This window comes from Apodemus sylvaticus, chromosome 14 (assembly GCF_947179515.1).
Source record: "Apodemus sylvaticus chromosome 14, mApoSyl1.1, whole genome shotgun sequence".
NCBI lineage: Eukaryota > Metazoa > Chordata > Mammalia > Rodentia > Muridae > Apodemus > Apodemus sylvaticus.
In genome coordinates, this window is record NC_067485.1 from 26,151,480 (window position 1) to 26,223,568 (window position 72,089).

Sequence of the window (72,089 nt, forward strand, 5' to 3'; positions counted from 1 at the left end):
CATGTCTGTCTGGGTGAGAGGAGCAGGTCCTGGAGTTACAGGTGGTTCTGAGCTGCTGGAAATTGAACCCGGCTCCTCTGGAAGAACAGCCAGTGGAATTTCTGAATTGATGAGCCATCTCTCCAGCCCCAACTCTGAATGCTTTTGATATTTAGAGAACTTTGAAGTGGGAATTTAATTAATTAAAGGAATTCATCTTATCCAAGTGATGACGGCATTAAGTTGGGTGAAAAATGCTCTAGTTTTTTCTTCCTGTCAGAAACACAATCAGGTATTTTGAGAGTAAAATTATGTAACATCCTACATCTGCTTTAATCCATTTTTGTTTTTAGGTGTAAGGGGATGAGTATGGTGTATTGTGCAGACAACTGTGAAGTGGACTGGTAGACAGGATTGTGAGCATTCACTGTATTTTATTAAGTAGGCTACATCGGACCAAACACATGGCCAACACAGATGGAAACACAGATGGAGAAGCTGTACTCATGATCACCAGTTCCTTGGTGTATCTGCTATGCTGGTGTTGCTAGAGTATACCACTGGAGCTGTCTAGTGCCCACCAGGCAACAAGACCCTGTTGCTATCAATCTTCAGGGATAACTACATAATGAACCGATCCAGAGGCCCCAATGAATTCCCCAAAGCACAATCCTAGGTCCTTTTTCAGTAGCTGTGATAAGATCCTCTGATGACAGTCGCTTAAGAAAGGGTTTACTATGGTCCACAGCCTAAGGGTCCTTACATAGCAGTTTCCTCAGAATTGCTGTCTCTCACCCTTGAGGGGGGCACTTTGAGACTCTGGAAGGAAACAGCTCACAAGTCTCAGTGTTAGCATTTGGTCTCAGCTCTGGCCCACAGTTACCTGGCAACAGCCAGGTGTGCCTGACTCACTATAAAAGGGGTTGCTCACCTCCTTCCCTCTCTCTTGCCTTCTAGCTCCCACTCTGTCCTCTCATCCCTTCCCCCTCTCTCCGTATTCCCCTCCCCCCTCCACATGCTCATGACTGGCCTCCTCTTTTTCTGTCTTTCTCTGTCTCTATTACCCTCTCAGCTCCCCTCCCCATGCCCTGAATAAACCCTATTCTAAACTACATCATAGTGTGGCTGGTCCCTCAGGGGGAAGGATGCCTCCGCATAGGCCCGAAGAGGCACCCTCTTCCCCACCCCCACCCCCACCGGACTACACATCCACCAAAACATATTCCTTCTCTCCTTACCTTTTTATAAAACACAACACTCAGGATGTCATTGTAAGCAAGCTCACAAGATCCCCCCACCATGGTCATCACATGTAAAGATGACTGAGGAGAGGAGACTTTCCCCCACTTGTCAAGCTGCCTGCAAAATGCAGAGAGTACCCTAGAAGTCCGGCTTTTTGTGGGTGGTCACTCTTCCTTGAGTAGGCTTTCAGGATTGCAGTTTTTGCTTCTGCTATAAGTAACGTATCCCTACCCCATAAGTAGCCTGTCAAACACACTAACCCCAATAAACTCATTGGTTCACCAAGTTGAACTTTGGTGGTATTACTACTTTGGACCATGATCAGTTCCCTATCTGGGATCTATAGGTGTATCTTCATGTATCTTCATGTCTCCTCAGGAACTGTGTAACAAAGTAAGAGTAGAGTGAACCATGACAGGAAAGGTACAGCCAATCATGGAAGGAAAGGCATGGCAGAGGCTGAGGCAGACGGTCACACTGTATCTGCAGGGAGAGAGAAGAGACCAATGAGTGTGTATGCCCAGCCCACTCTCCCTTTTCTGTACAGTCCAGGATATGGCACACAGTGGCGGTGGAGGTCTTCCTAATTCAATCTAATCAAGATAATCCCTCAGGACATGTCCAGAGACCCATCTCCCAGGTAATCGTAGATCTCATCAAGTTGACAATTGAGATTAACCATCACGAGTGCTCAACATTTTGCCTGAAGTTATTGCCTGTTGGAGGAGTTGTCTTCATTGATCTTTTGGGATGTGGAAGACTGTCTACTGTGTTCTCTGAATCCATACACATGGACCAGAGAATCAAAACCTGAAATGGGAATGGCTGCATTACTGCATTTAATAGTTCACCCTCAGGACTTTCACTCTGGCATTTAGCTGATCAGTAGACCTTGGAGTTCAGCAGGGGAGGTGTGTGTTAATCACAAAGATGGGAGGAAAAAGACTGACCCTAATCATCATGGCCAGATTAATTAAAAACAAGCAACTAATTAAAGTGAGCTTTTAATTGTTTTTAATTTGTGTACATGGGTACCCTCCCCATAAGTTGGGGTTTGAGAGATCCGCATTGGATGTGAGGAAGATCAGGTTTTTATAGCACATTTTCCAAATGGGGGATTTGGTGGGTGGAATGGGTGGGGTTAAAGGAGCAGGACAAACAAGTTAGTCCTAACAACCTCTTAAACCTCTTAAAGCATGGTTGCAGAGTGGGCATAACAAGGCAGTCATAGTCAAAATGACGAAAGTCACCAGTGGTCATATAACCCTTTCAAAGAAAGGTAGTGTTAAAGGGTGGTTATAAACTTTTTGAAACAAAGATGTGATTGTTATTCCTAGAACAGACAGTACAGAACCATTTGTAGTTAAGGTTACAGGTTGGGTATAGCCCAATCCTTGAGACACAGAGATTTAACCATAAACAGGAATGCACCTAGTTTGTCTTTACTATAAGATGACTTTTAAGTCCAAGATGGCGGCAGGCTGGTTCTTCAGTATGGTCATTAGACACACAGCAACAGATGCCTGGCTTCCAAAGGCAAGGTCACTGCTTGGTTCTCCTGAGTTGCTAACGCCACTTAGCCAAAACTGCTTGTGAAAGTGACTGATCCAATTCTTCAAGAAGGAAATTATACACCCACTGGGAGAGAGGAGCAAACCGAACACTGGAACTCAGGTAGGGTTCCTCTGAGAACTTCCAGGCGCAATCACAAAGGTTAACTGAAAACTACAGTATCCCAAAGGAGACAAAACTATAAAGAGTCACACGCCACGGAGAAGATTTCAGTCACTCCACCGGGGAAAGAGACGTAGCTGGCTGAAGCCAGCCTGAAGGCAAGGGGAACACAAATGGTCTGTGGAAAAAGAACTTCAAAAAGATAGCCTTCAGCCTTCTGATAGATTATAAAGGCGACAATTTAGTAGTTTTATATGCTTTCTATTTGTTTGTGTGTATTTCTGTCCACAGGGTAACCATTTCTAATCTCTCTCCTTTCTCACTGTTACTTTCTATATTAGTTATAGGAGACTAACTTTAGATTTGTTTGGCAAGGTAACAGAACATTCCATTGAGTTGTGGTTGTGTGGTCAGACTATTGCATGAGTCCTGGGCAGACGTGAACTAACACGTATTCGCCCCAAACCGGGTACTGACGACACGCAAAAGAAACCATACCACGTTTCTGGCCTGGTGAGCCAATGAGTGCATTTAGGTTATTTGCAGGAACATGTGGGGTTGGCACCTGAAGGCAGTTACAACTAAGAACTGTGACATCTCAAAAAGGCTGCAGCCCCAGAGCTGCCTGCTCAACCTGCAGGCAGCTCACTGCAGAGTGTCTTTTCCCTCAGCAATTGCTTGCTGCCCATATGGACATGGAGAGAGATCTGAGTCTTGTGACTTACTACACCAGAGCATGCAAATGTTCCATAGCCTCCTGAGTCCCGGAAGCATCTTTCCCCCCCTCCAAGGGTGTTTCAGCATGGAAGGGATTGCGGTCCAATGAGGGGTTATCTGTTGACTGTAGGACAACCCATCTTCCAGTTTGGGGAAAATGTTTTCACTTAGAGGACATGGTGGGTGGAGACAGTATGGTAGTGTTCTGGGGACGCTGACAGGAATGCAGACAGAAATGGAAATACAAGAGCACAGGGGTCAGTGGGTGGGGGTGGGGGGTAGAGGGATGGGGGTGGGCAGTGCTGGGGAGTTTCTTCCCTTTTAGTTCTAATGTGAATACAAACTAGGCCCTTGAAATACTTCTCCTTTGCTAGCTCACACGGTGTTTCATCAGCAAAGTCAGAAAAGGGTTCCTGCAAGAGGAAGTGGACTCCTTCCTGGTCATTGTAGGCACTGGCTTTCTGAGTCTGGTAGCTGGCCTTCTTCTCAGCTAAACTCATCAGGGGTGGGAAGGTGGATTCCCTGTGGGTTTCAGTAAATTCCCTGTAGGTGACTTCTGGTAAGTGTCCCTGGGTGGGCACTCAAGTGAGGCTGAAGGGGCACTGCTCACCTTTGGCAAATTGTGTGGCCATCCCAGAAAGGAGATCCAGAGAGAATGCTGACTGGAGGCTAGTTGTCACAGAGGGGACCATGCTATCCTGCTGAAGGTCTTCTCACCTCCCTTGTCCCCACTTTGTTTGAATAAACCTCTCTGTTTAACCCTCTTTCTCTTTGGCTTTATTTGTTTTGACAGGGTCTGACTCTCTAGCCTAGACAGGCTTTGAATTCACAGCCTTCTTACTGGCAGTGTGCACCTCTGTGCCTGGCCTGATGTGTACATTTCATTGACTGCATGTAGAGCTAAAAGTGCCTCATAAGTAGCTCTCAGACTGGGGAGCTGTGACTACGTACTAAGTACTACGTACTTAGTGTCCCTACAGCTTCAACTCGAGAGACGTAAATGCTAAAGCTTCCCGTGTCCTGCAGTCTTGGTGCCCAGATGTGTTGTTTGGGATCTCCCATCTTTTCTCCGTGGGAGATTCCCCAACAACAGCTCGAGCAGATTCCATAACCTTTCTTACCCAGCTCTCCTTGCTCCTTTGGATAAAGTGCATGCCTGTTTATTCATGCCTTAGACAGAGACTTAGCCAAAGTAGAAATGTTGGTCTTCCTTCTGTTCCCTGGTTTCTCTCTCTTCACTCCTGGCTGGGTTGGGCACTCCAAGTATTCCCATCTGGAGACAATCCACACCCACGAGGATGCTCCTTCACCTTCTTTGGGTCTGATATGCATTAGAGAGGGGTGGTGTCGATCAGAACCTCACAGTCTACAGCATAGAGATAGCTTTATTAGCACACAGCCCGTGTTTATACGTCATCCATGTATTCACAGCACAAATGAATAATCTCAACAGAAACCAGGCGACTGATAAAGCCTCAGATGTTTACTCTCTCACCCATCACAGAATCAGTGTGCTCAGCCCTGGGTGAGAGAACTGTGATAGATTTGTCAGGTGATTGTTAGAGCCAAGAGCCGGAACTCCCTTCAAACCAATACCGGCCTCTTATACATTTTATTAATGTGTATATTTTATACATGCATGTACATATATGTATATGTATGTATTGCACATGCTTGTATTCTTATTTTAGTTATTTGGCCACAATATTTTTCTGTCCTATTTCTGATGCAATAGGAGAGTTCAAGGCGACCCCTGAGCCCGTGACACGATTGTCACCCTTTAGGATTCTTGTGCCACACATTGTAACAGTGCGTTCCAGTCTCATCTTGGGTCTTCCCTGCCCAAGCTCTGGAAGCAGCTGTTCCAAGAAATCTGGCTGACAGGAATTTTACCAGGACTAGAAACTAAAATGATGAAAGCAAACCCAATGTCCAGCTTGTCTTTGTGTTCACCAGAAGTGCAGTGCAAAGTATCCCATCAGGCAGGCCTACCTGACAGTGCCATCTAATGTAGCCCTCACCCCACAGCTGTGACTCTCAGGCCACCACACCGTTCTTGTGGCGTTGTAGCACTGTCAAAGCTTCTTCACCAACCTATTTCAGTCTCTCTCTCTCTCTCCTCTAGAATAGAAAGGACCTGCCATTTTGAAAATTTTCATGGTACTACGAGCAATCACACTTGACATGTGACAGATATCAAAGGTAGATGACTTGGTATCATTCACACCCTGTTGCTAGGCAACCGGATGCAAACTGCTCCTGAAAAATCACTAACTCACTGGTGATAGGTTCTGTGAAGCAGGATTTTGTCTGTCTACAGCTCAGTGCCTAGCAAGCAGGAAGCAGTTGTCTTTGCAGGAAGTCAGAAGCACAATTGATGCACAGCTTTATGCATAGGAAGCAGGAACTCCTTGGACGAAGGAGGTTGCTGGGAGTGTGTTGTTAGGATCTGCATCTTGCTCTGCCTCCCTCCTGAACCCCTCTCCTGTCTCCCTGATGCTGTCATGCTAGACTGACATCTCCAGGGACCGTGACCTTAAACAAACCCTTCTACCATTCAGCTGCTTCCCCTGAGCTTTTGATCCGAGTGACCAACAGACTAACACAGTAGGAAATTCTACAATAACTTATGCCTGGTAAAATACTTGTTCTGCAAACATGAGTCCCTGAGTTTGGATTCCCAGAATGCATGTAGAAGCTGGAGAAGAGCCGGGCGGTGGTGGCACACGCCTGTAGTCCCAGCACTCTGGGAGGCAGAGGCAAGCGGATTTCTGAGTTCGAGGCCAGCCTGGTCTACAGAGTGAGTTCCAGGACAGCCAGGGCTATACAGAGAAACCCTGTCTCAAAAACAAACAAACAAACAAACAAAAACAACAACAACAACAACAAAAACCCAAAAAGAAGTATTGCTTAAAAAAAAAAAAGCTGGAGAAGGGAGGGGTGCATGCCTATAACCCTAATGCTAAGGGGAAGTAGAGATGGGTGGTTCCTGGGGGTTCATGAGGCGGACCGTCCAGCCCAAATAGCAAGCTCAAAGCTCCATGAAAGGCAGTTTACATAATACACACCACACATACACACACACACACACACACACGCTTGTTTGCATGCACACATAAATGTATAAATAAAACCAAAACCAATTACCAATTTTCTATTTCATCTCGTTACACTCAGTCGCTCTCCCCTTATCCCACAATCGGAAAGGTCAATTATGTTTATTCTTGGAGAGATGATTTTAGACAGCTATACACGTATAAATGTATTTCTTTTGTCCTTTTAAAAGCTGGGGGCTGCAGTGCATATTAACCAGGTATCAAATAAATATCTACTATTCCTGAAGGTGGAAAACAATATATTAATTTATTTCCAAAGAAACAAAAACAGAAGACATCCGAGAAACCAACGTGGGCACAGTAGATACATGTACAATCCCTGATAGCTCACTAGTGCAAATACTACTGTCTTCCTAATAGTATTTACAGTAAAGAGGTGACCAACAGTGGGCATGTAAACTTCTCCAGAAAAAGAATGTCTCATTTTCCATGAGATCTCGATCCAGTGTAAAACGTCAGTCTTCAGGTGCTCTCATCCAAATAACAAATCAAAAAGAGACTGGTTTCAGACTTCGCCTTGACCAAGCGCTTCCTACCTCTCAACCCTTTATAACCCAATACAAGCCCATTTTATTTTTCAGTAGAAGAGACAAGGAGGTTTTACATGAAGAGATTCCCTTTAAAGATGAGTAACATTCAGTAAGTACAATTACAGCACAAGAATGAAACTGTGGTAAGTGATGTCATTTAAAGCAAGTGGGGTTTTGGTTCCCATTAGAATAAATAAATATTTCTAAATGCAAAAGCACTAGTAAAGAAAATCACATTTTAAAAACTACATGTGTGTGTATATGGTGGGGGTGGTACCCAGGTGCAAGGACACGCATGTGGAGGTTGGAGAGTTCCTCGTGGCTGTGGACTCTCTTCCTCCATCACGTGGGACCCAGGAATTGAACTCAGGTCGTCAGGCTTGGCGGCAAGCACCCCCACCCACTGAGTCCTGACCTCATGTTTTTCTGAATGGCAGAACCTTTCCTCATTAATAACACTGAGACCATTCTTAAACTCCACCTTCTCAGGAGATACTGAGCATGGCTTTATTTTATCTTCTCCCCATATCCCTAAGAAATGAGAGAATCAGAAAGACAACCTGAATTCTTAGAATTTGCTTCCTGGTGATCACGGACCATCCTAAGGCTTTTGTTACATCATCTGGAAGACGCAGGCACTCATGGAACCCACGAGAGAGGCGCGCATGTTTGTGTGACCTTTGAGTAAAACGATATAAGAAGGAGTTGGTTGGAGACACCAGAGGCTTTAGCTTTTGTTTCCTCCTTCCTCCTTGTCTCCGGATTAATCTATTAATGAATACATTGCTGATATCTAAGGCCTGATGTAATATAGCCAGGCCAGGGTATGTGCAAAGCGTAGCCATTTTGTAAGGCTCTATAGCAGGGTCTCAAAGACTGTTAGCTACTTCCCAGAGTTTTACAGTAGAGAAAGTGTCTGTCTTGCCTCCCTCATGTGTATCTGCAGGATCACAGGCACTCAAGAGGCGTTTGCTGAATGCAGGCTGATGAATGGATGAATGAATGAATGAATGAATGGATGGATGGATGAATGAGGGAACAGGAATATTGACACAGAGGTCCACCTGTCATGAAAACCTCTTAGGGATCCAGGTGCTCCAGTCAGCACCAGTCATTGCAAGCTAAAGATGTGTACAACAGAACCAGGTCCCCATCTCTCATATAGAAATGAAACCCCAGAAGCGAGTCATTCACAGGTCCCAGACCCACACAGTAGCACCTTTCCTGTGGGAAAGAAAAAATTCCTTCATTCCTGTGAGGATGTTCCAGTGTTCTCTGGAAAAAAGAGAACATTCTGGAATAGAACACGGAAATGTCCGGCATCCCTGAGGTCCTCTTCCTGAAGCCACCTCCTGTCTTTTGGGCACATGCTGTTGGTAGCTTGTTAATGGCTTTGTACTGTCGGCAGAGCTTCAGACTCAAGTAAACTGAAAACGTCGTTGTTCACAAGACCTGTGCTGGAGATGGAGCCTAGCTCTGCCCAAATGTCAGTCAAAGACTTCTGACACTGAACGGTAGATAGTTCCTCAGCTCTTTAGAAAGCTGTCTCTGTGCCTATGTGTGCCTGAGAATGTAGTTGCTGGGAATTTGGAAAGAGCTTCCTTCTCAAATAAGTTTTGCTTTTTCTCAGGCAGTATTGTCCACCATTCTCCTTTCTAACAGGATATACTAATATGAGTATCTGGCACAGAGATCTGATGCATTTGAATTTGTCACCGACCACCTAGCAGACAGAGATGCAGATGAGGGTCAAGTGACCGCCAGATGTCAGAGTCAGGTGTGGTTGTCCACACTTGTATTAGCAGCCCTTAGGAGGCCAAGGTGGGAGGACTGATTAGAGTTCAAGGCTATCCTGGGCTACCTGACAAGAAGCAGGCTTGCCAGGGATCTATAGCAAGACCCTACCTATCTTTTAAAAAAGAATGGAAAAGAGGAGGAGGAGTAAGGGGGGGGCATTGGTGAGAAAAGAATACATTCAAATAAATGGCCATCCTGTCAAATGTCAAATGTATCAGTGCTCAGTGGACATTGCAAGCAGAGCAGCGTCCTGACGGTTTCCTGAAACCATCTTTTCGAAAAAGCCTTCAGCATAGCCAAGACAAGAGTCTCTTGGAAAAGAAGATTCGTCTTTGCATCTTCAATTTCCGTCCAGGCCAGAGCTGCTGCCGATCAGAAATACCAGCTGGGCTGTATGGCGATTTCGCTCTGGTTGAGCGTTCTTTCGCGAAGCCTCAGTTCCAGGCATTCCACAGTAAGAGGGTATCTGTTGAGTTCAAACTTGTTAGCAAACAGGCTTTGCGAATTAATTAGCCACTGCAAGTCTCCGTTTCCATAGATGCAAATGTCATGTACGTAGTGACCTGTCAAGGAAAGAGCAGAGACACAGTTAGATCGTACCTGACTTTGGAAGTCGTGGGGTGGTGGACTAGAGACAGCGGAAATCGAATCAGGTGTGATGAGACGCCAATGAAACAAGATTGGGGTGCCCTAGTCCACCAGGAGCAAAGGCCGTTTAGAACAAAATTTGTCTGTTTAAGGACAAATGGCTCAAAGGCACTTAAGATGAGCAAGGAAGAGCGGAAGAAAACAGTGGCGTAAAGAAGTTCGCGCATGCGCAAAGGAGAGTTCCAGGTCCCCTCTAGAAGCACAGGGATGAAAGAAGCTCTTCCGGGTTGTGCTATCTCTTCTCCGAGCTCTGAGGGAGTGGGTCTCCTTCACCCTTGGGCGTGTGTCATGCTAAGCCTCACTCAGGAAGCATGCCAGCGCTGGACTCTGAGACAGAGCTTCTGCATGTAGCTCAGGTTGGTCTTGAATTAGCAATCCTATTGTCTCAGTCTCCCGAGTGCTGGGATAACATATGTTCACCGTGTGCCAGGATAGCACAGGTCTTTTTTCTTCCTCCTGAGACAGGGTTTCTCTGTGATGTCCTGGCTGTCCTGGAACTCACTTTGTAGACCAGGCTGGCCTCGAACTCAGAAATCCACCTGCCTCTGCCTCCCAAGTCTCGTCCTTGTTCCCTTCACAACTCTCCTCTCCAAATCATTTCCCTCCATATTTTCAAGCCACCATCTTGGCCCAAGCTGCTTTTCTATCTTACTGTGTGGACTGTTCTTAAGGGAGGTTCTTCTTGTAATGTGTGAGCCAGGGAGATTCTGTTAATACAGGGAAGGAGAGGGTCTACTCTGCTTAGACTGTCTACCACGGGTGTTTACGACTCTCCGCCCGGACCACTCTGCTCTTCTAGACTCTTCCTCTCCCTCCTTTAACCGGGGATCAACCCCTTCAGACACATTACCTCCCCTGCCGAGAGCTCCCCAAGCACAGCGGGCTGGCTCTCCCTCATAGTCTCCAGAGGCTCCCACTCCCCCTGTAACCCCGTTCTCTCCCAGAGACACACAGCCCAGTGCTAGTTGACACCTCGAGGTCAAGTTCTCAGAAAGGCCTATGTAATGGCTATTCCTGGTTGTCAACTTGACTCTATCTGGAATGAACTACAATCCAGAATTGGAAAGCTAACCTGTGATGCAGCTCTTGAGGCTAGAAGACACAAGTTTCTGACCTGGATCTTGGCATGGAGATCTTAAGGCATAGAGGCCAGGAAAAGATTAGGTCCAGGCAAGGGAGTGCACACCTTTAATCTTGGGAAACTGAGGCAAGGAGATCTCTGAGTTTAAGGTCAGCCTGGGACAAAACAAGTCCCAGATCCAAGTGTGATGGCGCACACCTTTAAGCTGGGTCACACCTTCTGCTGGAGACATACAGAGGGATTTTGGAAGAAGGAAGATCCACTCTTCTTCACCTGCTTGCACTTACTTGCCAGCACATCTGTTGGAACCTAGTCCTACAGAAGAGCAGCTGAAACAACCAGCCTTGTGGGACTGAGCAACTCCTAGGTTCATGGACTTCCCATTCACTGCTGCCCATTGCTGGGCTCCAGACTGTAAGTCATCACAATAAATTGCCTCAATATGGAGAGACATTCCATGAGCTCTGTGACTCTAGAGAACCCTGACTAATACAGCCTACCCAACTGCCTTTCCCTCACTCATTTGTGTTTTGGTATTTATTACTAATTGATGGGTGTTCATGTGTGTTCATACATGTGTAAACACACAGAAATGCATGCATAGGTATATGTATCACACAGATAACATACATATAAGTATTATTCAATTTAATTATAGATAACCTTTACAAAGGTAGTTTCATTTATGCATCTACTTTTGTCTCATAAATATATATTCAAATGTGTAAGACTATGAATGACTCATAAATATTTTATGATATATGTGATATTTATCTGCTTACATTATTTTATACATATATGAAAGGGAAGGAGCTACTATTTCTTGACCATCTTTCTAGGCAATGCCTTGCTGCTCTTTGGCTGGACCACACCATCCAGAAAAGCAGGGATTTTAGACCATTTTGCCTGCTCTGCATCTTCTGCCTCTGGAACAATGGCTGATAAATATCTCAGCACTGCGTTAGTAATTGTTGGGTGAAGGGGCGGAGAAGGCTGAGAGGAGGATAGGTTCATGCAGAAGTCTTGGTAGTGGAAACACTGTAGAAGGGGAAATGTCTGTTCGAATAGAGATTCTGCTGGGGATGAGTTGGAGCACGAATGATGGAAAGTTGGAACAGTCCCCAGAGCTCCGTGGCAGTGTTTCTGAGGGTCATTAAAGGTCAGAGCCAAGGCCCCACCCCAGTAAGCCAGGTTCAACAACCCATCTTTATTTAGCAAGCCAAACACAGAAAGAGGAGAAGCAGAAAAGGGAAATCTATTAAACGGGACCACACTGAGAAGAGGGGCAAATAGATCCAGTGACTTGCCCCAAGACCACAGAGGTGACCAGAGGTATGAAACAGTCTCAGTCAAGGTGTGGTCCCACCCTGGACTGACCCATCTTTGTCAGGGCTTCAGTCTCTCCAACAAAGTCTCATGCTGGTCAGGCAAGCTGTCAGGACTGTGAAACCTCTATTAGAGGATAAGTTTTCCCACCAGCTGGCACTAGGTTTTAGCCATTTTCTCCTCCTAGGGAAATCACAATTCCTTGTGGTACTTCAAAAGAGTCTTGAGAGTGGAAGAGAGGGTAAGTATATACGTGTCCTTCCAGAACCTTTTCCTTGTTGTGTTACTGAGTCACGGCTATAGGGACACGCAGCGTCCCACCCCTCTGGATTTTGCCTCTCTCTTCTCTCTGCATATTAGTTTGGAGGGTCATTTTTATATACTCATAACCGTGTGTCACTTTCCAGTATTCACTGGCAAAGCAGGTATTTAAAGAAGAAAGATGAAATATTATTCTGAGGGTTTGGGTGGCTCAGGTCCTGTACAGTTAGCTTGGCTCCTATTGTGAGATCAATAAAGGTCCCTATGGAGATGCAAGGCTGACCAGTTTACACCTTCTCAACTGCGGACGGCCTGGGCATAGGGAAAGGCAGAAGAGGCTGAAGGCACTGGTGACACAGTAGCTTCTCTGATGGAGGAAGGTAGTGATGCCACCTGGGTAACTGGTATAGATGAGGCAGATTAGAGGGGACATACGAATGCTAGGGGGAGGTAGCTTATGGATGCTGGCTTGAGGACGCTGTGAGGATGATATATAGATACTGGGAACCTGACTAGGCTTGGGGGTTTGCCTTTTTGTTGTTGTTGTTGTTGTTGTTGTCTCTGGCTGTCCTGGAACTGACTATGTAGACTAGGCTAGCATTGAACTCACTGAGATCCACCTGTCTGTGCCCCAAAAGATCAATGGCGTATGCCACTACTGCCTAAGTGTTACTGGGATCTTGTGAGAGAGGAAATTAGGATACTGTAAAAAGGCACACGAGGGCATAGGGAGAAGACATCATTTAAAAGCCACAAAGCAGAGAGGCCGAAAAGGAGCCAGGTCTGTGATGCTTGATCTTGTGTTTCCAGGCTTGAGAAAAACAAGGAAATTTCCATTCTATAAGCTGTCTAACCTGGGCTACTTTGTTAGGGCAGCACAGACAGATGGGTATACATGCTAACTATGTGCTAGGGTTGTGCTCAGAGTGGACGGTATCCAGACCTGATGGAATTCCTTCTTTATAAGGGTGTATAAAAATGACACTGACTGGCCGGGCACATGCATTTAATCCCACCCAGCACTTGAGAGACAGAGGCAGGCGGATTTCTGAGTTTGAGGCCAGCCTGGTCTTGTAGAGTGAGCTCCAGGACAGCCAAGTCTATACAGAGAAACTGTCTCAAAATAAAACAAAACAAACAAACAAAAAACCAACCAAACAAAAAAACCAAAAGAAAAAAAAAAGACACTACTAGCAGAACATGAGGCACATTTCTGCAGTCTGGCAGTTAGACAGGAATGTCAGAACCCATATTTCAAGGACTTCCTTGACTACACAGCAAGTTCCAGGCGACAGTGAACCACACGAGACCCTCTCTCATTCCATCCCCCACTCTGCCACAAAAGATAAAAAGGACTTGGGGTTTCTAGTTCTTATCAGTTCAGGGAAAAAAAAAATCCCTTCTCCTTGATGTCACCTACCATGTGCCAGATTGGTCACAAACCCCTGTAGCTCTTCAACTCACTCCTGGCCTGTGTGTGGAGGGAAGGAAGAGAATTCTGCAGGGGCAGGATGAGCCTGCTTTGTCACAAGAATGTGACAACACCTGTCCCAGCCTCTGCATTCCCAGAAGGAAAGGTCAGGAAAGGGCATGAGAGACCAGAAATTAGCAAGAACAAAGTTCATTTTAACTCTCTCTCTCTCTCTCTCTCTCTCTCTCTCTCTCTCTCTCTTCTTGGTAGGTTTAAGATTAAGAATGTCTAAGATATTAAAACTCGTTTTCAGGAGAGACGTCACACTGAAGTTTCAGGCTTCTCTAACGATCAGCAGGCTGTATACACCATTTTCTCTGAACGAGAACCTTGTCTATTGAGTTTACGGTTGTCCTCGGGTCAACAGCCACAGGCAGTATGGCTTCCAAGCTGGAGATCTTACCGTGGCAGCCTCCGTGTTTAGCTTCCATGTCCATCCACTTCACAGCTCTGAGGTTACCCGTCCAGGATGCATTGGGCATGGCGCCAGGGACTCCTGCAACGAGGATAACATTGCAATAAGAACCACGAGCTCAACCCATCACTCAGTTTCCACATCTCTCTGTTCTCCAGGCCGTTGTGTTTCTCCAGACAACTGTTGTCTCCCTGGACAGCAATAGCAATCTCTGCTCAGATGTGACAACCAGAAAATGTCTTGCAGACATTGCCTCATGTCGTCTGGGGAAGCAACACTGTCCCACTTGAGCAACACAGAGGCAAGCCATCCCAGCAGCCTCCAGTCATGTCAACAAACTCTGGATAAGTCATGAAGGCAGAAGGGTCAGTTTAACCATACAAAACCCATGACTGGAAATGGCTGTGGGTTTTCTTAGAATCCAGACCTCTAAGACATCTGAGAGTGTATATAGTTATCAAGACAAATAGGAATGAGGCATACTTAACTTTGTGAGCTGAAGCATTTTTTTTGCCACAACGAACACAATTTATAATTTCATGTATACAGAATATCATTTAGAAGTAATGACGCTATGCAAATATCAGCACTCAAAATGCAACAGTCCTCTCTTAGGAAATTCCAAGATAATAAAGCATACTTTGATAGGAAGGATAATGTTTCTTTTGCACACACACACACACACACACACACACAGACACAGACAGACACATTGAAACACTGGAATCCTGTGGGCACACTACAGCACATGGCAAAGAACTATGCAGGATTATTTGGATGGGTGCAAAGGCCCAATCGGTGGGAGTTCCGATGGGCTAGACTTCAGCCTTTTCAGTATGCCAATCAAAGGTGAGTGGGCAAAGGCAGAAAACAGAGTTCATGTGTACTGGGGAGCACAGAGAAATGGAGCCAATAACCCACGACCGGCTTCATCATTGAAGTCCTGTCGTGAGCTTTGAATTTAAACAGAGGGAGAACCAGGGTGGGTTGGAGGCAAGAGTCAGGCAGATTGAGCTAGCCTTTGCCAAAGCCTGGTTTGGCTGATCATTACGCCGCCCCCCCCACTTTGTTTGTGCAAGGTGACCGTAAGAAGTCCCAGTTGCTTGTTGGGCCAAGCCCGTTCCCAAGAAATGATTGCTTTTGCTTGGGTGTGATTTCAGTCAGGGATGAACAGATCTGGGCTGTTCCTAGAATTCAGCACAAGAGCAGGTTCAGGACAATCACTAGAGATGTCCAGTCACTTTGGGTGGGGCTCTGGGGCAGGATGCTGTAAAAGCTGACAGTCAGGTGACTGTTATTCTCATTTTCCCCCCATCAGCCTCGAGGGAGATGAGCTGAGATTGTTCCAATATCCTCAGATTTTATTTTTTTTAAAGATTTATTTATTTATTATATGTAAGTACTCTGTAGCTGCCTTCAGACACCCCACAACAGGGTGTCAGATCTCTTTATGGATGGTGGTGAGCCCATGTGGTTGCTGGGATTTGAACTTAGGACCTTCGGAAGAGCAGTCAGGGCTCTTAACCACTGAACCATCTTTCCAGCCCCTATCCTCAGATTTTAGACAGACACCCCTTTAAGTACAGAAGTAAGCAGAGATGATGAGGCAAATACAAAACAAAGACAGACAAAGAAGCCAGACTTTCAACCGCTCTTAGGTACCCTGTGAGGAGGGTTCAGGGCTTCTTGGCAAATCAGCTCGTAGTAACCATGGGAGGGGTGGGGCAGAAGAGTTGGTCAACCACAGTAGTTTGAAGGTAGGGGAAGGACCCTCCTTCCTTCCTGTGAGGAATGCAGGTGTGGAGGAGCCCAGAAGCAGATGGGAACGTGGCCCAGCCAGTGCCCCGGTTTCAGCATTACGTCCCTGCTGAACATTTCCAGAACACCAAGACAATCTCTATGCTGATTTTATGGTAATCTTACTGACTGTTTAAGGGACTCTGGTAGCTCCAACATGCTACGCCTGTCTACCTGTCCCTAATATGCCAGCCAATGACTGGACATAGGCAACAGTGAAAAGCAGAGAACAATTTATTCAGTGTGGCCACACTGGGGGGAACCAACCCCCAAGCCCCGTCCATTATCAGGGGCCCACGTGAGGTTTAGGTTTGAATAGATGACAAGAGATGTGTATAATCCAGCAGCCTTGGCTCTGGTGTGGCCCTGCCTAGCACAGTTCTGCCCTGTTCTGTACGGTGGTCAGACCTATGGGAAATCCCTTCCTTGATGCAAACTCCTCCTCCACTGCTCCTTAGCTTTCCCCTTCTCCCACTGAGGAAGTCCTGGGGAATTTTAACAAGCTTGAGGCTGAAGGGAGGGGCACGTGATCTCTAGATTATTTCTCCCCTGCCAGGACAGTTAGAATATAATTTATTATAGCTTCAAACAGGAAACTAACTACTGAGGAAGATGGCATTTTCCAATAAGGATAAGAGGTAAAAGTCTCAGACCCAAACTTTGAAAGAAATTCAGTAGGATTGAACATTTAAAACCAACCCATCTAATCTTAAACAAAACAAACAAAACAAAACAAAACAAAAACATTAAGAATGTGCATTTCAGAAGAAAACAGACCTGGTTCTTACTTGTAGCCATCTAATTATGGACCAATCTAAACCTAGATTTTAGGTTTAGAATAGACCTTCTTACCAAGTCTTCCAATAAAAATGAACTGTTGCCACAACCTCTCCTGTGAACACTGTAGATCTTTAACTCCTGGGACTCTTTACCAGGAGAGAATCTTTTTTTTTAAAAAAAAAAAATTGGTTTTTGTCTCTCAGAGTTGAAAGCATTCAGCAAAAAGACTTCAGTGGTACCGCTTCCTACTATTGCTCTGTGTTTCAATACTTCAAAGGTTATTGTGGTGCTTGCCTGTCCTAAAGAAGCAAAGGAAGCTTCCTTATTTTGTTTTTGATACTCTTACATAACTTAGATTACAAGGAAAATAATTGATATTAAAACTTGCCCAGGGAGTGTGGAAACCCAGGAGGGAATTCAATTTATTTTACTCTGTCAAGCTAATCTGCTTGTCAAGTTTTTGAATCTGTTTAGATTAAATAACTATGCTGGACAACTAAAGACACCTTCCTGACAGCGTAGCTCTTAACCTTTGAGCAAGCACATTTCTGAGAAGACTTTTTTTTCTCTTTCGTGCTCATTACTATTGATCACACAAACTGAGAAATGTCTTTCATCATCCTAGAGATCTGATCTGCACATTTACAATCAATGACTGCCGATCTTCTGAGTAGACACACATACCCATTAATCTCTGGCTAGTGAAATTCAAAACTCCAATACTTAGTCTGATGACAGGCCTCAAACATGTCTGTTTAAATACTATCCGTGGTTCATATTTGTGCATAAAACATGATTATTTATTAGCAGAAGGGGGAGCAATTAGCCTTTGTCTCTGCCCATCTTCCATAAACTCCTCGACATAGAGAAGTCTGGAAGAAATGGCTGTAGCTTCTGGTGTATAGCTAGCTATTCCAGTGTGGTTCTTGGATTGGATGAAACGTTATCAATGCCTGGAAATACACAAGAAATGTAGAATTTTGGGTCCCACCCAGACTTCCTGAAATAGGACTAACACAGCACCCCCCTAGGATCACAGAATCCTCTGCATGGCCAAGTGTGAGGAAAGATGAGAGGCCACAAGAGCAGCCACCCACCTTTCTGTCATCCCTCCTTCATCTAGCTGCATGCTTAACCCTGCCCTTCAATCCTGTGGCACTCAGATCTGCTCCAGTAGCCAATGGGCTGCTCCTATGGCCTTTGTTCAACTTAATTAACTTGTCTCCATTGTTAGGACGTGTGTGTGTGTGTGTGTGTGTGTGTTTGGGTGCGAGCGTGCTTAATTTTTAATTTATGTGTATGTGTATTTCGAAGGTGTGTGCCTGGTGTCCTAGGAGCCCGAAGAGGCTATTGGATCCCCTAGGACTGGAGTTACTGGAGCTGTGAGCTGCCACACGGGTGCTAGGAACCAAGTCCAGGTTCTCTGCTCGGTATCATTGGGTATTTTTTAGTATCTTAGACTCTCCTTACTAATGAAGGATATGAAATTAGTGCTTTCTAGTTTAGACTGTATGCAGCCCACAGGGGATAGGGATGGGTGGGAGGGGTGAGGTTTCTCTCTCTCTCTCTCTCTCTCTCTCTCTCTCTCTCTCCACACACACACACACACACACACACACACACACACACACACACACACACAATTCTGGTCAGAAACTGCTGCGGTGGGGCTTGGAGGTGTGCCCAGGTGGTAGAGTGCTTATCCAGCATACACAAAGCTCAGGGTTTGATCCTCAGCACTGGATAAACAGGCTGTGATGGCAAAAGCCCAAATGTGGGTAATCCCACCACTCAGGAGAGACAGGGGCAAGAGGATCAGAAGTTCAAGGTCATCCTCTACCACACTGAACTGGGGGCTAGCCTGGGATATATGAGATGTTGTCTCAAAATAATCCATAAAGTTACTAAATCAAAACAATTTCTAAGGTCTCTTCTGCAGACTATGGGAAATAACCGCTACTCTCCCAGTGTGCAGGCTTCAACTCTGTTGCAGTTGTTCCTCTATGATCATTATGTCAATCACCAAGGGGCCGGGAGGACAGTCACAGCAGATTGGAGCACGAGTTTATTTTCGATTCACAAGAAATCTAACAAAGTTGCATTTTTCCCCCATTATTTCCAAGATAAGGGAAAAAGGAGATTGTCCGTGTTATCAGAACAAATGTTTTCACCGAGAAAAAAAAATTCCAATTCTCTTCTTTGCTCTTCATGGGCTTCTGAAAATAGAACATTTGAGATAAAGTGTGGAGAGGAACCTGGAATGTTTTTCTTGGGTTTCAGTCTTCACCGGGTCGAATAACTGTGCTTGGTTAAATAAACGAATAGGATTCTTTGAAATGCAAGCTTTGTTTCTGTGAGGTTCATCGTTATCTCCCCGGTTTCCTCCTCATTTGGGGAGACTCGCGTGCGTGATAACAAGTTCCAGCAACTGCTCGATTCAAGCCCAGATATATCCTCTTTCCCCCACTTACTGGACACATGAGAAATTTAAATATCAAGCACTGAGATTTCTCACAGTTTAACGATGGTGCTGGACAGACAGCGAGACAATTCTAGAATGTTCCTGGCTAACAAGTAGGAAAAGTTACCACTTGCCCCCTGCTTTGGTCCTTTCAAACCAACTCCTGCAAAATAAAATACAGTAATTTTTGGAAGATTGAGATGTGTACGGGAGGCTGGTGACTGTGACATTGTTACCTAGACTGACAAACACAATTCTGAAGTCGGGATTTCAAGTTTGACTTTAAACAGCTAATTTACTCCCATGAAGCTGAGGTGTGACAAATCCTGGCAGGACTATGTCAGGACAGTCATCTCTACATATCCTTGGGGGGTTGGATCGAGGATCTCCCTCTACATGCCTTCTCTGGATACCAAAATCTGAAGATGTTCAGATTCTTCATAAACACTGTGCAGGGTCTGCCCACATCTTCCTGGCCTGGCAGGAAAGATAGTCAGTTTTGGTTTTGTCTTGTTTTGCTTTGTTTTTTCCAGACAGGGTCTCTCTAACTATGTACAGTCCTGGCTGTTCTGGAACTCTCTGTAGACCAGACTGTCCTCAAACTCACAGAAATCCGCCTGCTTCTGCTGGGATTACTGCCAACCTAAGGAAGATATTTTAAAGATATCCTTTTGTCCTTCCCACTATGGTTCCGAAGGAATTGGAATTTCCCCAGGAATTTCAAGCTGGCGGAAGCCTGGTGCCAGCCAGAGGGAGAACTTGTCTCCCAAAATGGCAATTTCTCAGACAGCCTTGCAGGAGGACCCAGAGCAGAGACAATGATGTACACCAAGCCAACCAGGGCCTGCTTAGCATCTGCTTAGCTTTGTATATTTCTGACTTTCTACTTCAACCTAAACCTCATACCAGGATGGGGAAGATGGACTTGGGGGTGGGGTAGAGGGGTATCTTTGTCTTTCCGATTGTGGCTAGCATTGACTTTTTCTGCTTTCCAGTGACCATGATTTAACTGGCAGTGAATGGAGGAGGGGGGAGGGGAGGAGGGGGGGAGCCAAGCTTATTACGGATGTTCAAACTCAGGTTCTAGTAAAACCAGGGACCTTCTGAAACAATCTGTGTCTTTGGATCACAGAATGTTAACGGTATGTGACACCGAGTCCATAGTTCTCGCCCCATGCTGTTTAGTTCTCGCCCCGTGCGGTTTAGGGAGTACGGGTTTGCACATGCTCCATGGAGACATGCTTATTTTGTTCTTAGTAATTTTGGTCTTCATAATAGTTGGTTGAATTTGCAAATGCAATGGAGGCAGAGAAGTGACTAGTGAAAGACGAGTAAATGCACCGGAGGCAGGGGCAGGCGGATCTCTGGGTTCAAGGCTAGCCTGGTCTACATAGTGAGTTCCAGAACAGCCAAGACCACAGGGAGAAACCCTGTCTCAAACAAAACAAAACAAAACAAAACAAAACAAAACAAAACAAAACATACAAACCAAACCAACCAACCAACCAAACAAACAAACAAACAAATGAACCAAAACAACAACAAAAAGGAAAACAGATATAAAGATAATACATGTACTGTGTTTAGCAACTAATTAGCATAAACATTTGACATAATAATACTATTAAAATCTCAGGACTCATGTATGTTTCTTTTCCTTCACAAGGACAAAAACAACTTAAGAGAAAAAAATTATTTTGGCTTTTTCCAAGAGAATGGAATCCCTTGTGGTAGGAGACAGGAACAGGACGATGTCTAATGGGCACAAGCTATAAAACTTCAAAGCCCACCCCCAGGAAGATGTACTTCCTCTGTCAAGCATCCATCTCCTAAATGTTCTACAGTCGTCTCAAACAGCGACAGACAGCAGCTATCAGCTGGTTTCAAGGCACGAGCCCCTGGAAGACATTTTACATTCAAACCACAACAACCTAGCTGTGATTCTCTAGTGTGGGATGTCTTGTATACTATAGGAAATTTATCAACAGCTCTGTCCACTGTCCAGTAGTTATCCTCCAATCCCAATGTGTTAAACATCTCCACAAATATTGCCAAAGGTCACATGAGGCTCCATATCGCTCTTCATTATATAAAACGGAAAACAAAAACAAAAAAACAAAGCAACCCACACACAGTAACCGAGTAACCCACAGTAACGAGTTGTATGATGTTAATAAACTGTGCATATACTCTTGCATGTAAAATGTAAGGCAAGGATCTGGCACACTCCTGCTACAGACATATATGCAGGTAAAGCACTAATGGGCATAAAATAAAAGTAAATCTTGCAAAAAAAAAAAAAAACCCTGTTACTCATGGAAATTGCAGTTTGCCTTATTGTGGGAAATTTCTGTGACATTACAAACAGCTTAATAACAAAGTCTATTAATCTATGCCTGAATCATTGATTGAGTAATTGTGCCTGTGATTATAACTAATAACTGACGCCTTTAGGTGGCGCCTAATAGGTGGCGCACGCCTTTAATCCCAGCACTTGGGAGGCAGAGGCAGGCGGATTTCTGAGTTCGAGGCCAGCCTGGTCTACAGAGTGAGTTCCAGGACAGCCGGAGCTATACAGAGAAACCCTGTCTCAAAAAAAACCAAAAAAAATAAAACAAAAAACAAAACAACAAAAAACAAAAAACCCTAATAACTGATATAATGTACTATGGCTAATAATTTAACAAAAGAAAAATATAGAAAAGGTTCATTTGCTGTAGATCTTTAATAATAAACAAGCTGAACGTTAATAACAGGACAATGTGGTATCAAGTAACCCAGATTATAAATCTGGCCAGTTAGCATCTGGCCCACCCCATGAGGCCCTGTTTTGGTTGCTGTGGGTGCGTTCTGCAGCTTTTCGGTTAGGGTGGAGCACCCTTGCATTCATCTGATATTTAACTGCCCACAGATGGACTCTTCTCCAGAGTTTTTAGAACCTACATGGTTTTAGAAATGTTCTAATATGTTATAGGCACCTCCCCCCATTTTGTTACTAATCTGTATAAACTAGAACCCAGAAAATGGATGCCGGTAAATCAGGAGTGTGTATGTGGGATGGGTGAGAGAATGTGGTTTGGGGTGGCGTGGGGTGGGAATTCGCAATGGAATGGACCCAAGGTTTTGTGTGCGCTCAACAGCCATCTACCACCTGTGCTCCGGCTCAGCCCAGGACATTCATTTTCTTTCAAGATAAAAACTGAAAATAAAACATCTAAATGCTTTCTTGCATGTTTCCTATATTCTAGAGTAGATGCCGGTAGAGAAAGCATACATGGGCATTCTTGGTGCTTACAACTATCTAGAAGGTCACACACACACACACACACACACACACACACACACACACAGTCTTTAGCCAGTGGTAGGAAACCTCAGGTGTGGTTCCTCAGGCACCACCCACCTTGTTTTTAGAGACAGGATTTCAAGGCCTTTCCTCAAAAACAAAATCACATAGGTTACCAGAGGCAGCACTTTTGGCGTGGAGTAGGGCAGGGGTAGGGCTGTCTGGCATGTGGAGAAGTCAGGTCACACTAGTGAAATGCCTTCTTAACACCCCCACTCCCACCCTCAACTCTGGCAACGCTCATCGGAAGAACTCACATTATCTTAACTTTTCCAGACACTAAAGTTCCCCCCCCCCCCCATCCCAGCAAACTCTTACCTGACCTTTAATAGCAGGCAGCAGCTGCAGTTGGTGAGGACTGAATGGAAGTTCTATTTTTAAGGGTTTTAAATTTTATTTTTATTTTTTTTTATTTTTAATTATGTGGGTGGGGGCGGGTAATGTGCGCATGGTCGTCGGTACCGGAGGGAGCCAGAGAGATCTGGCATGCTCTCGATTCTGCAGCCCCTTTCTTTTAGGTTTGAATCGCTGCACCTTGCTTCTTACACACACGAGTAAGCATCTGCAGAACTCTAAGATTCAAATACCGATCCCAATATCTACCCGCCTTGTGGTGTGGCACAGAAGACGCAGAGGCAGCGGGTTTGCCGGTTCCGGGACGCCGGGTTTGCGGGTTCCGGGACGCCTTGGCTCTGTACACGCAGAGACCCTGTCACAAACAAGGCCAGAGCTCCAACTTGGGGGGAGGGGATCTGGATTAGGACCACCCACTGCTAGATTTTAAACCCTGCATTAAAGGCAGAGGTGCTATTTAACATATCAAAGCGGACACCTGCAGCTAGGTCTCCCAGCATCCCTCAGTAGGTACGGGTTACAGGGCCCTCCAGCTGGCACATCCCAGCCCCCACCCTACACTCTTCAGCCCAGGACTTAATTTGGTTATCTGCTCTCTTGGTTATCAGGAAGTTGGGCCTCCTAGCTGCGGCATCTGGTTTCCCTCTCTCTACAGGACCCACCTCAAGGTAGCGCCCACTCTGGACTCTCCCAGAGGTCCCCGCCTCTGGCTATATATACTCTCCCATATATTTATGATAAACTTTCTCCTCCACCCTACCCAGGAGCAGTCATCTTCTTTCCCTTTTCCTTTCTCTTTTTCACTCGGCCATTGCTATTTAAAAATCATGTGTGTGTGTGTGTGTGTGTGTGTGTGTGTGTGTGCCCGTGTGCCTCTGGCAGCCAGAGGAAATCCTGGTGTGCCACCCCCCAAGAATATCACCACTTCCTTTCAGACAAGCTCTCTCTCTAAGGCCTGGAGCTCGCCCGTTACACTAGGCTGACTGGCTGGTGAGACCAGTATCCTCTGGTCTCTGCCACTCCAGCGCTGAGATTAAAAGAAGGGTCCACCTTGGAACCAATTGGCTGGTTGGTTGATTTGCGTGGGGTTAAGCCTCACCATGAAACCCAATCTGTCCTCAAAATTTGAAGGACCCTCCTGTACCAGCCGCCTGAGGGCTGGGATTATAGGCATTTGCCACATCTGGATGACCCCTAGTTCTTCATGGTCCATTTTCCCTGACTTCAAGGGCAGACAGACACCCAGCTGTGTCTATATTCCAATTTACCCAATGCTTCCCAACACCAAGTATTGAGCCTCAGTAAGAAGTTTATTTTAGTTTTTTTTAAATCATATCTTTGAAGCTTTATTTTCAAGTCTCAGGGATTTAAAAGGTAAAGTTCAAAGAAGCAGCTGTTTATTTTTTTTAGTTTCCCTAAATTAGCTAGCCTCTGTTTGCCTTGGGAATCTACTTTTTTCCTTTTACAGTGACTACTCTATGGTTTGTGAAACACAGGACCCTGATAATAAGCGTGGACTAAAATGATTCGCGAAAGTATTAACAGACCAAAGTGAAAATGCATATATACAAAGAAAGTACACCTAAGACTACAAAACCTAATGCCAACAAATAATAAATCACTAAATAGAACCCACCATATAAACAAACTGAAAGGTACCTCATTATATGCAGGAAAGACCCATGACAAAATCCCAACACCCATTCATTATAAAAGTCCTGGAGATATTAGAGACACAAGGGGCATCCCTCAGCATAATAAAGGCCCTTTACAGGAAGCCATTGCCAACATCAATTTAAATGGAGAAAAGCTCAAAGTAATTTCACTTAAAATCTGGAACAAGACAAGGTTGTCTACTCTTTCTCCACACCTATTCAATACAGTACAATTCACAGCTAGAGCATTAAGACAACTGAAGGAGATCAGGCAGTACAAATTGGAAAGGAAGAAGGCAAAGTATCTTTATTTGGAGATGATATGAAATTGCACATAAGTGATCCTAAAAATTCCACTGGGAAATTCCTACCGTTGATAAACACCCTCAGCAAAGTAGCTGTATACAAAATTAACTCACAGAAATCAGCAGCGCTCCTATACACAAATGGCAAACAGACCGAGAGAGAGAAATCAGAGAAATACCTTTCACAGTAGCCTCAAATAATAATATATCTTGGGATAACTCTAACCAAGCAAGTGAAAGACTTGTATGAAAAAAAACAGCAAGTCACTGAAGACAGAAACTGTAAGATTAAAGAAGACACAAAGATCTCTCATGCTCATGGATTAACACAGTAAAAATGGCCACCCATTGCTACAGATGTAATCTATAAAGATTCAATGCAATCCCTAATGAAATTCCAACACAATTTCTCACAGATCTTGAGAAGACAGTTTTCAGATTCATATAGAAACACAAACCAGAATAGCAGAAAAAATCCAGAATAATGAAAGAATTGCTGAAGGTATCACTATCCCTGATTTCAAGCTGTACTACCAAACTTTAGTAATGAAACCGGCATTGTATTGGCACAAAACCAGGCACATTCATCAGTGGAATCAAACTGAAGACTCGGATATAAATCTGCACGCCTTTGGACGCCTGATTTCTGATAAGGAGGCCAGAAATACACACAGGAAATAAGACAGTATCTAAAACAAAAATTGTTCTAGTCAAACTGGATGCCTGCATGAATAAGAATCCAAATAAACTCATACTTATCACCCTGCATAAATTTCAACTCCAAATGGATCAAAGACCTCAATATAAAACCACATTGAACCTGATAGAAAAGAAAGTGGAGTCAGGCAGTGGTGGCGCATTCCTTTAATCCCAGCACTTGGGAGGCAGAGACAGGCGGATTTCTTAGTTTGAGGCCAGCCTGGTCTACAAAGTGAGTTCAGGACAGCCAGGGCTACACAGAGAAACCCTGTCTCTAAACCCCCGCCCCCCCCCCCCAAAAAGAAAGAAGGAATGAAAGGAATGAAAGGAAGGAAGGAAGGAAGACAGACAGACAGACAGACAGACAGACAGAAAGAAAGAAAGAAAGAAAGAAAGAAAGAAAGAAAGAAAGAAAGAAAGAAAGAAAGAAAGAAAGAAAGAAAATGGGGAATAGCCTTGAACTCACTGGTACAGGAAACGATTTTCTGAACAGAACCCCGTGAACACAGGCACTAAGATCAACAATTAACATTCGGACCTCATGAAACTGAAAAACTTCTGCATGACAAAGGGCACTGTCATTCTGACCAAGCAGCAGCCAGACACAATGGGTCAAGATTTTGACCAACTACACATCCAAGAAAGGGCTAATGTCCAAAACATATAAAGAATTCAAGAAACTAAATATCAAGAAATAAATAACCTAGCTTAAAAAAATGAGGTACAGATCCAAACAGAGAATTCTCAAGAGAAGTCAAATGGCTGAGAAACACTTAAAGAAATGTTGAACATCCTTGGCCATCAGAGAAATGCAAATCAAGATATCACTGAGATTTCATCTTACACCTGTTAGAATGGCGAAGATCAAAGCCCCAAGCGACGGCTCATGCTGGTAAGGATGTGGAGTAAGAAACACTCATACATTGCTAGTGGGAGAGCAAATTTGTACAGCCACTATGGAAATCAGGGCGGTGGTTCCGCAGGAAGTTGGGAATTGATCCACCTCAAGATCCAGCTATACCACGGTTGGGCACATATCCAAAGGATGCTTCATCCCGCCAGAGACGCTTGTTCAACCCTGTTCACTGTTGCTCGACTCATAATTGTTAGAATTCTGTCCAAGCTCCACCCCGCAGTTACCTGGCAACAACAGCCAGGTATGCCTGGCCTATCTAAAAAGGGATACTCAGCCCCTCCTCGCTCTCTTACTGCCCTCTTCTGTCACTCTCAGCTTCTCTCTTGCCCCTCTCCTCCCCTCACCCCTATCTTCACGTGGTCATGGCCGGCCTCTGCCTGTCTACTCTCTCCTTCTCTCTGCCTTTCTCTGCCTCTACTACCCCCTTAACTCTCCTCCCCATGCCCTAAATATACTCTATTCTATACTATACTGCCACGTGTCTGGTCCCTCAGGGGGAAGGGATGCCTCAGCATGGGCCCGCTGAGGCACCCCCTTCCCCTACACCACCGTAGAACATATTCTCTAGCCTATTTCTCTTTTTATGATTGCAACACTAAAAGCCTGAAATTAGAAACAGCCTCTACTCATAAGAAACTGAAACTGGAAACAATCTTGATGTCTTTCAACAGAAGAACGGGCAGAGTAAATGTGGTTCATTTATACAATGGCGTATTACTCAGCAGTTAAAGGAAATGACATCATCCAGGCAAAGGGATTATGGAACTAGACAAAAATAATCCTGAGTGAGATACCCCAAACCCAGAAAGAGAAATCTGGTTATGTGTTCACTTCTATGTGGATATTAGTTGTTAAGTCAATAACTAAGCTACAAGCCACAGGACTCCAGAGGTTAGGTATAGAGTAAGGGAATAGAGTGTGTTTTATTTGGTTACAGTTTGGTGGGTTTTTGGGGGGTTTTGTTTGTTTGTTTGAGGGGAGGGGTTTTATTTTGTTCTCTCGGTTTTGTTGTATTGGGTTTTTGTTTTTGAGAAAGAACTTAAAGTTTGGTAGGTAGAAGGGGAAAGGATCTGGAAAGACTTGAGGGAAAGGAAGAATATTATCAATATATATTGAAAGTTAAATTTTCTTTTAAATAACTAGACATAATTTAAAAAGACAGCAGATAATAGGATATGAGTGAGAATCAATAAAAATGTTTAGGTAGAGAGGAAAATGATGACTGCTACAAATATGATCCAAACTCAAAATTTGAGGTGGGAACATTCCTGGGGAACTGAGTCCAAGTGTCTTTCCTGGAAAATCAACAGGCGCTTCAGAAAGTCCTTGTTTCCTGTCTTGTCTCCAGCCTCTGTGACAAGTGCCACAGACTGCAGGGAAGGCATTCATCGGCCTGAGTGCCCAGAGCCCTTACCTAGTCACCTCTCAGAGGTCCCTCCTCTCAACACTGTTGAGACAGGGATTCAATTTTTAAACATACAAACTCCAACATTCAGCTTTGGCCCACTCACTCGCTTCCAGTGATAGGAGACACCTTTCTCTCCACAAGCTAGATTTTTTAATTTTCCCATAACTCTGATAACTACATGGTCAAACACCTAAAAAGAGTGGAGAAACAAACACCGGGCCTTATCACATACGAGATAGCCATTCTGAATGTATTTCCAACTTTTCTCTTAACTCATCACGGGACCCAGAGCGAGTCATGGGTAGCCTCTGAGAGCAACTTTCTTTCTGTAAGAGTCTTTTCTTTCTGTACGGTCATTTCCAGTTCTGTATTTCTCCCCTAGATTTTCCTTTATTACAGAACTGAAAGGCAGCTGTGAGGGCCCAGAACAGGCCATGACATCTTATCACCCTCACTGCCGTCACACTGAGGCTGCATCTGCAGATGCTGACGTTTTTCTAAACTTCACCCCCACACTAGGTCTCTAGTGTGGCTTTCTAGATGATGAAGTACATATTTCTGCGCAAATAAATACTCCTATGTCGCTTTTAGCTCAGAACGTAAGATTTCTTTCTGTTTTATATATATATAAACGTGTGTGTGTGTGTGTGTGTGTGTGATTGAACCCAGGGCCTTGTATATGCTTGCACATATTTTACCACTGCTCTACACTCCCAACCTCAGGACTATTAACTAGCTAATTAGTCTACACTGAACATAGATAAAAAGTCACCTTTAGTGGAGGGGTTTGAGACAGGGTCTCTCTGTCTTTTTCTGCTTTTCAGTGTCACTTGAGTGACAGTTACTGAGAGAGTAGGAGGCTGAGCCCTGGCTATCCTAGAACTCACTCTGTAGACCAGGCTGGCTTTGAACTCACAGAGATCAACCTGCCAGTGTCTCCCGGGAGCTGGAATTAAAGGTGTGTGCTACAGTATCCAACTGGCAAGTCTTCTTTAATGTGAGAAATGCTTGTTGGGTTTCTTTAACCCCGAGTTAATTTCTCATATACATTTAGCACTGTTGCTGGGCTTATGAGCTTCCCCATTCCCTGCCTCGTCAACACCCTCCCAGAAAAAAACCTTCAAAAACAAACAAACAAACAAAAAACCAAAAAAACCAACAACTATTTCTTTTATTTCCTTAGAACATAAATCTGACTGGGTTCTGGAAACCCGATAGATTCTGCTGGGTAACATTTCTCTGCAGCTACTGTCTTTAGATACAGCTTAAGTGTTTATATCTAGCTTAGATTGGGTGTTTCTCAATTCCTGTGGCAGTCACCAGGTTATATGTAACTGTCAATTAAAAATGCAGTGTTGATTTCCCTCCTTCAGCAGGGCTCTGCTCTCCTGATGTCATCAGAACAGCTTGGCTGGTGCTGTGTGCATCACTGGCAGGGGTAAATCCCTTACTGACGTTAACAGGTTTTGTTTAATTTTTAAACATTTTTATTTAATTTTTATTTCCTGTGCATTAGTGTTTTCCCTGCATGTCTGTCTGTCTGTCTGTCTGCCTGCCTGCCTGCCTGCCTGCCTGTCTGTGTTGAGGGTGCTGGGGCCGCTGAAACTAGAATTATACATAGTTGTGAGCTGCCATGTGTATGTTGGGAATTGAACCTGGATCCTCTAGGAGGAGCAGCCAGTGCTCTTAACCACTGAGCCATCTCTCCTGCCTCATTAGTTGGCAGTGACTCAAGAATTCATCCACCACTTGTAACTACTGCCCCCTGCTCCCGCCCTGGTCCATATACACACAGTCAAATAAAACTCATACACATGGGGTGGCTGTCTAATTTTAACCCTGATGTTCAGTCCAGCTCTGGTCAAAAGTTGTTGAAGGTCAGTGGTGAACTTGCTATCGCACAAACTGAGATATATATAGGTTGCTCATTCTGGGAACGAAGTCTCTGTCTATAACAAGCCCAGCCTTTTCTGCAAAACACCAGTGTGGTTCTATTTGTACTGTTGTGTAAGCAAACTTAAAAGGAGAAGAAACATGACAGAAAGGTTTGCCCTGGGCCTGGGATACATGGGTGCCCAATGCCCAATCTCCAGGAAGCATGCAGCAGTGAGGAAATCCATGCCTATTGCTTCTCCCTCAAACTTCCATCCAACCCAAACATCTGGATATAAACGTCTACACTTCAATTACAAGTTATACAGCGAGAGGGCTGGGGAGATGGCTCAGCATTTGTGAGCACTGGATTCAGCTCCCAGCACCCACATGGCAGCTTACAACTACCGGTAACTCCAGTTCCAGGGGATCCCAAGCCCTCCTTTAGCCTCTGAGGGCACTGCACCAATGCGGTGCAGAGGGGTACAGACACATCACACATAAAGATGAGTGATGTTTAAAAGAAGTTTTCCAGCAGCCTTAGTTATCAGGAAAATGCAAATCAAAACACTGAGATTCCACCTTACACCAGACAGAATGGCTAAGATGAAAAACTCAGGGGCAGCAGATGCTGGAGAGGATGTGGGGAAAGAGGAGCACTCCTCCATTGTTGGTGGAATTGCAAGCTGGTAAAACCACTCTGGAAATCAGTTTGGTGATTCCTCAGAAAATCAGACACAGTACTACCTGTGGACCCAGCTATACCACAAATCAGACATAGTACTACCTGTGGACCCAGCTATACCACTCCTGGGCATATACCCAGAAAGTGCTCCTACATGTAATAAGGTCACATGCTCCACTATGTTCATAGCTGCCTTATTTATAATAGTCAGAAGCTGGAAAGAACCCAGATGTCCCTCAACAGAGGAATGGATACAGAAACTGTGGTATATATATATAGTACTATTCAGCTATTATCTAGTACTATTCAGCTATTAAAAACAACAAATTCATGAAATTCTTAGGCAAATGGATGGAACTAGAAAGTGTCATACTGAGTGAGGTAACCCAGTCACAAAAGAACGTACATGGTATGCACTCACTGATAAGCAGATGCTAGTCCAAAAGCTCAACATAAACAAGTAACAATTCACCCAGCATAGGAAGCTCAAGAAGAAGGTGGACTTAAGTGAGGGTGCTATGGTTCCTCTGAGAAAGGGAACAAAATACTCACAGGAGCAACAAGGGAGGCAATGTGGGGAACAGAGTCTGAAGTAAAGGCCACCCACCAAGTGCCCTACCTGGGGATTCATTCTATAAACAGTCACCAAACCCCAACACTATGATGAGAAGCATGTACCAAAAGGAGCATGTCATGGCTGTCTCCAGAGGGGCCCTGCCAGAGCCTTACAAATACAGAGGCAGAAACTAGCAACCAACTATTGGACTGAGCTTGGGGTCCCCAGTGGAGGATCTGAAGGGTGGTCCGGAGGAGCTGAAGGGGTTTACAGCCCCATGGGAAGAACAATGACTTTGGACAGATACCCCAAGACTCCCAGGGACTGAACCATCAACCAAGGGGTACACATAGTTCCAGCCAAAAATGTGGCAGAGGAAGGCCTTGTTGGGCATCAGTGGGAAGAGTGGTCTTTGGTCAAGTAAAGGCTCAATAGAGGCCACAACAAAGGGAAACGGATGGGGGGGAGTTAGGGGGAGGTGGGACTGTCAGGTAGAGGGGCATATACATGGAGGCAGGGGGTGGGAGGAGGGAAATTGGGAAAGGTCTTACCATTGGCAATGTAAATGAAGAAGATACTCAATAAAACAAAACAAACAAACAAAAAACCCACACAAGACCAGACATCTAATGTATAGGATTGGACTAGTCATTGGACAGTGGGAAGTGACTGGAAGGGAACCTTCAAGGGTCCCAGAAGTACTGAGAATGTGGTTTCTCCTGTGAGCTAAACAGACAAGGGGCAGTTTAAAACCAGGAGGAGCTGAGGTTGGGGATGTAGCTCAGTTGGGAGAGTGGATGCTCACCACATATACAGCCCTAGGTTCAGTCCCCAGCACCGCGTTCAACTGAGTGTGGCAGCACAACCCTAGTCAGTAGTAATCTCATCCCAGCACTTCCGAAGCAGAGGTAGGGGAACTGGAGAGCAAGGCTACAGAAGCAGCCAGAGCTGAGATGCAGCACCAAACGAGCAGCCAATTCATGATCTGTTCAATGCTGATGTATACAGTTTCCATACATAAATCTGTAACAGAGCCCCAGACTTAACACAACTGACTCCATGATTGAAGTGCCTACCATTCAGGCCGTCAAACAGCATATAGACAGCACCACCAGACAAAATGAAAACAAAGACCTCTCCCATAGTTCTGGGAAAGCCTCTAAATAAATGTCCCAACCTTACTTTTTGGCTTCTGTAGCTCTGCTTCTGGCTAACTGCTCTTGTCCCCTGAAGTATGTCAACCCAGAACATGGCTTTTGTGTTTATAAGCGCATCCTGAGAAAGTCTCAGTGCTACACTGGGAGCTCAGTGCTACACAGTACAGCAGCCGTCGGCTAATGGAGACTTTCTATAGGCTGAAGCCCATGTCTGAGCAGTCTTCTCTGGCGAATACCCTAGAACAGCACTATAGTAGGAAGTTGCAGAAGGCTCAGGAATCCAATATTTACATATGTCTATAAAACAAACTATGAGCCTCTTCAGAAATGCTGTTCATCTGGCTGTTGCCTTTGTTTCTTTCTCTGCTGGCCAGGACTTGATAAGCCCTTACGTCATACTTATAACCCTGGGGGTTTTCTCTGAGCTGCAGTGATTGCAGCACATTGGGGACTCTGAGCGTCAACCCAAGAGCAACCACTAAGATATTTGCCCGATAGGAAAACAACAAAAACAAAATTAATGAGCCTATAAGTTTTGATAAGACGCCTTATTGAGACGCTATGATGTCCTATGATATTAGGGTGCTCTTGACTGATCGAATTGGTTGAAAGGGATCTTAATAATGGCCATGTGTCTGGGATCAATGTGGAATACAGTTTTTTGAAACTCTTTCCATGAAGCTCCTGGATTCCCTATTTATTAGGAAACACCAACACTAAATTATGAAGCTAATGAAGGTATACCAACTTTAACAGATCCAAATGTTTTAGCATACTATCCCAAATGGTTGAAACCGAGGTCTTCCACAGCCTGCATACACACACACACACACACACACACACACACACACACAGACAAAACACATGTGCCCTCTCATACACACACATATCCATACAAGTCAAAGGAATGCTGGGTATGAGCTATAGCCCAGTGACAGAATGCATAGGCTGTGGTTCAATTGCCAGTGCTGCAAAATAGGGAAAATAAAGAAAAGGAAAGAAAGGAAAGAAGGAAGAAGGAAAGGAAGGATGAAAGGGTGGGTCAGTATAAATAAATAAATAAACAAATAAATAAATAATAAAAACTGCTGTTTCAATCCTGACTGTCTTCTAGGGTCCCTTACAGCCACCTGGTAATTCTTCCCATCTTTCTAAAAATATTTGTAAAAAGAAATATGAACATGAACATACCCCCCAAGTGCTTTGTCTCCAAACATCTCTCAGACACACTTAACAGGGATGAAGTTGAATTCAAACAATTCCTACAAAATCTCAAATACTTTCTAAATTTCCTTTTCCTTCCCCTCCCTCCTCCCCTCCTCTTCATACCCCAGTGTGGCTTCTAACCCACAGTCCTGTTCCAGGCTCCTGAGTGTTGAGATTATAGCCCACAGACCACCATGTGGCTCCACACGTTCTCGTATGTTTTATCTGCACCAGTTGTGTGTCAGACAGGCTCTTAAGCGGCAGGGCTAGGACTGCAAAGTCCATATTCTTTCCTCCACACCACACTGTAAGGACAGAGACACCCCAGGAAAAGCACTGAATCTTGCTAACAGGCCTCTCAAGTTACGGTTACAAAGCCTGTTTTACAATCATTCTATGCAGGGTTTTGCTGGCCCAGGCACAGCCTTCCCATTTGTTGTGTGCAGATTCTTCGAATCTGAATGTCACCTGTAGCTCCCTACCAGGACAGCTGTAGAGCCTTACTGCACATCACAATTCAGCAGACACTAATAATTACAGGCTCAGCAGCCAGACTCAGTAACTATCGACATGCTATAACTTCCTAACATATATGAGAAATCTGTGAGTTGACTATGATAGTTGGAAATGAGTAACATTTTCTTTTCAAAGGAGTATTCTACACTATCTTTTTGTAAATCCTATCATAAATATTGTAAATAGTGTAAATATGTAAATAGTGTAAATATTTTCACCAACTTAAACATTTAGGAATACATTAATCACTGAGTTCTTCTTCCTCTTCTTCTCTGCTTCTCCTCCTCTCTTTAAAATTTCAATCTTCAAGCATAGCTCCTTTTTTTGTTTTTTGTTTTTTGTGTGTTTTTTATGTTTTTGGGATTTGTTTTTTTCAAGACAGGGTTTCTCTGTATAGCCCTGGCTGTCCTGGAACTCACTCTGTAGACCTGGCTGGCCTCGAACTCAGAAATCCGCCTGCCTCTGCCCCTCTGCCTCTCAGTGTGCTGGGATTACAGGCATGCGCCACCACCGCCTGGCCTCAAGCATAGCTGTTTATGAGTTAGGAGAGTCAGAATTCTGCTTAAGATTCCCATTCTCTTGGCTACCACATTCTTAGAGTGTTGGGAAAGTAAGTGAGATTAAGGGCAGTGTGGCATTTAGGGGTATCTTCCTTTTATACTTCTTTATATTGAATATTCTACTACTACTGAAAAATATAACTGATAATCTTATAGCCATGCAGTGAGTTAGTACTTGGGTTTTATTTTTGAAACACACACACACACACACACAAACACAGTGTCTCAGTACTTGGGCTTTATTTTTGAAACACACACATACACACACACACATAAAATTACAGTGTCTCAGTTGTCCACTTAATGAGACCTATAATCATCTGGGAGATGGCCCACTGGCTGGTATCCTGAACTATATAAAAGAGAGAAAGTGAGACCATAATGAAGGAGGTAACCCAGGCCCAGCAAGACAAACGCTGAATGTTCATTCTCATTGGAGGCTCTTAGCTTCAAACTTTTAGCTGTGAGTACACAGCCTGTGGTAATTACAGAAATCAGGAAAGTAAAACAGGACCATTGCAGGGGTACGGGAGTTGGGGGGAATCTCGGGGGATAGCAGAGTACAAGCGATGCAACCAAGACCATGGAAAAAGGGGGGATCTTTAGAGAAAGGGGAGATAAACACAGAGGAAGGTGGAAAAGGGTATGGAGCATTAGTAGGACACAAGAGACCTGATGGGAAAATAGGAAGAGGACATGCTCTCCAGGGAGAGGGAGATAAATACAGAAGTGGGGAGGGGGAGGTTACATCACAATAAGGGTGTCTGAAAAAGCCACAAGGGATCATACCATTGACTATTTAAAAACAGCAACAACAACAACATCAGTAACAATAACAAAAACCAAACTAAAAGTATTCTCTCTAAGATCCAAAGACCACATGACAAAAACTCCAATACCAGACATGAGAAGCTCTCTTTTGAGCTGTCAGCTGTACAAGTGACGCCCCAAACATATAACCTACTGCTGTGGCCTTGGCTACCCCAGAAGTTGACTGTAAGCCTCTGTGGCTGAGGACTCCATGCACTTCAGACACAGGGCCTAAAGGTTCCTGACCTTGAACTGACCCGAATTCCTCCTCACTGAGGACCAGTCTCATGGTACCTGAAGGCACGATGCAAACTTCCAGAGGAAGGAAGCAGCCAACAGTTCTCCTCAGCTGTTAACACCTCTGAGTCATAACAATGGCCAGCACGATGTGGTAACCTAAAAGAGTGTCAAGTGACACACATGACTGGGCGATAGCCAACAACTCTCTAATTGGGCTTAAGACGTGTTCAACAAGAGGGAAAACCATGCCTAGTGCTAGAAATCGAGTCAACTACTCAGTTCCAGTGAAGTCACGGTTATGGAGGAGAATCTACAACCACTGATCTATTAAACCAGAATAATCCCTAATAGCGATCTATAAACAAGGGAATTTCTCTTTGCAACAGATGGGAAACCACAGGGGAAAAACACTACAGAAAACAGCTGTGGTGGTTTGAATATGCTTGGCCCCTGGGAAGTTGCCCTGTTAGGAAGTGTGCTCTTGTTGAAGGAAATGCGTCATTGTGGGCCTGGGCTTTGATGTCTCTATGCTCAAGCTCTGCTCAGTGTGGAAAGACACACTTCTCCTGGCCGCCTTTGGACCATGATGTAGGACTCTCAGGTCCTCCAGCACCATGTCCACCTGAACGCTGCTGCATTTCCTCCCGCCATGATGATAATGAACTGAACCACCAAAACTGTGAGCCAGGCCAACTAAATGTTTCTTTTTTGGAAGAGTTGCCTTGGTCTTGGTGTCTCTTCACAGTTATAAAACTGGAACTAAGACAACAACCAATCAAAATGCAGAGTGGGGAGTCCAGTCCCAATGAATGCATCTACGATAATTATCAAAGGCTCGAGGGTGAAAAGATTCTAAGAGCCAGAGGACCAGAGGGTTTGCTTTGAGATTGTGTCTCTTCGTAACTTCAAAAGCTCCACCCTTGAAGTCTTACCATCATGACTGCCCAAACAAGGCTGACACTACAGGACATGCCAAACTGGACAGGAAATCCCTCACGTAGCTTCAACCATATACAAAGAACTACAGGCAATTGGGTAAAGCTGGAGGCAGAATTAGTTGTCCGTCACTGCGAAGAGTATACCAGTGAGTACACCAGCGGATTGCCTAGTGTCAAAGGTCAGCCCCAAAAACATCCGTAACATTATACAGACTAATAGGTTATATTTAGGAATATACATGCACACGTGCACGCTTGTACACACACACACACACACACACATGAGTTACTGAAACAAGAGGTCATGAATTTGAAGGGGAGTGGTACGAGTTGCTGAAACGAGAGGTCATGAATTTGAAGGGGAGTGGGGAGGGGCACATGGGAGAATTTAAAGAAAGGAAATGGAAGGAAGAAATGTTGTAATATTATAACCTGAAAATTTAAAATAAATAAATAGGAAGTGAGCTGAGCCGAAGCACTCGCTAGCTCTTTTCTCTCTGACTGTGGATGGATGCCAAGCTGCCTCAGGCTCCTACAATGGTGCTTTTCCCACTGCAGTGGGCTGTAGCCTCCAAGTGTGAGCCGCAAGGGTCATGGAAAGGGCTCTGTGATGCTTCCACACTGTGTAAATTTCCTGTTCCAAGCAATGGTTATGCTCTACACAAACACGGTATTTTTCTGAAACTAAAGAAAATAACGCTGTCAGTTACCACCAGTTCCTGTTCCTATTATGTGGTACGATTTCAGGAGGAACCCAAAGATACCGCTGCCATTCTTTGGGCTGGCGCGGACACGCTGTTCCGGTGACTAAGGGGATGCTGTGTGGGACCAACTCAACAGAGCTTTTAGGAGTCTGAAAGTTCACGTCGGTAAATTCGAGGAAGTCAGAGCAGTCAAAAGAACTTGTCTGGATCTCTACTCAGTTTTTCTTTGGCAACATCTACACCTGATTACACTTTGTGGGTAAGCCACTGCACACGCATCCTTTGGTAGTAAAAACAAAAAAACTAGAATTGATGATTTTCACAATCTTCAGAATATAGGGATCTTAGGTCATTTTTGGGCTTGCTTTATCTGTGTGTTAGTCAGTAGATACTGTATGGCCACTGTTGGTTCTTTTTAAAATTTATTTATTTACGCTGTGTGGGGGTGTGTGTGGATGGCTCTTCTTGAGTTTCTGAGAGTGTAGGATGTCAGATGACAACTTTCAGAAGTCTGTTCTTTCCTTCCACACTGTGGATCCCGGGATCAAACTCAGATAGTTAAGCCAAGATCCCCATGCTGCCAGAGACAGAACTAAAACTCACCATTGCCTTGATACACCACCTCTTCAATATTGGCAGCATCCGTATCAGCCACTTACACATGCCCGTCATAAAGTCTGCCAACGTAGTCAACAAGCGTTTCCTTCCACGTGCCTGCCAGAAAGCTTGGCGCATGCGCGGTCGGGGAGAGTTTGCTTACAGAAGAAGCCTGCTTCCCTTCTCACCGCTGCCTTGTCCCCAGTCAACTAGTCTCTCGCTGGACAGGAACAAAAGCTGCTGCAAATCTAGATGTGCCAGTGTCTGTGAAGGACCGTGTGGCCCAATTGTTGTCACCGTGTCCCAGAGAAGGAACTCCACAGCATTCGCTGGAAATGTACAAAACCTGAGGCTGTGGAAGCAGACACCCAGAAATCTGGGATCGTTCTGAAGTGGGCTGACCCCAGACGATATGCACTTCTTGGTAACTGAGTGTTGTGAGCATCCTCCACCACCACCCCAAGTCTAAACAGAATCTTAGGCTAGTATCGGCTAGCAAACACTGGGAAGAGGAATTTAAAACACGTTTTTCTTGTTTCAAAACCCTCTTCTTCCCACTTGGCTGGGAAAAAACGTTTTCTTTAGTCTCACACATGATTTAAAGAAATCCTTAGTTAAGCTATACAAGGTATGTTGATAGTTACTGATCTATTTTTAATTTCATTTATTTATTTTGTATGTGGGGGGTGTGTGCGTGTGAGAGTACGTGTAAATATGTCACAATTCACATATGGAAGTCAGCAGACAGCTTCAGGGGTTGGTTCTCCCATTACATGTGTCCTGGGGGTCAAATTCAGGTCACCAGCCTTGGCAGCAAGGGCCTCTACCCCTTGAGCCATCCCGCCAGACCGTTAACTATTAATTAAACACATATATCTCGTGTAAATATGCCATACAGCCTTCCAAACCTCTTAATAGATACTTACATAATATTTTTTTTTAATTTTAAGTTCAGTTAGAATGCCAAATAGCAGATAACAGAATAAAAACCAATAACAGAATGTCAGACAGGAAGGGGAAAAGAGGAACATGATCAGGTATTAGGGGTAGGAACAGGAGTGAAGCCAGAGGACCAGCAGAAAGAATGGCAACAGGCAACCTTGGGAGGTAGGAGGTGAATGGAGCTCAGGACTCAAGGGGAGGGATCTTAGACGAAATGCCCTGCACTGGGGAGGACGAACGTGTGAAGTCCATCTCCAGTAGAAACACAGGGCATGGAGTGGAGGGATGGAGTGGATAGGAAATTGGGTATTTTCACCGCACGGTCTTTATCCTCTCTCTTACTTTGCCCCACCCCTTCTCTCCGCACTTTTTCATCTCATCCCTTCCCCCAAATTGTCCCTCCTCCTAGTCTGATGTTGCGTGCGCTCTCTTACCCTCTCTTGTCCAATAATAATGTAATTATACTTAATAAAATAGATATATTTTAATCCAATATTTGAAGGGCAAGCAAGGTTTTATTAGGAAGTAGTATTGAAGAGAACCAAGCCCGAAAAGGTCTCCCTAGGGCAAGGAGGGGTCCCCAAAATGGGTCACCCCAATTTATGTTTGAGACTAGATATTGACACGGGCCTTGAACTTATGATCCTCGTGCTCCTGCACTAAGACTAAAGATGTGTTGAATCGTGACCTTTGCCCTCTCTTGGGCTTCCTATGATGGCCTACATACATTTAAACATATGTGTGCATATATAAATTTACATATAAACTTTGCATAGGAGAGAAACCAGACCAAAAATTATTTTATAACACCACATGAAGGCAAGAAGTGGAAAGAAATGTGTGGTGTTCAGTTCCTAGGGATAGAGTATGGGTTATTTCTGTTACACAGAGAATTCAGATAGCAAGTTACACTGATTGTTGTATATACTGAACTGTACTTATATCTTACCTATATCAACTATACGTGACTTTGGTATACAATTAAAATTGTATCATTCTAAGGAGTTATTGAAATGTAATTGCATTTTTTGTTGATATTGTTCAAAAAAGACTCCCTTCTGCTCCTAGAAAGGTCTATGTCACACAGTTGTTAGAGAATGACTGATGTGTGCCTTAATTAGAAATAACAACATGTTGCCAGTTCTAAGGTTGCAAATATTAGCCTTTCCTACTGGGATTGAATTCATGTTCAATTCAGTTCTGCAGATGTTCACCAATTATAGCCGAGTTTGTACATAAGTAAATATTCACATATACCTCACATATATACATATGTGTGTATATATATATATATATATAATCCATTTTGTAGACAAGATCTTGCTTTGAATCCCAAGCTAGCCTTGAACTCCATATCTTCCCACAGCCTCCTCCTCGGAGATTACAGGTGTTCTTCATCGTATCCATTTTCGAATGTTCTTATCCTATAAAAATGTTCTGGAGATTTGAAATTGGACACCACTTAGGAAAAGCACTTTGTAATTATTTCCTTCAGGGTGGGTAGAGAACACAGATGCTTGGACAAAGGCTCTCCACTCTAGCAGTGGCAGTCAGGTTTTTTACTGGAGCCCAAGCAAGTGAATACAATGGAGTGATTACAATGACTCTACAGTCAAGATATCAACACAGTTTGATTATCCAAAGATGCTGTGACCTAGACACTTCTACCAGACACTCAGCGTTTTGATGGTGTTAGATGCTTGAGTCTAGATTATGGAAGACCTGAGAACGTTGCAGATACAAATCTGCAAATCTTACAAATGAGACTCATGAACCTAACCTGGATTTGTGGCCAGACAAGAATCTACAGCCTCGAAGAACAAGCCAAACAGGTCCATATCACCATTGCAGTATTTTGAAATCATGTTCTTCTTTTATTACATAAATTTGATATTATCTAGCTATGTAGGAAAAATATGTTGAAAGTATTCAATAGATAGACACTCGTGGACGCACATTTTATGAAATCTCTCCTTTAACTGCATTGACTTTATTTCCATATTGAGAAAGCAATGATCGATCTTCTATACACAGAAACAGACCTGAGTGTTTGGAGTTGCTGATTAAAGTTTGCCTCTCTCCTGGCCCGTGGATGTTATAATTCCCAGACATGAGGCCAGTGGATATGAGTGACTGCATCCTCTGTTCTTCTAGCAACTACATTCTAAATCTGGGCAGATGCACAGAGAACACAGTACCCACTCTGAGGAGGACTGGAACTGGTCCAGCCACAGCCTCCTAAAGGCCTCTGTCACCTTTCTGTAGAGAACACATTCCTTGTCTATGCTATTGAATGCTACACCTGGAGGGATGTTTTACTTTTCTTTTAATTTAAACATTAATTTAATGTGTGGGCATGGTCTCTTCTTAACCTTTCACTGTCTTGGTTTCTTTCCTAAGCCATAATTTTCAAATTAAACCAAGAGTAGCCACTGCATGAAATGGCAGAGTAGCCCAGAATGGTGATAGTACCAGTGGGGTTGACACAGCCAGGTGTGGGAGGAACTCAACGCAGGTATTCGTGATGCTGAAACTCGGCGGAGGCGTTGCATGCGTAGCCGGCTGATGCCCTGGTCTTGGCATCAAATGCAAACTTGATCCTGCAAACATGGTCCTGGGTGGCTCCTGAGAATTATATTTTCTAACAAAGTCCCCTGTCCCCTCTGCATTCCATCTGGAATTTTGGAGCTTACTAAGTGTGCCTGGCTTTACCTCATTGATAGATACTATTTGTTTGCCCGATTAGAACTTGTAGCCAAGTGATGTTCATTATCACCTCTTCCATTTAATGTGTGGGCATGTCTTTATCCTCACAGACACGGTTTTGTGCTATTCCCATCTTTAACTGATCTTCCTGAAACTCTATCGCCTCTGAATTTTCTGTGAGCACAGTGACAAGTCTCAGGGTGACAAGTCTCAGGGTTCGGTGTTGCAGCAGTGACAGGGAACACCAAGATGGTTGTCCCACTTCTTGCTCTTCAGGGCTCAAGTGTTGAGGAGGAGGGGGGTGAGGAGATGTTTACAACCGGGAAGCTGTTACTTGGTGCTAGAAGCAGCCACCTTGACTATAGAAGAGCCAGGTGTAGAGCTCCAACTGTCCAGGAGGAGGGTATCAGAAAGGTCAAAGAAGACATGTCAGATCAAGTAGTTGTTGGCGTACTAAGTTCCAGTCATCTTATAAAAAGAGATGGGGGTAGGAAGAAGGGTGGGGCTCAGGAGTGGAGGTCAAGCTACTGTGAAGGTCACGATCCTGAAGATACTGGGAAACTATGGAAGAGCCTTAAGCAGGGATGGAAGGTATTCACAAGGTCACCTGACCGCATTTCACACCTACCACCATTGCACACAGGGATAAAAGCTCCCCTGTCACCAAGCCTCCCAGAACTCTGTAGACTGAGATTTTTAAATGCTTTAAAATAAGTAATTGGCTTTTGAATTTAAAATAGCTCCCCACAGTCTGCCTACCACCTATTTAAATAATGACTACATTATGCAGAATTTTGTTCCCAAAAGACAGCATGGAGCCTAAAACAAGGACTGTTTTTCTGTTTTTTTTTGTTTTGTTTTACTGGTTATAGTGAGCTCACAAAACATTTATTTGTAGTGTTTCCTATATGGTATTTTGTTAGTGGTATTATTCTAAAAACATAATTAAACACCTGTGGAAGGAATTGCAAGGTAACACTAAGCTCAGTAGCTGAGGGAACACAATCTTCACAATGCCAGACCTTTTGAATAGTTTTCCTTTGTGTGTGTGTGTGTGTGTGTGTGTGTGTTTTAAGAATTCACCCAAATCATTTCATTGAAAATCAATTAGCATTTTCATTTACTTTGTTCTGATAAAGCAAAAGCCCGCATATTCTCTCTAAAAGGACATTTCCAGACATGCCATATAAATTATTAAAAAGAAAAAAAGCATTACATAGTAACTAGGTTAACTCTATTTCCTTACTCCTCCCTCCAGCTACCTCCTTTCCAAATAGATTACTTTTCAAAAAAAAAAAAAAGTAACAGTTATTTAAAACAAAACATGCTGGTTTGTCTTATAGCCAGATGAAATGGATCTGCATTGCACAGTGATATAAGCCAACCTCAAATTGATGTGTGTTTTTTTTTTTAAGTTAAGTTCTTGTGTTGAGAATCGAACAGCAGGCTTTGTGTATGTGAGTGTGTACTCTGGCCCCTGAGATACACTACCAGTCCCTCCTATTTTTTAAAGGCAACTATAAAAATGTATTTTAAAGACCTATTTATTTTATGTATATGGATACTGTCTATATGTACATCTATTTACATCCTAGAAGAGGCCATCTAATCCCATGAATCTACAGTAATTGATGGTTGTGAACCATCATGTGGATGCTGGGAATTGACCCCAGGACCTCTGAAAGAGCAGCTTTTCACCGCAGAGCCATCTCTCGAGCCCAAAATTTTAAAAATAAAAAATAGATATTAAAAGAAAATAACAACAAACAAACCCCAAGCTTCTCCTCGCACCAAAAAAAAAAAAAAAAAAAAAAAAAGGAAAAGCAAAATAAAGTGGTGAGGGGTTGAGGTACGAATGAAATTAGCTTCACAGCAAAACTACAAACAGTGTTCATCTGTCAGCTCTGCAAACTTTAATACTACAGAGTTGTGTCTTCTGGCTTCTGGCTGCACCCTTGGCACATAGAACAGTGCCTGGCACAATAAAGAGCTCAAGAAACTGTTGACGTCTGAAAACATGGAGTCAATAGAGCTCAGGCCAGCGAGATGGCTCAACAGGTAAAGGAGCTTGCTGCCAGCCAACTGACAATTTCTGTTCCATCCCCGGGGAACACACCAGGTCGAAAAAAGAGAACTGTGCGCTTGCTCTCAAGTACTACAATAGAAAGATAAAGGAAGGGAACTCATTACTTGTAAAGACTTCTTTTCCATTCTAGGTGAGAGTGAAGGCCCCCAGACTCCTCATTTTCTCTCCTTTTTACAAAGATCTCCTGGAGCCAGGATGTAGCCCAGTTGGTCAGAGTGCCTTTCTAGCATGCACGAAGCCCTGGGTTCGATCCCCAGCATCTCATAAAGCAGGCACGAAATCAGAAGCCTGTGACCCCAGCCTCTGAGGTGGAGGAAGAAGAACCTGAACTCCAAGGCATCCTCGGGCCGTCTCGTACTAAATAAAATCATCTCTAAATAAAAACAGAGGAGGGGAGGGAGAGAAAGAAAGGGGGAGGGAAAGAGGGAGAGTGGGGGGAGGGAGAGGGCAGAGGGAGAAGAAGAGAGAGGGAGGGGAGGGAGAAGGGGAAAGAGGGGGAGGGAGAGAAGGAGGGGAGATGGAGAGAAAAAAGAGGGAAGGGGAGAGGGAGAAGAAGAGAGGGAGGGAGAGGGAGGGGAAAGGCAGAGGGAGAAAGAGGGAGGGGTGGGGAGAGGAAGAGGAAGAGAGGGAGAGGTTTCTGTATTTATTACTGAAAGCATCCTACAAATGCAAAGCATAGAGATAAGACAAAAAATCCTTTCCCCTAATGAGTATTCACTGTGTGGATAGTGGTGACCCCACAGTTAGATGACAGTGACCTGCTACAGCTTAAGTCCCTGTGTTAGCCTTTTCCTGTGAATTCGTCATAAACCCACGTCCTGGCTTCCAATATCTCCTTTCAGAATCATAACCGGTTTGATGGCATTTTCGCCCACGGCGGGGGCTGGGGTAGCGCTAAGGGGTGGATCATCAGGGACTGGGAGAGACAGACAGAGCAGTTTGGAATGGGACAACTCTGTTCCTGTTTGTTGATTCTCAAAGTCTCAAAGTAAAGGTGAAGCATGAGGTCAGGGCACACGCCACAGTGATGGGGAAGTGACACAGGACAGGACAGACTCCATCTCTCTTACTGTCACAGTGATTACGCAATGCACAGTGTCTCGGCTGGACATGTTCCCAGGTCCTGAGAATGTCCCCATGTCTGCCGGCTGGCTTAGAGAAGAGAAGGCAGACCAAAGCCTGTGGGTGGTGTGGACACAAGGAAACTGGCACAGTAGTCTGTAGGGACTGGTGACACTTAATTCCAAAAAAGATACCTTATGATTCCAGTTAACACAGTGCCCTGACACCGTGTTTGCTGTCTTCACACACACACACACACACAGTACCTTATGTGCTTACTACCTTCCAACATGTATATAGACACAGACAGACAGATAGACACACACACACAGAGTGCCTTGTGTGCTTACTGCCTTCCAACACGTGTATACACACAGAAGACACACACAGAGACAGACAGACAGACAGACACACAGAGTGTCTTATGTGCTTACTGCCTTCCAACACGTGTGTACACACAGGCAGGCAGGCAGACAGACAGACAGACAGACACACACACACACACACACACACACACACACACTTGCTAACCTTATTTCCAGGTCAGACAACTTACTTCCACAATCCTCCTCATTTTCCCTAATCCTTTCTGGTAAAAGATTTCTTTCTGATATGCAGCAAAGAAGAAAAGATTATTATTCTTTCTTTTTCCTGCAGCGACACATAGTTGAAACTTAAGGCTACTTCAGTCTAGGGCCAGATTCCACCCTAACCCGGAACCGTGGCTTCATTCTCAATCACACGGAGATAAGGAAGATGAACCTAACATCTGGTACAAACTTTACAATGGAAGCAATACCAGAGCCCACATGCAGAATATATCCGTGTGTTCCAAACAGAAATTCGTGGGACTGGCAAGACAGTCCAGCAGGTCTAGGTGCTTGCTGCCTGACAATACAAGCCTAATGGTATGAGTTCAGTCCATAGAAGGAACTCCACAAAGCTGTCCTCTGATCTCTATACATGGGCCTCCATACGTCCATCATAAGCAGACACACAATACAGCTTAAAAAGAAAAAGAAAAAAGAAAGAAAGAAATGGGTGGAACAGAGTTACTAAGGCACCATAAGGAATGTCGCTTACTTCCCCTCCTGGGACTCTTTGTGACCTGAAATCTTTGTGATCTTTGTGGCATTCCTGAAATAAAATCTCATAGGACAGCCTATGTATCTGTCCCCAGTCACCAGGCCTGTCCACTTGCTGCCTCAGGCGAAACAGGCGAGTTCTGTGATTACCCTTCTAGTTCAGCTATTAGGAATGCTGAATTATCCGAAATCTAAATATGTCTAAGTGCTGTGAGTCCGCTTTCAGATAGGAAGGTAGCCTCCAACAGCACCCAAAAGTGTGCCAAAGGCAAGGCTGCCACTCAGAAAGAGCCAGAAACTCTTCCAGAATGGCAAAAACATAGGACCACCCTTACCTAGAACTGACACCCACGAGTCACAGCGTGCAATACTGGAAACCAGTACACTGGGACAGTCCCAGTGCGGCTCACACAACTTATGGGAAGCGATTTTTGAAAAGCAGCCCAGGTTTGAATCAAAGAGGGAGTTTGTTACTATCATCTCCTTGCATCATTTCCATGTCACCATAAACCATCAAAAAGACTTTCCCCTAGGAGAAAGCACAAGGCTGTAAACAGGAATCGCAAATAAGAAATTACTGTGACCTGACAGTTGAGGATTCTATTGGGGTGTCTCCAGCTGTAAGCACTCCCTGTGTCTCTACTCCCTCTCCTCCAGGCAACAAAATCTCGGGGCTGGGTTTGCTCGACAAAGATTAATTAAGACCTGAGTACCAGAGTGAATCAGAGTGCTGCCTTTGTGAACATCCAAAGAGATTTCCAAGGTGCTGGAAAACAGGCCCACCCACAGTGTAGCATGAAATTTGCCCTGCACCTTCTGGTGGATAGAAACATGGCCTGTTTAACTTCTATGTTCGAGAATGCCTACCATCTCCAGCACTGAGGGCTTCAGTCCTTTTCAAGGACTATGATGAGTGTTAATGCCACAGATGTGCTGAAAACCCAACACTCATCTAATAGGGCAGCGTTTCCAGTTCCTGAGCTATCCCTTAGGTCGCTGCTTCTTGGATATTTATTTATAAGACCATAGGGGTAACACAAAACTGTCGGTAAAAGCATCCACATCATCATTTTCAAGGACCTAAATCTTTTTTCCAGTAATCTGAGTCAGTTCTCGGAACTCAGTAAGAGTTCTGAGCAACGGGGCCATTGAGATGGCTGGGTAGATAAATTCACTCGCCACCTAGCCTGACAGATGCTTTAGAGCCCTGGCACCAACGTGGCGGAAGAAGCGAACGATTTCCACAAGCTGTCCTGACCTCCACACGTGTGCAATCTAAAAGGAAAGAATAAGTATGCAATTTAAAGAATTGCCAATGACTTTTGGGCACTGACCTGGAATCCTATTGAGTGTCACCCAAAAATGTTCATCGGGGCTATAGGTATCTTTAGACCACTCTAGGAGACCAATGGCCCTTTCGTCATTCAGGATAAAGTTGACAAAGTCCCAGGTGAGGGCCACGTAGGCAGTGCCGAAGTAGATGATCAGTTGGTGTGGCGGTGGAGTCTTCAAAGTATTTGTTTTTTGCATAAAATATCCGCTTTTGCCTTTCCGCTCTAGGTGGACATATTTAGTCCGTACAACTGCGTGCTCGGGAGGCAGCACCCCCGGAGTGATGTTTTTCCCCCTTAAATCTTTTCAGATGGTTAACTATTTCCTTGTTGGTTTTCAAAGGGAAGTCCTGCCCGCAGGTGTTGAGGACGTATTTCCAAGGGACCTTGGAGGCTACCAGATCTTTCATGCAGTTCAGATCAGCCTGGAGCCGGGAGAAGCCACCGTAGACCACCCGCTCCACCTTAGAGGCCAGGAAAGCATTGGGGAAACAGCTTAGTAACTGCCGCACTGCTTCTTTGAAGGTCTCTGTCGCCTTACTATCCACGTGCACACAGTAGACGTTCTGGGGCATGTAAATGGCCCTGAAGAGCCTTTCAAAGGTGTTAAAGTCTTTGTGGATTACCATGATGTAGGCCAGGGGAAAGCCAGCCTCTTCTTCAGACAAGGGACTGGTAATATAGTGGCTCTGGATCAGGTACTGAGGACAGGAGACTCTTTCTAAAGGAGGTGGTGAAGTGTTCCCCGTCAAGAAAAACGTATGATTTTGCAAGCCGTAATCACAGGCGATGACAGACGTCCTGTCGCTGGAGCTGTTGAGCGGCTGGTAGAGGTTGGGGAGGCTTAGCTGGCTGTGATAAAAAACCACAAACCCCACCACGCTGAGCGCAGTGAAAGCGAAAACTTTCACGCATAGGTTCATTATTTTCAGTTCCAGGCAGGAAGAATTATCACGGGAGACTGAGAAGTGACCACAGTTCTGAAAGGCCAGGCGCGAGAGGCGGACCTGGCTCCTCCGGATTCGCCGGCTTCTCCGGCACAGATGCGGGCTCGCGCTCCCCAGTTCTCAAGGCGTGGGTCTCCAGTGCGTCCGAGTCTGGTCCATCCTCCGGGACCCGCTGGAGTTCGGCAGCTTTCCCACCGCTCGCTCGCATCTGAAGCTTGGAAGCCCCCAGGAGCCGAATCCCTGGCGGCAGAGGCTCAGCCCCGCCCAGCCGGGGGAAACCTCTTCGTTTGCATACGAAAGGCTAGAGGTGCCTCCAGCAGGCTGCGTTCTGGAACAGAGTGGCCGGACCTGGAACCGACTGTCTCAAGCGTCAGCTCCACCCACCTCCCCTCTGTCCCGCTAAGCTGCTCTTTTCTCTCGCGAACACCCCTCGTCTCCTAGAAGAGGTGGCTCTGTTTTCTGGCCTCGCTTTTAGGGGAGGGTAGAGGGCTACAGCTCCTCGGTATTTCTCTTCTTTCTCATTGTTTATTTTTTTTATTTCAGTGTTCTCTCCGCCCCTGGGCAGAGACATAGATACCGGGAAAAGGGTATTGCAACACGTCTAAATAGATAATCAGCAGGAAGGGGAAAAAATACCTTGGCGGTTAGGGGTGCTGGATTAAATCTTTCAGATGTGTTGTGCCTACGCAGACTGTGAGAAGAGGGAACTAAGAATCAAACCGTGGAACACCTGGCTAAGCTGATCTTTCTTACTAGAGGGTAGGAGCTGAGGACTCGTAAGGGAGTAAACACACCTTTGTTTGCATGCTGTGTCGAAATGTGATAGCCATAGCTTTCCGTTTCACACAGAGCTTCAGATGTCTAGAACTGTCAGCACGGTATTATTTGCAATATTTGAGCACCTAGCTACTGAATCTCCTTTAACATTAAGACGCCATCAAATTTGTGGTCATTTTATAAGACTTATGGGATTCTCTTGTCCCTTTCCCACACACTCATCTCTCCCACTTCCGGGACTCTGAAGAAAGAACAAATGTTTCTGGGTCGTTGTAAAATTCCTGGAAGTATCAGTCATTATGACTCAGGGAAACCAGGAAAAGTGGTCTGGTTATAAGGCTTGGAATTCTCTTAGCTTACCTGTGCACCCTGTGGCCAGACAGCTCACAGAGAATGCGGGACTTGGGGAAGGGGGGGCGGACGGGGGGACGGGGGGGGGGTACACAAGGCTGGTCCCCATGGGTAGATTTCTAGCCAGAACGCATCTGAAGACTTGAGCATCTGCTCTAGTCAGGAAAATGCTGGGTGCCTAAGTCGCCCCCTCCCTCCCCCATTTTGTGCTCTTCGCCGTTGTCCATTAGCTGCTACCGAGAACCATCAAGACTGATTTGGAATGCTGCCCAACAGGGACCTCTGAGATCACCAAACATAATTTCTTTGGTTTACAGGTGAGGAAACCTAGGATGGTCTCCCCACGGCCACTCAGCAGTCCACAGTGCCTACATCCAGATGAGGAAGCCAGTGTTCTTTCTAACTCTTAAGCTCAAACACAACACAGACCAGGGAGAAGTTCCCTGACTCTGAAAACAACAGGCCCTCCCTCTATGAGATGGCAGGTAAAAACGCCTAGCTGCAGCTCGTATTTCACCAGGTTGTCCAAACGATTCCTCCTGCTCACACCTTAGAAGGATGCTGGCTGCTGGCAGAGTGTGAAATCAGAAAGTATTGCCCTTGTTACTCTTTCTCTTTTGAAAAGTAGCCTGTATTTCTGATCCTGCTAATGAACGGACAATTTGATTTTTGTTCTTTTTATTTTCCAGACAGGGTTTCTCTGGGTAGCCTGAGCTGTCCCGTAACTCGTTCTGTAGACCAGGCTGACTTTGAACTCAGAGATCCTCTGAGCCTCTGCCTCCCTAGTACTGGGATTAAAGACTTGTGTTAGGGGATTAAGGAATTGAATAAAACTTTCTGTCTTCTAGAAGGTACTCAATCTGGATAGGAAAAGAAATACACACTAACTATAATGTGATAAATCCAGTCTGGGACTAAAAGTGTTCTTCACCATTGCCCGGCTCGATTTCTGTTCTTAAAAAAGTAAAAGAAAATATTTACCTTAAGGCTTTTAATTGGGCTATTTAATCCTCAGAACTCACGCCTTACTCTTAACAGGGTGTGCCAGTACAAACCTGTAACCACAGCCCTTTCAAGGCTGAGACAGGAGGATTGTAAATTCCAAGCTCTAGGTTAGCCTGGGCTATAAATGAGATCTTTTCTCAGAAAACCAATCAAGACGAGTATGGTGTCAAAAACCTTCCATCTCAGAACTCCAGAGGCAGAAGCAGGCAGATCCCTGTGAGTTTGAGGCCAACCTGGTTTACATAGAAAGTTTGAGGACAGTTGAGGCTTCATAGAGATAGCTTGTCTCAAGCAAGCAAACACATGCATGCATACATACACACACACACACACACATACGCACAAAAACAAACACAACTCCTTTTGTTCCTTTATCATTGACCTATACACACACACACACACACACACACACACAACTATGTACAGGGAATACCTGAATAAACCATTCTGATGGCGACATTCCTTTATGTAAAATATAGCCTTGGCTAGGCTGTGACTAATAGCAAAGAGGAAGCTAGAGTTCCAATCTTGTTCCTTTCCTTTGTCTCAACCTGATCTTACACAGGGAGTGCTGGTAGATGCCAAAGTAAAGTGAATTCAAGAATTTGGGGGTGGAGGTAGAGTGGAAGCTGGGGTGTTGCCACGTGATTTATGGTTTAAAGCCATGGTAAACTTCCTGGCCCTGAGCACCAAACCAAAATCGTACCTCAGCAACCTTGTCTGCAGTTTGCCCTGGCATGCCTGCCATAGCTCTGATGGCCTGAGAGGAATCTGTGATATCTTTTTATTGGCTAGCCTAAGGAGATTTGTTTTGCCTGGTCTCCATGGTAACCGAGCAGGAATTTTCTTTCTTTCTTTTTTTTTTTTTTTTTTGTTTTTTTTTTTTTTTTTTTAGCAAATGATTGGAAGAGTGGAGCTATTAACTTCCAACAAGGACATTATTTCTGCTCTGTTCCCTCTAGTTGGATATAACTACTAAAACTGTCCTCAAGTGAACATTTTGTATCCACCTCTCTGTGACTTAGGATAACCTTCGTGGTCACAAAGACACAGAAGAAGGCTAACGGGCACACAGGGTTGGACCCACCCACCAACAAAGAACTGAGCAATCACAGCAGGAGGTGGGACCGAAGGGAACTTTTCATTAATCTAATGGGGACTTCAGTTAAGGAGCGCAGAATAGAATTGGGACTTTGGGTGTGGTCCTTGGCTATAGAACCAAGGTAATGTTTATTTATTACCGCACGGTATTGTTACTCAGTACATTTCCATGTTATATCACAGTATCTTACATTGCTCAGTTGCCTTCATGTCTCTGGTAGGAGCCCTCTCTTTCCTTGCTGGTTACTTTGAAGGGAAGAACTAATTGATTTTAATCATGGCTACCCTGCCGTTACCATACGACACAAACACACTTCCCAGTCAGACTCTACCCAGGCACGGGTTGAATCCCGCATGACCTTGTTTAAGATCACTCTATCCTGTTCTGTACAGAAGGCTTCAGTTGTATCTGTCCAGCAGCTTCTAACTCTTCCACTGAAAAGGTCAGAAGGTAATCGGAAAATTATCCAGCGAGCAAGACAGTAATCAGGAATGATGGGTAGGCCTGCCCTCCCGTGTATGGGGGTGTGAGAGAGCACAGTGCTGGTAGAGGGCAAGTCAGTGAGCTGGCAGAGGCGACTCCACCCCCCAAGGTGTGTTAACATCTGAGGAGGAGGGAAAGAGACTCTTCACCACCTCCTCCACTGAGGGAGCAGCTCATTTGCCGTGCTCTAACTAACACCACGTGGAAACAGGGATCCTGTATTGGAGTAGCTCCGGCGCTTTCAAAACTTTATCAGATAATTAATAGATTTTTAAAACCAAAGTACATACACACACATGCATGTACTTATGTTCACACACACACACACACACCTCTATGGCGATTTTACCACGTTGTACTTATGCACTACTTAACACTAGTTAACACACTCAGGCAGTGTTAGTCTCTTTGGAAGCAGGGCTTCTTTTTCTTTTTCTTTTTTTTGTATTTGCTTTTTTTCCCCCGAGACAGGGTTTCTCTGTATAGCCCTGGCTGTCCTGGAACTCACTCTGTAGACCAGGCTGTCCTCGAACTCAGAAATCCGCCTGCCTCTGCCTCCCAGAGTGCTGGGATTACAGGTGTGCGCCACCACCACCCGGCTGGAAGCAGGGCTTAACTCTCGAGTACCATCACAACAAACATTCTCAACACCAAGCAGGGCGGATAGGCACCTATTGTGACCAACAGGCCCAAGAATAAAACAGGCTCAATTTCAAATTCACTTGAAATCATCTTTTCATGGTGCAGAACCATCTTTTTATTTAAGCTGTTTATGTAAGCCAACACTGGTCTTGAATTCACCTATGTAACCCAGGCTAACTTTAAACTCTGCAAGCAATCTTCCTGTCTCAGCCTCCTGAGACCTAAGATTACACTGTGTCCATCTTCCATGTCTCCTTCCAATAACCATCTTGCTACTTTGTAAGACCAGCCTCAAGTCTTTACAAAGACAGGGAAATTACTGGCTGTGAAGGGACTTGGAAACCATGAAACTCAATACCAGCAGGTCTGGATCAACGGTAGATGTTCCTCTGAAGAGAGTCAGAGTACAAAGGCTAAAACAGAAATACAAACAAACACAGGATTCTGCACATTTTGTTTAAAAAAGCAGTTCTCTTTTCCCGAGAAAACAACAGCAGATGCTCCCGGGACCTACTCTTGAAGGGTCACAGAGGCTTCAGCAGCAGCCTCAGGGGATCATGATGACTTCCCTGGACTGTGGTAGCAGCCTGGAGACAGGTCACAGGGCTCATGAAGGCAAAAGTGAAGACATGGAATGGATTCCCATCTCCAAGCTGGGTTGCTTAGTCCTAAGGATAAAAAGAACAAGTCCCTGGAGGAGACCAGTCTTTTCTCACTGCCCATCAGGGAGTCTTAATGTTATTGGCTTTTTCGGGTGGGCACCCCTCAAGGGTGAGGTTTGAAGATGAGGCTGGAGTGGATGCAAACTCATAATGGCCATTACACTAGGTTCCAGATTTTTATCACCACTGGAAGCCAAAGTGTTCATGATGGCCTGGATATTAAATACTCTACCTTGGCCAAGATCTCCACTGATCCTGTACAGACAGGCTTCTAAGACGACAAGGTCATTAAGTCCCATCCCATCCTAAGACAGGTGACAGACCTCTGGTCTGCTTCTCCTTCTTGTCTTCTGTGTCCAAGAAGCTGATGCTGAAGGCTGGTTTTAACGACGGATGCACCCAGCAGGGCTGCACTGACACCCGGGTGACTTCACCAAGGACAATTTTGATGCTATCTCCAAGATATACAGCCAACTGACCCCTGACCTCTGGAAAGGCCATCCTGAGTTCATCAAATCTTCCTATCAGGAGTTCATCGACCATCCTCTGAAAGCCCATCAGAGTCTCTGTGCACAGGGCCTAGGATCCACATATATTTTGCTGCTGCTGTAGCTTTGGTTCTAAGACAGAGTCTCCTACATCCCAGGTTGGCCTTGAATTCACTATGTAGCCAAGGAGGGTATTTCTATTTCCAATCCCTTTGCCTATATCTTCTTCTAAGGGTTAGGATTACAGCCATGAGCCAACCTTTTCTGAGTAAGTACTCTACCAACTGAGTTATATCCCCAGGACCTCTGTAGGTCTTATACAAGAACAATCAAGTGAGTTAAGCTTGTTTTTAAACCACCACCACTACCAACAATAAAACCCCACAGTTTTGAAATATGTCTAATAATTTTTTTTGTGTGTAGTGCTGAATAATGAATCCCAGCACGCTAGGGAAACACTCTACCACGGAGCTCCTCCTCAGCCCTGTTGTATTTTTTAATTAATCATTTTGTGCTTAAGAGAGTAAGGCTTGTATTTTCTGGAAAATTCGAAATTATGATCAAACATTTTCTTCAAAAATTGCAAGGCAAATACTCTCATCATACCGTATCAGTCAGCAATGTCCTTTCTAAAAAGGCCAGGAAGCAAATAATGTAAGCTTGTGTATAACTCATTCATTCTCTTGCTGTCCTCCGCACTGATGCTGTAGCACAAATGTGACTAAGTCACACTGTGGCAACTTTTTCCGCAGCAAAGCTGGAGGGTGGGGGACACTGAAATCCCAAAGTAGCAAAACTCTTCATGCCACATAGCAGTCTGTTCTTTGGATACTGTTCTCAACTGATTGAAAATCAAGCCAGGACTGGAGAGATGGCTCAGTGGTTAAGAGCACCAGCTGTTCCTGTAGAAGATCTAGGTTCTATTCCCAGCACCTACATGACAGCTCACAACTATTTGTAACCTCAGACCTAGGGAATCTAATGTCCTCTTCTGGCCTCCACGGGCAGCAGTTACATATGTGGTACACAGACATACATGTAACTGAAACACTCATATACATACAATTTTTTTAAATTATAATTTCTGAAAGAAAAAAACCTGAAGCCAGGCTTGGCAGAGCATGCCTTAGTCCCAACACTTGGGAGACAGAGGTAGGAAGATCTCTGAATTCAAGGACAGCCTGGTCTACAGAGTGAGTTCCAGGATAGCTAGGGCTACACAGAGAAATTGGACCCAGTCTCGGGGAAGGCTACAGGTTATCTCAGGTTGATCTCTGCCCTCCATTTTTTATTTTACTCTCCTAGGCTTGCCACTTAAATGCTACTGACATCCACTGTCACATCTGTATCTTTCTCTGGGACGAAGGTGCAAAGTACTGGAAGCCTTGATTGTCCTTATATAACCACAGGGAAGCCCGTTTGATGGCGCACAGTGCTGGATAAAGGAAGAGTTTTGACAAGTAACTGGTGCTTTTGACCTCAAGTTCCTCCTCTGCAGGATGCAGATAGTAGAGGCCTCGGTGTGCATGGTGGCCATTAAATGTACCAGTGTGCACACACACACACACACACACACACACACACACACACACAGCCTGGTTCTAAGACTTAAAGACAGAAGACTCAAGAGCAGACACGTTTGTTTGTCTAGCTCTGGATGGGTCAGGGTGGAGTCCAATGCTGCCATTTTTCTTGATGCGCATATATGCCCTGGTTTCCTTTTTCCTTCTATAAAATGGAGATATTAAAAACACAATTGGATGGGTTTGAAAAGATGGCTCAGTGGTTGAGAACACTTACTGCTCTTCCAAGAGGCCCAGGTTCTATTCCCAGCGCCCACATGGCAACCCACAACTACTTGTAACTCCAGAACCAAGGGATTCAACAGCCTCTTCTGGTAGCATATATGAGGTACAGAGGCACATATGCAAGCAAAACGTACATACATATGCATTAAAAATATGATTAGTCTTCTAGGCCTGTTAGAAGATCAAAATAGGCTGGCACAGCACAGTATAGTGACATAATTGTGCACCCTGAGAGCATTTGCTGCCCTCAGTGTGTCTTAGTTTCTCTATTATTAAACTTTATTGTAGATATTTTTTGAGACAAGATCTTATGCAGCCTAGTCCGGACTTGGACTTGACTATGTTGTTGAGGCTGGCCTTGAACTCATGATTCTCTTGATTGCCCCCTCCTCCCCCCAATTACAAGTGGTGTGTGCCTCTATACTCAGCTAAGGCTTCCAATTAAAAAAGGCAAAAGTCTAGGAAAGCAATGGAGGCATCTGTGTAAAGAGCCACGCAGGCCTTCTCCCTTTACAATCCTGCCTGTCTAGCTTGCTCCTTCAGAAACGCTTTTCTGCTTCCTTAGCCAGCCCTGCTGGGTAGCCAAGTTTGCTCCTTTTGCAAGCTGTAACTCTACCTAAGCAAAAAACAAACCCAGTAGAGAACAAGAAACCTCCACCCTACATTTTACAAGTGTCTATATAGTTCCATTTTAAAGAACAGCACAAGTAACTATTTGTCTTTTGAAAAAACTTTTATCTGATCTCTGATGTCTCCTTTGGGAGAAAACAGTAACAAAAAGTTGCAAATTCATGAGACAAGTGTGCCAAGCTCTATCTCGGTCTAAATCTGCATGGTCTTGGGGGTCTCTTCTCACATCAGCTATTTCCAACTGGCTCCCAGGCCCACAGACAGTTCTGTTAATTGGGTTTGTTTGTTATTTATTTTACAGTACTGGTACTGGGAACCGAATCTCTGTCTCCTACAAGCTAAACATGAAGTCTCCACCAAGCTCCAGTCCGACAGGGAGACCAGACATTTTACAACATAGCTGCCGCCAGAAGCCTCCTATATCTCTAGGATCCCACTGTCTGCACATTCCCAAATAAACGGAAGCACAAGACAGCGTTTGCTTGTGCTCTGACTTCTAGCTTTAATAACCCTATGAAATTGCTGACTTGGTTTTTAGTTTACCCAATCCACTTTTTCTGAACAGAGCCTGTCATTTGCTTGCGTTTAGGCAGTTTATTAGGATACAGTTCTTGGGCAAACCATCAAATTCAGGTATTTCTTTTGATCCCCAGGAAAATTATAGCTGACACAAACTTGCCTGCAAGATATATCCTTCCTGTACAAGTACAGTATCTGATTCTCCACTGATTGAACTGGCTTTTATTTCAAGGTGCTGGTCCACGGAAGAGAGATTATTTTTTTCCTTTCTTTCCTTTCTTTTCCTTTTTTCTCTCTTTCTTTCTCTTTCTTTCCTTCTTTCTCTTTCTTTTTCTTTCATTCCTTCCTTCTTTCTTCCTTTCTCTTTCTTCCTTTCTCTTTCTTTCTTCCTTTCTTCCTTCCTTCCTTTCTTTCTTTCTTTCTTTCTTTCTTTCTTTCTTTCTTTCTTTCTTTCTTTCTTTCTTTCTTTCTTTCTTTCTCTTTCTTTTTTGTAAATTTGAGTATTTACTCCAGTTTCAAAGTTACTATACTTGAAGTGGCTAATGTTTATAATGAAGTTAATTATCCAGGAATCTTATTTTGCCTAAGACAGAGACACTGGGTCTGCAGCACCATTTGCCTATTCTGTCAGAATTTGTTCTTCAAGTGTCTGGAAGCTTGCCTATCTTTACTGACAGGACTTGCTGAGCTGCAGGAGAAAGCCTTTCTGACCAGCCAGTGGGGCACAGAGCAGTTATCACAAGAGGCATCACTGAAGAAAACAGAGATATCTGAGGTGCTGAGTCTGGCCCAAAACTATGTAGCTAAGGATGACCTTGAGCTTCTGATCTCGACCTGCTGAGAGCTAGGATTACATGTGTCTGCCAACATACCAGTATATACAGTACTAGAGATCAAACTCAGGGAGTCATCCATGCTAGCAACTGAGCTACATCTTCCTTCTAATTCTTGATTTTGATGTGCCTTGGAAAGAGACGGGTGAGTGGAAATGGGTCAAAGAGTCTCAGGGTAACCAGGTATCCCTGTTTGTCTTTGACCTTGACTGAGGGAGTTTCCAAAACATGTGGTGTTCGGTGGTAAGCCTGGTAAGTCCTAGGCAAACAGGGAAGAACTGGTCACTCTGGGTACCATTGGCTCAATCTGTTCCCAGACAGAGAGTCATTTCTAAAGGGTATTACTGATTATTAAATAGCTAGTGATTGATCAGCATGAAAGAGAAAGAAAGCCTCAAGCTGTTGGCAAGGTTGGTCAAAGAACCAAGCAAGTCTATGGGCAACTTCTTCACATTTCTCCAGGCCAGTGAGGTGTGGGGCACAGTGATTAACAGTCCCAGGACGGGTTCCCAGTCAATCAAGAAGAATGCACCTAAACTTAGCTAACTAACTATAAATTCCTTCCCTTGTAGACATGATGTTTTAGTCACAAATTATTGGAAAACTAAAAAGATGACAATTCTCATAAACAATACCATAGCCATACTCCCTCCTGCCCCAGTACATGTGACTTAGAGGTCTTGCTTTGTTGTATGGCATTAATTTAAAAGGGGGTGGGGATGATTTTATGAATGGGAGTGCTTATTCTAAGATGGTCAGGAAGTGGTAAGAGGCACAAAAAAAAATCAGTTTATAGGACAAACCGACCAACCATTCATTTTGTTTCTCTGTTTCAGAATTTGCAAATCTGTGCATTAGGGTTGGAATGAAATGCATTCTGTGGCTCCCTTTGGCTTGAAATCCATCATCAATCTCGCTTTCAGCACCTAGAAGAGGCTGCTGTTTTGACAGGGAAGTTGTAAGGGGAAGCTTGGTTTAGATTGAGGGGCTGCCAGCGGAAGTCTAAAAAAAAAATTGTCAGATAATAGAATAGAGATACACCAAAAAGGCTGCGAAGCGGTGTATAGAGCAGCCAGCTCTGGCACCAATTGTGTGGGGAGCACGAAAGCCAAACAGGGAGCAGTGGGCCCTTTCCTGGCCCTGCAGGGTCTGGGGGAAGGCAACTGCTGTGTGGGAAACCAGGGAAAAGCTGAGGTTCGAGGCAAAGGTCTTCCTTTTACAGAACCCTAAGATCAAGAAGAATCCCAGGCTTGGCTGGAGTACAGCCCAATGAAGGAGGAGTTAGGGGAGGACTGCGGGGCAGAAAGATGGCTATAGAGGAGGTCAAACAGGAAGTGTCCAGAGAAGAGATAGGCTGACTTTTGCCCAAAGCTAAAACCGTTCCGTCAACCTGAGCCTCCAGCATCCTTGGGAAAGAACCACGTTGTCTACTGCCGTAGCTTCACAGTTAAAATTTTGACCGCTTTCCAATCCAGCTGAAGAGAGAGACCTTTCAAGATGGAGACTGTGGAAGGGCAAGGTTCAGGGTATGGGCTTCCATCTCACAAACTCCACCCTGTACTTTCCTAGGAACTGGGAGGCACCGTAGGGACATGCAAGGTCAACTCTGCCACTCATAGCTTTGGCCTGAAGCAGCCTTAGAAAAGAATGCTTTGTGTACGGCGGCAAGGGAGGTCTCTGACTAGGTGTGTCGTAGAGAATCGCATTAAAGGCGGCTCTTACATCAGGGAGAAGGCTGACGACGAGAAGCTGACCTCAGTTCCATCCCTGGAACCCGTGTGTAAAGCTTGCAGTCGTGGACTACTGTAATCCCAGGGGTGCTTGGGTGGAGAAGGGAGGCACGCTCGAGAATAATCACCCAGAAGCCTTTGCACCGGCGTAGGAAGCCTTGAGTAAGTGAAGAACTCCGAGACCCACCGTCCTATGGTAAATTGGCAAAGCTGGTACACACATGGACCGGGCAGCCTCAAGGGGAATGGTAAAGCTTTCCTTGGGAGTCTGGGCAACCATAGATGGGAGTGTAAGATGGAGACTAAGAAAAGCAGCCTCCTCCCCTAGGCTGTTTACATCCTAGAGTGCTTCCCTACAGAGGCCCCCCGTGGAGACTAACCGAGCCCCCAAGCCCCACCCCCTACCCCCTACCACCGTTCTCAATGAATCTGCGGAGGTGCTCTACAGCAGAGGTTTAGAAAACTACGCTGGAGCCCAGCTTTAAGCACGGGTTCCTTCTTCATTGCTTCACTGACCCATTTGGGGTTCCGGGACCCCAAACATCATGGTGAGCAGTAGGCACGGCCTCAAGAATGCAGTACAGGAGAAAATTCAAGAGAGACTGCAATCCCAGTAAGTATGCACAGTATGCCCACCTTGAACCCACCGTGATGTATACTCCCGGACCGCCAAACTCAATCTGGCCAAAGGTGGGGGGGAGGGGTGGGAGAAGAAATAGCAAAGAATGCAAATTTGCTTCAATTACACGCAGGTTTCTTTCATTCTTTCTTTCTTTCTTTCTTTTTTTAAAAAGATTTATTTATTTATTATTATATGTAAGTACACTGTAGCTGTCTTCAGATACACCAGAAGAGGGCATCCGGATCTCATTACAGATGGTCATGAGCCACCATGTGGTTGCTGGGATTTGAACTCAGGGCCTCCGGAAGAGCAGTCAGCACTCTTAACCGTTGAGCCATCTCTCCAGCCCTACATACAGTTTTTCTAAGGTTAAAAAAAAATTGTCGGGCTGGAGAGATGGCTCAGCGGTTAGGAGCACTGACTGCTCTTCTGAAGGTCCTGAGTTCAATTCCCAGCAACCACATGGTGGCTCACAACCATCCGTAATGAGATTACACCCCCTTCTGGTGTGTTTGAGTACAGTTACAGTGTATTCATATACATACAATAAATAATTCTAAAAAAATTGTCTGCTGCATGACTCTGGATTAAAGGCAGGGGTTGTTGTGTTTTATAAAAATAAGGAGAGAAGGAATATGTTTGGTGGATTTGTGGTCAGTCAGGTGTGGGGCAGGGGGTCCGTCTAGTTCAGTGCTGAGGCATCCCTTCCCCCTGAGGGACCAGCCACAGCCACATGACAGTATAGTATAGAATAGAGTTGGGGCATGGGGAGGGGAGTTGAGAGGGTAGGAGAGACACAGAGAGACAGAGACAGAGAAGAGGCTGGTCATAAGGGGGTCACTTGGAGAGAGAGGAGAGGGGAATGGGGAGAGAGGAGGAGAGAGGACAGAGCTAAAGCAAGAAGGCAAAAGAGAGAGGATGGGGCGAGCAGCCCCTTTTCTAGTGAGTCAGCACAGCTGGCTGTTGCCAGGTAACTTGGGGGGCGGGAACCTAGACAAAATACTAAGGTAAAATTCTAAGACTTAACAAAAGTCCTTTTCCCACATTCCTGAACCTGGTTCCTTGGCGTTCTCCAACCCCCTAACTGTCACCAACACTCTACCCTCACCCCCAACAGCAATACAACCCATTTCTACGGTTGCATATCCTCCCTACATGAATGATCCGTACACTGTATAAAGCCCACCATCACAGCCTGGCCTGTCGCTGCCTTCACCCCCACTTTTCATCAGCCATTTATGCATGCCCTACCTCCCAATAAATCTCTTGCATGATGTTTGTTTTGTGGTGTTTTTTTGAATGCGGCATTCTTTGGCCCCCTCTAAATACTCTGTTGACGCAAAGCCCTTGATTAGTGCCTTTGGCCCAACGTCCGGCTCACCCATTGCTCGGCCCTCTGTCCATCACTCGGTAAGCGACCCCTCTCAGTTGGTGTAAACACACCCCTGAGCCCGAGAAGGGTCCCTTGAGGGTCTGGAACCTATGATACTCTTGGAGGCGGAGGTACCCACGGTCTTTAAGGCTATATCTATACAGTTCACTAGCCCCACTCCTGACCCTTGGGTGACACCTAGTTCCTCAGCTTGGATTTTCAGCTTGTGGGCTGGGACCAGGTACCAGTCTCCTTTGGCTGTTTGCCCTGACCCCTGTGGAGTTTGGTGATAACCCACTAAGTGGCTAGTGTCATTCTTGAGTCCTGGGAACACCTTTGCCTACAGTGACATTCGCTGTCCCCACCCACGTAAGCAGTGTCCTCCAAGCCCTCCCATCCCCTTCAGGAGGCCTCTTAGCCTCCAGCCTCCCCACCCAGCTCTCGTCCTGAGGGCCCCAAATGTATTCGCTTTTACAATCAAATTAGGCCTCAAGTTTCCCTTAGGTAGCCAATTCAAACGGCCCCCCAAGGGCACCCTGGATCCCCCAATATTATTTGGGACCTTTGAAAATACCACTCCCCCAGCTTCCACCCCCATCTCTGAGATACTTTTTCAACACAAAACCCTTTCAGAAAGGTCATTTCTTACATTTCAAAGATAGCTTATCTGTGTGGAAAAAAAGGAGCAGTGTTATAACCTAGATGTGTTCGAAGCCTTAGCCTTTGATTTCCTACCGACTGCTCATTTCTGTTTCTTCAGTGCACAATACGGCGGTGTAAGAGGTAGGAAGCACACTGTATTAGCTACGTCTCTCTTGACAAGATAAAACACCCAGGCCAAGGCAACTTCCAGAAGGCAGGGCTTATTTAGAGTTTACAATCCCAGAGGGATCAGAATCCATTTTCCTCCCATACAGTGGAGGGGGTTAAGTGTTGAGTGGGTGTGTATTGTTCAGCAAGGGCACAGCCGTGTCAGGAACTAATAATGCCTCAGCCCCACAGGGGTGACACAGCCTTCCCCAAATGAGGTGAGAGAGATGGCCAAGCCTTTCTCCGGTCAGGAGCAAATGTTGCTAGTGTGTGTGGAAAATATGCATTACACATTTCTCTCCTCAGATGGCTACGGCCTGAAGACCGCTCCCATACAGAGACTGATCTGCCAGGATTAGCTAACCCCGTCTCCTCTCCTTTCTCCATTAATAACCCTATCTGTATGCAATAGCCCCGCTTCCCTGTTCAGCTGAATACAGCAAACAGACTGTGCTTCTGCGGTGATTTTCTCTTAGAGAGTCCAGACCACCCACATGGCTCAATAAGTCGTGTCAACTTCCAGAAATGTTTAGAATCAACAAATGCTTTTCTCAGAGCTCTGCCTTGATGGAGAGTGTCCATGGTATTAGACTATCATTCTGAAGGGGTTCACAGGCCAGAGACCATCTGGAAGGGTCTGAAGGAAGTGTGCTTATGAGGATGGGAGAGCCTGAGGTAAGGGCAGGAGTTATGAGAATCCAGAACTCACTAGATATCCTTCACAGAGAGAGGCACAGAACATGCTGGTTAGATGGAAGGAAGGGCACAGAGAGTCCTGGCCGGAGAGAGCGCCACCAGGAACATCGGTAGTGACTCAAGAAATGAGTTTGTGAGGAGGAGGAGGCAGATGGAAGGGACAGTCAGCCAATTAGGTATAAGTAGGAGATTGGAAACGAGCACCCCCAAAGCAAGGAGAAATGTAGGACGGGGGCAAATGAGCTTTGCATGGTTTTAGGGGTGTCCTGCCAGTGTCAAGATCACCAAGATGTAAGGGACAGTGAGAGGCAAATGGGAAACGTCTCCGAACATTTGGGGAATGTCCTCAAGCCTCCATTTCTTTCGTTCCAGTTTTCTTGAGAACAGTCGTGCTAAACTCAACTGGTATCCCAGAGTCCTTTCAAATACTGGTGACAGAGAATACCCCAAGGACAGAATTATCCATTTCTGAGGACATTTCCCGAGGAGGGACCTGCCAAACCACGAACCCTGACACATTTGACAGCGTGACAGTGGGGTCAGGATCTTGCAGCTGTAGCTAGGTCTCACAAATTCATCATTCAAAACCAGCTAGTGTCTGTCTTTTTCTTTGATAGATTTATTTCTACATACTTTTTTCCTTTTTAATTTTATGTGTATGGCTGTTTTGTCTGCAGGGATGTCTGTACATCATGCCTGGGGCCAGGGAGGCCAGAAGAGAGCACTGGATTCTCTGGAGTCACAGACTATTTCAAGCTGTCATGTATATGCTGGAAATAGAACCTCGGTCCTCTGAAGTCCTAGCAGCCAGTGGTCTTAACTGCTGAGCCATCTCTGTCCAGCACATTTAGCCGTTTCTGCCTTCTTAAGTAAAAACAACCTCTAGGAAAAGAAAAGAAGCTGTAACAACCCTAGAAGTAGGATTCTACACATTGCCTTGTGGACAATGCATTGGATTACATGAAAAAAGATAATGAATTTTCCCCCTGGTGTTGCCAATTGCTAGATGCTCTATACATTCAGTGAATTGAATCGTTAAAGCAGCTTATACATCTTCACAGGGGTCAGGTGACAAAAATCAGCGCATTACTGGAAAACAGTGATGCTAACACTCCTTATCTATCCCTTTGGGACAATTCCCTTGGGGATGTGTCATACTGAGATGACATGCAGTCTCTCCACCATTCCAACACAGACAAATTCTCCCTTTAATCTTGCTCCAGATGTCCATTTCTCCTAATGAGCAACAGATAAAGAAGTCGGCTAGAGATGAGGCTCTCATGCTGTGGACCTACACTGTGCTCTAACACTAACCAGTCTTGGGACCAGACCACAGCATAGTGATGAGCAGAATCCTTGCCTTTCTCTGGACCCCAGACTCATGCAGTGCGGTACCAGTCAAGCTGGGATGATCCTCACCATTTAAGTTTACATAAAATCTGGGCATGGGCACATACCTACAATGTTAGTACTTGGAAAGGTGAGAAAGGGGGACATGAGTCTGAGGCTAGCCTAGATTACAAAGTGATAACTCAAATAATAAGTAAATAACTTACATAAGGGTGTACGCATACTGTGGTGCTCCCTCCAGATTGACACTTTTCTCCTGGAGAGAGGAAGGAGGTTTGGAGGCTTATGAAACTCACAGAAACTTACAGAACTCTTAAGAGCCCTCTAGAATGTTACAGAAACAGTAAATGAGTGCTGTGGGAGAAAAGAGTCTTCAGCTGTGTCGGTTCTGCAAGTTATACAAGAAATACAGGGACACAAGCTATCTCATGGTAACAGCTCCTATGAGACTGGAAGTAGCCTTCTTCAAGTCACCCCTTACCTACTATTCTGCTTGACTGGAATCCTTTCTCTGGTGTGCTGGGAGCCTATCTGGAGTCCATAGGTGAATAGGCGTTTCTGTGTGGTCCTGGGCGGGAGGGGGGAGGGGCATCAAGTAGTAGCTGTCAATCATCCAGTTGCGTGCATGCAGAAGACGCGAAGGTAAATCTCCACTGTACGAATCGTGCTGTCTATCAGTGGCTGTGGTCTCTAAGGAAAGCCCGGGACGAGCAGTCGCTACCTAGGAACGTTCAAGACAGTAGGAATGCAAGACTGACAGCCGGAGCGTGGGAGCCCGGAGGAGGGAGAATGAGAGCAGGCTTTCTAAATGTGACTCTAAGTTGCATCTTAAAAGAAAAACATCCGCCAGTCAGGTATGGGGGAGACAGAAAGAACATCCCAGAACATCGCATCCCAGCAGGGACTGGCACAGATTGGGACGTTCCTAGGAAAGCCGGGTATGGCACAGCTGGGACCCATATCCCAGGGTATATGGTAGAGTAACATGTAAAAAGCACAGGGCACAGATAGAGGAGGCACTGGAAAGTTCACAAAGCAGCTGGCAAAATGGCAGTGGGCATTGCGGGCCCAGCAGGCTTGGATTTCACACTGTAGAAATGGCTGCATATAGAGAGGAGAGACCTTGTGACAAGAGATGCTTTTATAAAGGCCGTTCTGTCACTGGAGGGGTAAACCGAAGTGCCCTGAAGAGATAAGATGGCTTAGCAGAATAAGGCATATACGTGTCCCATTAGATGGATGCCCAGAACCCACAGCGACGTGACTGTAGGTCGTTCTCTGACCTCCACCCTTGTTTACAGTGGCACATGCACACCCACACTTACTAAACGATAATATAAATTATTTTTTAAAGCGATCTGGAGTGGAAGCAGGTTTAGAAGACATGTTATTGTAAGAGAGGAACTCAGAAATGCATGAGGACAGGAACCGAGGCAACTGGTGCCTGGAATGCTGGCAACTAAGTGCAGTTTCCTGAATGCCCGTACCGAGTGCTGGCATTACCTCACCCTCTGGCTTCATCTGCCCTTACTCCCTGGGAGTAGGCACCATTAAGGATTTATTATTCCAGGACATTCATGCAAGCGCCTATAAGGCTCATGCTCCGCCCACTTTACCTCAGCCCTAGCTCTGTCTGCTTCATTTCTAGTAGCTGTCCGGCTACTTTCCAGCTCTCTCACTACAGGGACTCCAAAGTCCTGATCGATTCTCTGACTTCTTTCCCAAGCGTATGAAAGACACGCTCTCATTTGTCTCATTTGGAGATGCACACTTGGATGCACACTTGGTATGCTATCCCTTCTAAAAAGCTTTTGTAACCCACCTGATCTAAAAAGAAAAAAGAAAAAAGAAAGAAAGAAGAAAAAAGAAAAGAAAGAAAAGAAAGAAAAAAGGAAAAAAATGCACCTTTAAGGCTGGAGAGATGGCTCAGTGGTTAAAAGCACTCACTGGCTGCTCTTCCAGAGGACACAGGTTCAATTCCCAGCTCATAACTGTAACTCCACTTCCAGGAAATCTGACACTTTCTTATGACAAGAAAAAAATAAGATAAAATAAAATAAAAAAGCCCTTTCACATCTCTAATGTTCTTGCTTAGCTTCTAGGATTTTCTAGAACAGTCACTCCATAAGGCAGGAGCTTCATTTGTCATACTCAAGACTAAACTCTAGCCCAGGCAGTGGTGGCGCACGCCTGTAATCCCAACACTTGGGAGGCAGAGGCAGGCAGATTTCTGAGTTCGAGGCCAGCCTGGTCTACAGAGTGAGTTCCAGGACAGTCAGGGCTACACAGAGAAACCCTGTCTCGAAAAAAACAAACAAAAAAAGACTAAACTCTAGAACCGCATCCGGCCCCACACGTATCTACTGACTGAATTCTCCATTTAGCGTCACTAATGCAAAAACTTTCAATCTGAAGTACTCTAAATACTTGCACGAGAGCCCAAGTGGAGAAATTCGCCACAGAAATTTGTGAACCAAGTTATTGAAAATACTGGACATAGGGCTGGAGAGATGGCTCAGAGGTTAAAGAACACTGACTGCTCTTCTGGAGGTCCTGAGTTCAAATCCCAGTAACCACATGGCTCACAACCATCTGTAATGAGGTCTGACTCCCTCTTCTGGAGTGTCTGAAGATGGCTACAGTGTACTTACATATAATAAATAAATAAATAAATCTTAAAAAGACACTGGACTTAATTTGAAATTGTCTCAAGGCTATGTATATGAAATAAACTTGAATTTAATGTTTGGACTTGAGTCCCATCTTTAAGACATTACATTATGCATGTTCAAGGATTTAAAATTTTCTAAAATTTTGTGGAAGGGGGAATAACATTTGAAATGTAAACATTTAAATGTAAATATAAATAAAATAACTAATAATGATTTTTTTTAAATCTGAAACATTTCTGGATTCAGAGAGCTCAGATGTGGGATACACAGACTGGACTGCTGTTACCACAAATAGTAACACATCAGCCCCTAGTCAAAGGCCTGGGGCAACTGGTTAAACCCTCATTGTGTATTTGACATATATTGTTTTCCTCATCTTACAGACAAAGAAACTGGGGTACAAACACTGACTAACTTATCTAAGGTCACACAACTTGCTTAGAGCAGAACTGAGATTCAATCTTTGGGATACAGTGTGTATGTTCTTAGCGCGTGGGCTAAGCCTGCTAAGACCACTTGACAAATGGTGTATGTGTGGCTAGGAGACCCAGGACTCCGACTTGCTACTCTCTGAATTGGAAACCTGAGTCCCAGACAAAGCCAAATCCCTATAAGGGAGATCGAAAGGCAGTGGAAGAGATCTTGGGGTAGAACTCATGACTGAATTCTCCATTTGAATTCCTGCTAGACTATAGGGTGTTCTATACCTCTAATGCAGGGTAGAGGGAAGCACGGGATTTATCTGTGCGCCTGGCTGGCTGAGCGCCAGCTGTGTGCGCTGCTTGGCCTCCAGAGCTTGGAGCACAGAGTGTTTGTTACTGAGCTGCCTGGAGTTCATCTTTAGATTTGCAAAGCATTGATTTAAGTGACCATGCAACAGGATTCCCAGGACGATTCAACAAAGACGATGTGCACCCAAAGGCAGATGTGCAGCAAGCATGCATTCCCTTGCCCGCTCTTGTATCTCCGCTCACATGAAAAAGCCAAGATTCCTGAGAAAACGGACCATTAGGAGGAGGAAAGGGAAAAACTCCTGTGGGTGTAATTATGCAACCATTCCACAGCTCAATAAAATATGAATTTGCCCTTTTATTATCTGGACTCTTAGAGTTATTATGATAATTAAATGAAAGAGTAATAGAACTAGGTTCAAATTTAAATTGGTATATAATGTGTTGGTATTTCGCCTTCCCCTGTTTATCGCGTGGTTCTGTTTACTGTATATTAAGTATAAGTATAGTTAAGGTTTGTCTTTGGACAAGTTATTTACTTCCTTTGAGGAGGGGTTAGCAAAGAAAGAAATGAGTGTCTCTGTGGCATTTCATACACATATCTTTGTGCACATGTGTGTGAGTTTCTGGTGATCAAACCCAGGGCCTTGAGTATCCTGGGTAACCCCTCTACCACCGTGTGACAGGTCAATGGTGCTTTATCACTCCTCCCACGCCATGGTATGTTAATTTCCTCATCTAGACATTAGGAACAGCAACACTCTTTTTATAGGATTCATATAAGCACTGAAGGAAATCAAGCACAAGAAACCATCTTGCAAATTAAGTATGTTCACACACAATGAAGTCACAGTATAATTACAAGATTTCTATAGTCTTTGGAAGATGCATTATCCCCTGTATAGGCTAACTCAATTAAGCTCTTGATGTATATGTATATGTATATGTATATGTATATGTATATGTATATGTATATGTATATATATATGTATATGTACAGATAAGTACAGATATGTTTTATATTTAGTGATATATGTGTGTATGCATATATATGCATATATTTAGAAAGCTTATACAATAAGTTTCCACATGTTTTTTTTCAAACATTCTTAGTATTAGTTACACTTCCTCCTACCTTCATCTCTGCCCTAACTTTCCCATCCTACTTCCTATTCGAACATCTCTTCCCATTTAGGTTGCCAAATAAGAAGCCCAGTGTGTGGGATACACCCCTCCAGTTGTTGGCCAGGGATATCCTAGAGACCCTCAAAATAATGGCAGGCTCCTGCCATTGCTCTTGGTTGCTACAGAGCTTAATGGTAAGGCCCTATTGCAACAGACACACTTTAGTCACAGAACATGGAAAGATGGTGTCAATACTGACCAGGAAGTCAATACTGACTTCCCTCCTGCTGGCTAGCTTCCATAGTATTAGAAGGTGCTATGTAGGCTGCCGAAAGGAAGCGGCTTCATCACCAGTCCTACCCAGCAGTGACCCCTGTGAACTACAGCAATAACTGACATGGCAAGATATGCACGTGGAGATGACATAGAGTGAATGTCCTAGAGGTAAACCAACTGCCTTCTAATGGCTTTAAGACCCATTTCTCAGGAAGAAACACATGCCTGTGACTATGAAACTTGCTAAGAACCAATGGTTGGGACGCTCACAGGACCACAGGTGTGTGTGTGTGTGTGTATGTGAATCCATTGTTTCTCTGTTAAACTGACATAGCAAAAACTACTCTCTAATTCTGAATTTCTCTTCCTATGGGTGAAAGTAGCTGTCAGATCTCATCAGAGCCTTTGCTTTGTGCGGTGGCATACAGAAACTTACACCTGGTCAAAGTGCAGAGAATGAACACCTGCAGGGTGCTCTCCCACAAACAAGACAATCGCCCTCATCCACCACCTATCCGAGAAAGCTCAAGGACTGCGGTGGAAGAAAGAGTGGAAAATGTGTGTTAGAGGTCTCGAGTGGGGTAATTCAAAGACACAGCATCTCTGAGACACGACGATTCTATTCATGAACTCACTGCAGCTATGGATGACTGAACAAGACCACCACAAGATCAAGCCAGTCAGCATTCCAGCACGGGTTGGGAGGGGTGGCTCTGCAGTCCCTGCCCCTCACAGAGGAACGGTTGACCTCTGATGGCTTCTGGGAGAGGGAGCATCAACTTTCTTTAAGGATGCAGCTCCTGTTAGATTGACCATATTAGGGGATATTGCCCCAGAACCAGAAGCATATATTGGAGTCTAGGCTATAAAAAAAAAAAAAAAACCCAAAACTAACACTATACAATTGGAAGCAGGTAGGGAGGTAAGGAATGGGTCTGGGAGAAGTTACGGAGAGGAATGGAGTAATTATGATTAAAACACATTGCTATATGCATGTATGAGATTCTCAAAGAAATAATTAAAATAATATATATTAAAGATAAATATTTTCTGAAGGAAAAAGATGTGGCGAAGAGGTCATGCCTTTCCCACAAAAATAAATTTCCAAGTTCTACACAGAGGTGGTTTCCAAGTGAGGACAAGGTGACACCCTACCACAGACGTGTGCTTGTGTCTGTCCTGCACCCTGCCACAGCGCCATTCTGAACCAGGGCTGACTACGTGCCTTTAGTTTCAGAGTGGGACAATGGCCCAAGAAAGTTATGTCAGTCCTTTTTCAGTCCCTGACTTTATTACTGATGGGAATATGGGCAGAGAAGAACTAATGTGAGGTCCTTCTTGCTCTGCTCCTAGGATGTCAGGAAATGCTCTTCCCTTCCTCCCAAGAAGGCCAAACCAAGGAAAGCCAGAGAGCTATTTTTGGCCTGTCTGACACTGTGTGGAGAAAATCTGCCCAAGGGAAGCTCAGACATCACAAGGCAGAGACAGGGAGACTAACAGACCCATGTGACCCAGGACATGTCCAGTTCTAACCATTAAAGTCCCGGGCCCTGTGCTCCACCCCTCAGATTTGGGCAAATATGGAGGGCTGGCTGGTCGCCTCATGGAGAAAGGGCTCTGTTAGAAAGATGCTGAACCTTTTTGTTTTTAACCCCTTAAGCCCAATAGATGTGGAGACGAGCCAGATCCTTGGGATGCATCTTCTTGAGTTAAGGCCTGGGATTTATTTAAGTCACTCTGAGATGAGTTCCTGGCACTTGCAACCGAAAATGTTAACAAGGTCTCCCAAAGAATGTGTCACAATTCAATTAGCAAGATAAATCAAAATAGGAAATACGTTATTTTTAGAATTTAAAATATGAGGAGGAAATGGGGTCATGTGGTCTCTTCTAATGTAGAGATCGTTTGTTTGACAAAGAAGCATTGAAATATGTGTGTGTGAGCGTGTGTGCACAACCCTTCCATAGATGGATTTCACAAGACTTGAGCTAGAAATTTTCAGGAGAGCTTGTGGGGACAGGCGAGCTCCCGCGGGAGAGAGCCCTTACGAATGCAGACAGCCTTGCCTGGCCTCCCTTCCAGCCCCCACGCCCCAGTACTACAAAGCACAGCACAACACTCCATGGTCATACAATGCTACGTGGCCATGTAGAGCTACATGACTTCGATTGCTCTTTCTTGGGCAGGCAAAGGAGAACAGGACGGAACAGGACGTGCTGGAACACACAACACGCGCCCCCAGCCTCTCCTCAAGGTGGGCGGTAACAGTCAGTGCACCCCAAGGGATGGGAGTCAAGGCTGCTGACGCCTCCATGCCTGAAGCTGCCTAGTGTTTGCAACCTGGGATCCCAGTGGCCCTCCCCCATTTGCACGAGAGCCACCTCAGAATGGCAGGCATCCTCCGTGACTTTCTGAAGAAGACCTGAGACTAGGACTTTGGACCTCTGTGGGATCATCCCAGGTGTCTTCTCTTCTCTTTCGCTCCCTTCCTCCTCTCCTCTCTTCCTCCTTTTCCATCTACCTACAAGTTCCCAATCCCCACCTCCTCCCCAGCCTCTCCTCCCATGCCACACCCTCCTTTCCCCTTCTGCTCCTCCCCGTCCTCTCCCTCCTCCCTATTCCCCTCCTCTCCTTCCTCTTCTGCCCCTTCTCTTCATCCCTCTCCACCTGTCTCCCCTTCTTTCTTCCGCTCCCCACCTTTGTCTTAAGGCCTTGCCTGCCAGGCAAGGGTCCTACCACTGAGCTATACCTCCAGCCTTAAAGTAGCATTTCAGGTTTATCCCCCAGTCCTTAAGCTTTCCTATTCTGACTCACACTGTTCTTTCCTAGTTCTTTGATTTTTGTTTGTTTTGTTTTGAGACAGGGTTTCTCTGTGTAGCCCAGGCTGTCCCGGAACTCACCCTGTAGACCAGGCTAGCCTCCAGCTCTGCCTCCCCACCTGGCAGTTCCTCAGTTTTTGAAGAAGCTGAGATCGCAGGGGATGGCTCACTTTGCTCGACCCCTGAAGTTGTTTCTCCTTTTCCTTTTCTCTGTATTAAGGATGGAACCCATCCAGCATGTGCCAGACAAACGCCATCCCACTGAGCCACATCCTCACCCAGACACCATTTCTACTGCAATGATTAAAGAATTAAGAAATGAGCTATTCTCTCTGTAGACTTATAACTCAAGGACCAAGAAAACAGGAGCGGCGTCATGTCACGGGACGCAGAGCTGTCTCCATTGGAGTCTTTCAGCCTCTTGAATGATTCATACTTTGTTTTCTGACACCGTATCAGATGCCACTAAACCTCTCAGTCATATTTCTCTTGGGACTGTTCTGGGGAAGTGATACATTTGGGCAGCGTCTTTCCAACACAAACACTTTGCCTTCAGGAGACGAGCAGGTGGCTACTTACAAGGAAGAAACAACACTGTTTGGACATGG

At 44.9% G+C, this 72,089-nt stretch overlaps 1 protein-coding gene across 1 annotated transcript; it reads right to left on the minus strand.

Annotated features, from left to right (window-relative positions):
* Positions 1-6,950: 6,950 nt before the first annotated feature.
* On the minus strand, positions 6,951-48,474 carry LOC127665052 (N-acetyllactosaminide beta-1,6-N-acetylglucosaminyl-transferase-like). Its single transcript, XM_052157431.1, is given in 4 exon segments — positions 6,951-9,618; positions 14,246-14,338; positions 47,035-47,326; positions 47,328-48,474. Coding segments are annotated over 4 exon segments (1,203 nt in total). The 5' UTR covers positions 47,955-48,474; the 3' UTR covers positions 6,951-9,427.
* Between the last annotated feature and the right edge of the window lie 23,615 nt (positions 48,475-72,089).